Consider the following 67,924-nt stretch of genomic DNA (forward strand, 5'->3'; position numbering starts at 1 on the left):
CTAGCCCCCAAGCAAATTCCACCATTTGTTGTGGGGTTATTACAGTGATGCTACCAAAATTTACGTACACAACAGAACCTGGTTCTTTTGAATCAAGCCAGTCAATACACTCTGGTTGTTCTTTCCAAAGATTTGAACCAATGCTTTTCAAGTTGCTGTCTGGGATCTGATCAACAAGCAACTGAAGAGGACCAATAGTATAAATAGGAGGCAACAAGGTGGAAAGAACATCCAACACATTTTTCTCAAAGGCATCGAATGTGTTCAAAATGATAGCGGAAGCTCTTGAAGTTCTCTCTACTTCCCTTGCAATGAAATTGAGCATGATGTCATTTCTCTCAGTAGTTCTGATAAAGCTTGGAAGATCCCTTAAGCGAATATTTTTCATTCCTGGAATCCAATCTATGGTTGTTTCCAAGTACCCATTTGTTAGATAGCTCACATCTGCATTTCACAGAACATATCAGGTGCAAGAAAGATTCGGTAAATTAACCTACAAAATCGATTCTTCTGCTAACTATATTTAGAAAGAGGGTGAGAGTATTAAACCTTTAAGAGGTATGAAGCCTCTTTCAATCAGATGACGATAATGAGCATGCCCCAAAACGCCACAGGAGCTGGGTGTCCAGAAAAGTACATCAGGAATCCCAAATTCTTGAGCTGCGTCAAGAGTGAAGCTCATGCAACCATCAGAAATGATACAAGTAACAGGTGGAACAGCATTGGAAGAATTAAGCCTGGAAAGAAGATGGCGAAATGGGTGTAAGCAGTGCTTGGAGGTAGATTCAGCGAGAGAAGCGATGTCTTGGGTGGCATCGGCATCCGAAAATGGAAGGCCATCAGTGATAATCTCGAAGTGGAAATCTGGCAATCCGTCAAGGGAATTGGGGCCTCTAGACCTGAGCAAGCGTCTGTGATTATACTCTGTGTTGACAAAAGTAATGTGAAAGCCATTGGAGTGGAGGATTTTTGCTAGCTTGAGCATTGGATTTATATGACCTTGAAGTGGAGCTGGGACGCACACAGCATGAGGTCTCTCATCTCTGGCAATGGCAGAGGAACCCATCTGTCTGTATGGCTACCAGAGGGGAAATGAAGCTAAATGCTGCTTCGTATAACACAAGCGAAGAGACACGTCAGTGCGAGGGTTCCATTAGATAATGGAGTAAATACTGGCCCCAGCACTTTACCTGTATCCATACGGAATGGGCTATGTTCAGAAATAATTTCAAGAGTAGTGTTTAGATACCACAATTATTATCCATTTTATTTTTTTTTTCATATATATTTCCTCCTCCTCATTATAATCCTATTTAAGTTTTTATTTTCAAAAAAAATTTTAAAATATTTTTTAATATTTAATAAATTTAATATATTTAAAATAAATATAATTAAAAAATTAATAAATAAAATTATATTGTAGCTCTACTATACTGTTCATTTAGACTACTACTGTTTTTTAACGGTTCCCTCGATGGTACAGTCCTATTCTTTTTTTCTTTTTTATATATTATCTCTGAAAAGGATCTGTAATATCTATCTTGATATAAATATTTTTATCCTTTTTTTAATGGGTAAACATCTCAATATTATGTATTATTATCCTTGTTATAATATTTAAGGGTATTTCAAGTATTTTTTTTTATACAACTCAAATATAAGTATCAAGTCAAATTCATTCTTAACATTAAATCTATTTACTGCCCTAATATCAATAAAGTCACTTTCTAACTCCAACATGTTATACGCATCAACAGGGGTGAGCAGTATTCAGTTCAAACCGAAAAAATCGATCGAATTAAATTAATTTAAAATTTTAATTCAGTTTTTTATACATTTCGGTTCGGTTCGGTTCGATTTTTAATTTTAAAAATTTTGATTATTTCAGTTCGGTTCGATTTTGATAAAAAAAAAATCAAAAAAACTAAACTGAACCGATTAGTGATAATAATATGTTTTTTCAATAATATAGAGAAATTAAATCATATTAAGATTAAAATATTTTAATTAAATTTTAAAATATTAAAAATAAAATATAAAAATAAAAAATTATTAAAAATTAAAATCGATAAAACCGAACTGAATCGAATTGAATCAGACCGATTCGATTCGATTCGATTCGGTTTCTGATCAAAATCGGTTCGGTTCGGTTTTCATAAACACTAAAATTTTGATTTTCGGTTTAGGAGAGCAGTATTCGGTTCAAATCAAAAAAACCGACCGAACCGAACTGATTTAAAATTTTAGTTCGGTTTTTTATACATTTCTATTCGGTTCGGTTTTTAATTTCAGAAATTTCAGTTATTTCGGTTCGGTTCGGTTTTGATCAGAAAAAACTGAAAAAACCGAACCGAATCGAACCGAATCAGACCGGTTCGGTTCGATTTCTGACCAAAATCGGTTCGGTTTGATTTTTATAAATACTAAAATTTTGGTTTTCGATTTATTCGATTCGATTCGATTTTAAACCGAACCGACCGAATACTCACCTCTATTTTGATTTATTCGATTCGATTTAGTTTTAAACCGAACCGACCGAATACTCACCCCTACACATATGAGAAGGTTAATATATGAAAGGTCTTCTTACAATCAATATTTCCTCTGAATTATCATTTTTTATCAATAGTTTATAGTTGTTTGTAAAGTTCATGATCATCTGAAAAAAAAAAAAAAAAAACCTATTATTTATTCAATTCACTCACAGTAAACAGATTTCAAATTTTAGGTATACAAAATTTTATAACCATCTAAATTTTCAACCATTACCCATTAAAATATTTTAATGTGATACGTAAAAAAATAAAATAATTATACTAAAAGCAGAAACATGAAAGATCTATTGTCCTCGCCTTTAAGAATCGGGGACCACAAAAGCTTTTTCTCCTCATAAAACTTTTAAGAGAAGAAGAAATGGAGGCGGATAGAAATAATGAGAGGAATATTTTGAAGCACAGTCCTATTAAAAGTAGTGGATTAAAGGTTTAATATTTAATTGAGATTGAATTAGAATTTAACCAGTGTTATTAAATATATATTATAATATTAATAATATTTTTTTATAATTAATACTTTATATATTTATGCATAATTATTAAAATAAATTCAATTAAATTTTAAGTTCAGAAATATTTTAAACAAAACAACTTAAAATTTTAAGGATATTTTAAATTATATTTGACAGGAAAACACTTATAATTATAATTTTATAATAAAAATGAAAACAAATATTAATATATTAAAATTATATAATCCGATAAATGCATAATTTTATGTATTTTTAAACCTAAAAAAGATAATAAAATAAAAAATTGTAATTACTTAATTTAATTAAATATAAATTATTCATATCATTGATTATTTAAATTGTATTATCATTATTTTAGAAAAAATTGTAAAAAAATAATAGAGTAAAATATATTTTTTATGAATAAAATTACACAAATGGCCCTATTTTTTTATCCTATCAATTTAATTTCTCAATTATTTCTCTAATTAAAAAAAAAAAAAAATAGCAATCATCATATTTGACTTGAAAGAGAATAGTTCTCAACATCAGACTGAAACCGACTAGTTAGACCGATTAAAAATCCAGTTCGAATCCATTGAATTGGATTTCTTTCTTGATTAAAAAAATAAAACAAAATCTTGACTATAAGGTCTGTTTAGCCTGTGAGGCTGTCACCCTTTAAGAAAAAGGGTGATTTACGATTTAGTCTCTAGATATTACCATTATTAATAAGTCAATCCCTGTATTTTTAGAAACTTATTAAAACATACTTATATTTTCTCTCCGTCAACGAAATAGTCCTTCTGTCTATTTTTGCCGTTAAAAATATAGTAAAAGACTATATTACCCCCAATTATTTTTCTCCTTCTCCTCCTCCTTTCTTTTCTTCTTCATCAATTCTTCTTCCTTCTGCTTCTTCTTCTGCTTCTTCTCTTTCTTCTCCTTCTTCTCCTTCTTCTTCTTCTTCTTCTTGAAGCTTCTTCTCCTTCTTCTCCTTCTTCTTCTCCTGCTTCTTCTTCTTTCTCTTCTTCTTCTTCTTCTTCTTCTTTTTCGGAGGAGGAGGAGGAGGAGGAGGAGGAGGATGAAAGAAAAGACGGGGACTATTTCGTTGACAAAAAGAAACGATAAGGACGTTTTAATAGATCTGAGAAAAGATAGGGACTATTTTGTTGACAAAAAGAAACAATAAGGACGTTTTAATAGATTTCTAAAAATATAGGGAGGGATGATTTCGTTGATAGAAAGAAACGATGAGGAGGGACTATTTCGTTGACATAAAAAAACGATAAGGATGTTTTAATAGATATGAAAAAAGATAGGGACTATTTCATTGATGAAAAAAAACGATAAGGACTTTTTAATAGATATGAAAAAAGATAAAAATATTTTAATAGATTTTTGAAAATGTAAGGACTAACTTGTTAATAATTGCAATATACAAGGACTAAATAAATGGTTTTATTTGAGGGTAAAATTGGATTTTAAAAATTTTCTCTCTCCTCCTTTATCTAATTTTAACGGAAAATAGGACGGAAGGACTATTTCGTTGACGGAAATAAAATATAAGGATGTTTTAATAGGTTTCAAAAAATACATGGACTGACTTGTTAATAATGGTAATACTCAGGGACTAAATCATAAATTACCCTAAGAAAAAAAATTTTTTTCCCTTTTTTTTCACTTGACCAACTGAGTCCATGATTTGACTCTTACAATAATTATTATTTCAGCATGACGTAATTCCTTTAATATTGAATAAAAATATTTTTATTATTTTTTAATTTATATTTATATCACGTTGTTTTAATATTAGATAATTGTACAAATAATTATTAAAATATTTTAAAAATTACAGATTACATCTTTAATTAAAACACTGATAAAAAAATTTTAGTCAATAATTTTTATCACAGCTTTAATCATAACCAAGAAGATATAACTAATGGAACGATAATAAAAATAAAATAATGGATAAAAAGTGTTAGAGAATAATATAATTAAAAAGAGATAAATAATTATTATTTTTAAATTAATTTCTCTTACTTATTATTTATTTTTTTATTATCATTCTATTTATTTAAATTTTATTATCTCACTCCCAACTAAAGCTAGTTTAGAGAAAAATATCATTAGAAATAGATAAATAATTTTTTTCTCTAAAATATAACTTTTTTTATTTATTATTTATTTTTTTATTATCATTATATTTATTTAAATTTTATTATCTTCTTTATAATTAAAGTTGCAAAAACGTTGCCGACCAATCTGACTTATTTCACTGGGTCATCGATATCTTGAGCTTTTTATAAAATTAAGATTGGGGCTACTTTTATTTTTGAATTTAAGATTGGAAATATTTTATTTGTTATTTTGGGATTCGGCTGTCATGTGGCAGCCGAAAAGGACGCCTGATATCTTTTTGACAGTAATTTTTTATTTAAATATTAATAATAAAATTTTTTAAATATTAATATATTAAAATTATAAAAAATATTTATTATTATAAAAATATAATATAAATAAAAAATTAATATAATATAAATATTTTATTATAATATATTAAGCGCCACTTTAAGTGGTGTCAGACCACATTTTATAAAAAAAGTCTGATGTCTGTCAAAGAGACGTCAAGCGTCCTTTTCGACTGCCACCTAAAGTTCGGCTGTAAAATATATTTTTATATTTTTATAATAATTGTAAAAATAACTGTAAAATAAAATTATATAATTCGATAATAAAATTATTAAAATTGATTTTGAAATTGGAGTGGGAGAGATTTTATTTGCGAATTTAGAGTTCGGCTACCACTTTATATTTTACAGTTATATTATCAAATTATATAATTCAATAATAAAACTATTAAAATTGACATGGTATTTAAAGCGTTGAATATTATTAAAATATATTTTAAAGTGTCTAGATTTCTGCATGTAAAATATTATTTATAAAAAAATTAAAAATATATTTTTTAAAAGTATATAGAAATAATTAATAATTAAAATATTATTAATTATGAAAAATTTATATGAAATGTAAGCTAGACACTTTTTACAAATAATTAATAAATAAAATTATTTTAATTTAGATGTATATAAATATGAAAAAATATTTAAAGAAAAAATTTTAAAATATTTATTAATTATTTTTTAGTGCCTTAAAATATAAAAAATATTTAACTAAAAATATTTTTTATAAAATAAATAAATTTAAAATATATAATTTTTATACAATTGTTTTTAATATTTTTCAATAGATCTATTTTTTAAAATTTTCACAAATATGATGAAATTTTAAATTTTTTTAACTCATAATTTAATAAAAATTTCAAAATATATAATTTCATTATAATAAATTTGAGTAATTTTTCTTAAATAATTATTTATTTAATATTTTTTCATATTTATATTAATTTAAAAATAAAAATAATAAATTTATCTATTTTTAATAATAATTTTAATTAATTTTTATATATTTTTAGAAAAAAAAATAATTTTAATTTTTTTATAAATAATACCTCAAAGAATCTTCCCCAACCATGTTCGTCACTTAAATATAGAATATAATCCAAAATTTATTTTCTATTTTTTTATAAAATTAAAATATTTAATATTTAAAGTGTCAAAAATATCGAGTTTAATTGTCAAATTTCGCAGTTTGATAATATAATTATTAAATAAAAATTTTAAATTTTAAAATATTTTTAAAGTAAACATAATTTTTAATTTTTAATTTATTTTATGCATAATTTGTAAAAAGGCTCCAGTAGTTATAGTTTCCACGTGAGTGGGCGCACCCCTGGCACTAAGCTCCGAAAAGTTAGGCTGCCCATTTTCCGTCTATATCTTCTCGTTGACAGCTGGGTGGTTTAAATATTACTTCCCTGTCCCTCTTTTTGTTTTTAATTATTTTTAATTGTTATAAAGTATCGTATACCTTAATTATATTATAATTAATATATAAATTATTTATTATAATTTTATTTATCTAAATAAATATTTATATTTGAGAAAATATCCATAAAATTTTAAATTTTATATTTTTTATAAATTATATACTTAATTTTTTTCGACAAAATATTTTATTTTAATCATTTTTTTTATAATTATACTCCTCTTATATATTTTCATTAAAAATTAATATAAAAAAATCAATTTAATATAAAAAATTTCAAATTAATAGATAAAAACTCTAAATAAAATTATTTCATCCATTGACATTTCTTTTATTTATTTTAAATTGAGTGTTAAAAGTTTAATCACGAAATAAAAAGATATTATAATTAGAGTTTTAAATATTACTACAATCAGAGTTTTCTTAATTAATTAAAATAAAATTTATATTAAAATAAAATTTTCAATTAATTTTTAATATAAATATATATATATACAATATACAACTGTAAAAATATTATTAATATAAAATATTTTTATAAAAAAATTAAGAATATAATTGTAAAAAAATATATATAGCTTGAAATTTTTATAGAGATTATCACTCCAACTATCTCTTAATTTTTAATAAAATTTAATATTTTATTTTATTATAATTTATAATATATGTAAAATGTAAAAGAAGAGAAAATAATGAGATTTTATAAATATTTATACTTTTATTTTATAATTATAATTTATTTTTTTATTTGATCGGTTAAAGAATAATACATATATTTATTATTATTTTAAATTCTTTAATTTAATTGGCTAAATAGGTTCTTATTTAAATTCAGATTTTAAAGGAATTAATAGATTTCTATTTAATTTTAAATTAAAAAATTCTTTAAATAATTAATATTCTATTTAATTAAAATTTTGTTATAATCTAAAATAATATTTTACAGAAAAATAATAAATTCGTATTAATAAGCAATTTTTTAAAAAATTCAAATAAGCATTCAACGTAATTAAAATTGGCTTAAGGTTGTAGAGGCATAAAAACATTTTCAGAATCCCACAAGGCATAAAAAAATAATTCACACATAAATAATGCAAATATATATAGATAAATTATTATTAAGTCCTTCAAATTTAAAGAAATTTAGAAATTTATCTATGTTTCGAAACTATTTGATTAAATGTCATTATATTTTATAAAATTTAACTTTTTAATATTTCTGTTAAAAAAATTATTAATTATCTTAAATATTTATATTATTTAGTTATCACAATTTTAAATATATATATTATAAAGTTATTATATAATTTTAATTATTTATATTGTATCAAATATATATATATATATATATATATATATTTAATCTAGATGAAATAAGTTGATTAATGTTTGTTTTGATAGAATGATTAAATAGTTTAAGTTTATAAAATATAAAAGTATTTTATTTGAAATATATTCACATACATCACATGAATGGAATTGAAAATAGTTTTCAGTCTCAATAGGTAAGAGATAGGGATGTAAACAGGTAGGGTATCCGCGAAAATTAAACTACCCGAACCCGAACCTGATTTATATTAGTAATATCTGAATCCGTTTCGAACCCGATTAAAAATTAATTTAAACTATCTGAATCCGTCCCAAACCCGATTATTATTATCCGAATAAAATCCGAACCCGTTTAATCTTATATATTTTAATTAATAATTTATATAAAAGATATTTTTTATTAATAATTTTTATTTAAAAAATTTAATATTTTTAAAGAATATTTAAATTTAAATTTTTAAATATAAATATATAAAAAAAATTTATAAATATTATTGTAAAATATATTTTTTATATTAAATTAATTATTTATATAAACAGGTTCGGGTAGTGGGTACCCTGTACATAAAATCCGAATCCGATCCGAATCCGCAACGGGTATTATTTTTAAAACCCGAACCCATCCCAAACCCGATTATAATTACCCAAATCCGTTGTATTAGGGTTCGGTCGGATCGGATACCCGAAAATACCCAATCCGTTGTCATCCCTAGTAAGAGATCATTAGAGTGAGTAGTATTCGATTCAAATCGAAAAAATTAATTGAATCGAATTAATTGATAAATTTAATTCGATTTTTTTATTTATTTTGATTCGATTCAGTTTTTAATTTTAAAAATTTTAATTATAAACGTAAAATATATATATATATATATATATATATATATATATCCTTTAAACATCTTTTCCTTTAAACTACTTTGATATAGAGAATTATTAATATATAGGATGAATGGTATTTTTGATATGAAACAGTATTTTAATTAAGTAATTTTAAAATATAAATCAAACATTATATTTTCTAAAAATTCAAAAACTCAATAAGAGTTTTTCGAATTTCCATTTAAAAAAAAAGAGTTGTTCCGATTTGATATTATTGTGAATTTTTACTGTTATAAATTACTTAAAATTTTAAATTATATTAATTAAAAATATTAAAATTAATGTAAGATTAAATTTAATAAAAGTTCAATATAAAAATATTAAATAATAAAATATTATATTTTAAATATTTTAAAAAATTTATAAATTATTTTTAAATAAAAATTAAAAATACATATACATACTTAATCTGCTATGAGTAGATCAAGTTCTAATTTTTAATTCACAATTTTCATTTAAAAAAACAATAATTAAAAATATTAAAAATGTATTTCACATAAAAAATGATTGTCAGACATTCTAACCCTATTAGGTAGAGAGCATTTATTACATTAGTAAGTAACTTGCTATTTATTATTATAGGTAATAAAAAAATCATTAAATACATTTTTTTTCTTGTTTTCTGTCCCTATCCGCCCTTCAATTTTGCTCTCCCCACCGTTTTCCCCATCTGCTTTGTTGTGACAGCTTTTATGGTGGGACTAAGAGGCTTACCCAACTAAATTTTCATCGTCATCATCTTCTTTTTCTTTTGCTTCTTCTTCCTTTTCTTTTGAAAGGAGGAGGAGGAGGAAGAGGAAGATGAGAAGAAAAAGAGACTACTTCATTGACGAAAAAAAATAATAAGAATATTTTAATAGATATAAGAAAAAATAAAAACATTTTAATAGATTTTTAAAAATATAGAGACTAACTTGTTAATAATAGCAATATTCAAGAACTAAATAAAAAGTTTTATTTAATGGCAAAATCGGATTTTAAAAATTTTCTCTCTCATCTTGTATCTATTTTTAACGAAAAAAATAACAGGATGACTATTTTATTGATGGAGAGAAAAATTAATGATGTTTTAATAGATTTTTGAAAATACAGAAACTAACTTGTTAATAATAACAATATCTAAGAACTAAAATGTAAATCTTCTTTTTTTTTTTATCTTTATGCTTTTTTTTCTTTAATTTATAATAGTCCAACCCGAGCTACTATTGATTTAATTTATTTGCCAATATTTATTTTTAAAATTTTGTTCTAGTTCCTTAAAAAATTCTCATTTTTATTACTTTTTAGCCGTTCTTTAGATTATGTTTAATATATTTAAATTTAATAAAAACAAAATTTATTTAATATAAATTATATATTAAATAAAAATAAATTATATATTTCTATTTAAATGAAAATCACAGCCAATACCTCAATATAAGTATGTATTAAAAATAAGAGATAAATAATAATTCTTTTATATTGATCCATTTTAGTTTTCTACAATAGGATTATTTATACTAATTCAGAAGTATAACTCACTTAGTTGACATTCATAAAAAGTATCTAATGAATTATGAGTTCAACAGCAGAAAGACGAATTCCTTGCAATGGATAATTGCGGCTCTGAAAAAAGGAATCTAGTCAATTTTCCATGATTTTAGAAGAATTTGAAAAAATAATATAAAAAAATCTTTAAAACTAGACCGGAACAAATAATATCCTTTTACAAAATAATATAATTTAAAGTAATATTCCTTAATTGATCAGGTCATTATTTCTGGTCGCCAAGCCATATATTACTTATTAGATCGTTCTACTGTCTAGTCGTCAATCGATAAAATTAGGTCCGTCACTAAGTCACTCCTGTACTTCGCTTGGTCATATCCTTCCACTCCTCATCTAGTGACCTGATCATCCGCCAAGTTGTCAGGTCTACACCTCGTTTGGTCGTCCACTAGGTCATCAGGACTATATCTCGTTTAGGTCGTCAGGCCTACACCTCGTTCAAATTGTCAGATCTACACCTCGTCTGGTCGTCAGTCAAATTAGTCAGTAACCAAGTCATATCCTTCTACAAGCCAGGTCAGTCACTAACCAGGTCGTATCCTTTTACATCCCCTCCCCTTTCAAATTGGAGATGGGACACTAGAGACAACTCGGAACAAAAATGCTGGTGTAAGGCAGTTGATAGAGGCTTAGTTAACAGGTCTTCTATATGTCTTGACTCGACACATATGAAGTCATTAAAAAAATTTCTGAAGTTGTTCTCGTACAATATAACAGTCGATATCAATGTGCTTCGTCCTTTCATGAAAAACTAGATTAGCCTCAAATTTGGAGAGCTGCCTTGTTGTCACATAAAAGCTGGACTGGATAACTAACTGGAACCTACAAATCTCGCAAAATAGACGTAATCCAAAGCAATTCACAAACCGTTGCAGTCATGGCCCTATATTCTGCTTCAGCAGAGGACTTGAAAATAGTAGTTTGCTTTTATATTTTTCAGGAACTCAAACAAATATCCTAAAAAGATCCCAAACCCAGTTAAAGATTTCTGAGAAAAACAACAAGATGCCCAATCTAAGTCACAATAAGCAGTTATTCAGAAATCACAACTAACAGAAAAAGAAAGACCAAAGTTAACAGTAGTTTTCAGGTATCGTAAAACATGCATTGCTGCTTCCCAATATAGATTTTTGGGGGGCAGCCATGAATTGACTAAGGTGCTATACAACATGGCTAATGTCTGGCCTAGTAAGATTAACATATAAAAATCTTCCAATAAGCCTTCTATAACAATCCAGCTTAGTAAGAGGCTCACCTATATCTGATAATAGATGTAAATCTCTAGGTAGAGCAAAGCAGGTTTACAATGGAACATACCATCATCACTTAATAAGTTGGTAATAAATTTTGCCTGACTAAGAATAGTTGCTTAATCAGACTGAACTATTTCAAGCCCAAGAAAATATTTAAGATACCCCAGGTCTTTGATAGTGAATTTATGATGCAAAGCAGTTTTAACCACATCAATATCATCAAGAGAAGTACCGGTTACAATGACATCATCAACATATATTAAAAGTTCCATAAAGGAGTGATCACGTTGCTAAATAAACAGGCAGTGATCATGGAAAGACTGTTTGAACCCAAAAGACTTGAGAAAACTAGTGAATTCAATATTTCACTGCTTAGAGGACTGCTTCAAACCATAAAGAGACTTTTTAAGCAAGCAGACCTAGTCAGGTAAGGCTTGATGGTACCCTTAAGGAGGTAGCATGTAGATCTCTTCGTTTAAAGTGCAATGGAGAAAATTATTATTAATATCAAACTGAAAAATAGTCCACTGCTTTGCAGTGCCTAAACCAATTAAAATCCTAACAGTTGTTAGTTGTAATTTATCCTTAAAATCCAGACCTTCAATTTGATTGTAGCTCTTGGCTACTAAACGATCCTTAAGACTCTCCACCTCACTAGTAGGCTTATATTTCACTTTATAAACCCATTTATTCCTAATGGCCTTTTTCCCTTCAGGCAAATCTGTAAAAATCCAACTATGATTCTTCTCTAAAGCCATCAATTCTTGCTGCATAGCAGTAATCTATTGAGTATCAAAAAAAGCTTGTACATATGTAGTGGGCTCATTAACAACCGCTATATTATGAATAAAAGATTGATGGTATGGCTCAAAGCACACTTTGAAAATAGATTGGATTGAGTTAGAAGTAAAACTAACGAAATCTTGTAACCAAGATGGCTTGTGAATAGCTCTAGTGAACCTTCTTAACTCCATAGGAGAAGCAGAAGATATAGTATGAAAAGGAGAAGGACTTAAATTGTCCTAGTCGTACATGGAGTGACCTGAATTATCCTGGTCGAACTGGTCAGATATGGAGTGACCTGAATTGTCCTGGTTGGACTGATTGGACATGGAGTAAGGAATTGAATGTGTAAAGACTTTATCTACAATATTAGGCTCAGTAATAGTGATAGAAATCACGGGAGATGAATTTAAATCAGTAGCATAGACATAGGGAAAGACATTTTCACAAAAAACCACATCCTTGCTAACCAGAATGTTATTTATCTGTAAATCATAAAGTTTATAAGCCTCATGTGCCTCTCCATATCTTATCATAACAATTTTAATAGACCTCAGCTCAAATTTATCCTTATGAGGACTGACTCTAGTAGCATAATATAAACACCCAAACTTTTTTAGGAGTGTATAATATGGAGTCCTTTTAAACAACCTCTCATAAGGACTTTGTAATACCCGGCTAGACCCCGGCATTGGAATTCCTACTTTCCGGCGGAAGTCTCCGTTAGAATTCGGGATTCGAGGATGTCGGAGCCTTCCAGAAGGGTAGAGCAAAGATTTTGCAAAATGTGTTTACATGTTTTCATGTTTTGAGAAAGAAAATTGAGTTTTAAAAAGGAAAAAGACCAAGGGGACAATGGCTAGGTTCGGCCGCCGAAGGTAAAGTTCGGCCGCCGAAGGTTGCCTCATTTTGCTGCCTCCGAACCCCATGTTTGGCCGCCGAACGTTGCATGGTTTTGCATGCAGCTTTGGCCGCCGAAGGAGAGGCGGTTGGCCACCTATAAAAACCCATTTAACCGGCCATGGAGGGTGTTGAAAGCTTTCTCTTTGGTCAACGGTAGGGTTCTTGTTCTCCTTGGGTGTTTTCATGTGATTGCTTCAAATCTTGCATGGTTTTACATGTTTTGAACTTGGTTTTAGAGGTTGGAGTAAAAGAAAGCAAAGTTGGTGAACTTGGAGGGTTTGGATCGTTTTTCCTCCACATCTCCGAGTTAGGACCATCGATCCTCTCGTTCTTCAAGAGGTAAGCATGGATCCTCACCTCCCCTTATGTTTAAAGCATGTTTTAAGAGTTTTAGAGAGTTTTATGGGTTAGGTTTGAAGGTTGAGGCATATGTTGATCATATGCCATTTGTTGATGTTTGTTGTAGTTTGTGGGGTTTAACCTAGTTGTTAGGCCCCTATTTGCATGAGATTTGCTATGTGTAGGTTGGTGAGAGTTGGTATGCATGATATGGGTGTTTTCTAGGTTTTTGGAGGCTGGAGACTTGAGTTGTGCATGGGTTCTGCTTTTCTGGCGAACTCAGGTTCGGCCGCTGAACCCCTTGAGGAGGCTGTTTCGGCTGCCTAAACTCGCCCCCGAAAGTTTGGACTTTCGGCTCTGGAAGGGACTTTCGGCCGCCGAAGGTGCCGCCGAAAGTGCCCGAGTTTCGGCTCTGGAGAGGAGTTCCGGCCGCCGAACCTACCGCCGAAAGACCCCTGTTCAGCCTTCCTTTGCTCATTTTTCCATGTATGTGTATGGTGTTTTAGTGGGGTTTTGGGGAGATTTTCAGAAACATGTTAGAGTATGTTTGGTCCTCATTTGAGTCCACCTATGTAGGTGCGGACCCGAGGAACCAAGGAGGCTCACAGAGTTAGAGTCACAGAGACTGCTCAACAGTTGATAGAGGTGAGTGGAACTGAACCATAGTTTTTAATTAATGAATGTTTAGCATGATCCATGCATCATAAATGCCATGTTTATGTAGGATGTATTGCATTGCACTAGTACTCATGAAGTTGATGCATTGCATTAGTACTTGTTGCTGGGGACGGACACAGTATGGACCCTTTAGCCCTCTGAGTTTAGTTGCAAAGTCCTGCGGTGCTCCTTAGAGGGCCGGGCAAACAGTTTATGTTGCAAAGTCCTGCGGTGCTCCTTAGAGGGCCGGGCAATCAGATGAGTCACGAAGTCCTGTGGTGCTCTTATAAGGGCCGGGCATACTATGTACGAAGTCCTGTGGTGCCCTTTGAGGGCCGGGCATTGAGCTGAGGGATTTTTGGGCCAGTCCGTCCGTGATGTGAAATGTTTGTGCTGTGATGCATTTCATGATAGCATGATTTACATGTTTTATTGTTCTACTCACTGGGCTCTAGTAGCTCACCCCTCTCCCTAACCCCATGTGTTCAGGGTTTCAGAGGAAAGACAAGGACAGCAAGGGTAAAGGCATTCTATTTATGAGATAAGTAGCTATCAAAACATATTCCGATCAGAATTTTTTAGATATGTTGCCTTGAAGCCTTAAGACCCTGACAGTGTCTAGGAGGTGCCTATATTTCCTCTCCACCACTCCATTTTGTTGTGGAGTAAGGGCACGACCTCCAGTGAATAATACCCCTGTTTTCAAAAAGATTTTGGTATTCTTTACTCAAGAACTCATGTCCATCATCAGTCCTTATAATTTTTTCTTTAACCTTAAATTGATCTTAATCATCTTTAAGAATCTGGACAAAAAATGCACACTTTGATCTTTGAATTATATCATAGATATCCAAGTTGCTTTAATGTGATCATCAATAATAGTGAGAAAATATCGAGCTCCAGTTAAAGATTATTATCTATAAGGCCCCATATATCCATATGTAACAAATCAAATGGTTTTACACTTAAATTATGACTTACAAGAAAAAGAAGTCGAGGCTGTTTAGCCAAATGACAAATTTCACATTGTAATTTTTCATTTCCATCATACTTAATCCCATCAACATATTTTAGTTTGCCAATAAAAATATGTCCAAGTCTGTCATGAATATCCTGAATACTAAGCATGTAAACAGATTCATTTGACATACCTTTAAGGCTTTCTTTATTGATATGATAAATAGAAAGTATGGTATTTACAAATGACTGTTAAAAAAGGGATAGTGTGCAATACGTTTGACAAGGTATCATAAACCTGTGAGGTATCAAAACTCTTTTGATTTATTTTGTACAAATCCCCCATCTTCCTTTCCTACAGTCACTACTCTTTCAATCAGATGGTCCTGTATGAAGCAATTATGAGTGTGAAAAAATAATAAGAGTTTGCTATGCTTTATCAACTTGCTAACAGACAATAAATTGTAATTAAAACTTGGAATGTAAAGCACATCTCTTAAAATAATAGAATCAGACAAAGAAATTGAACTAGCATGTGTCACTTTAGATATGTTGCCATTAGGTAAGTAAACAAATACACATTTTTATAGTTTAGATAAATTGGTAAACAAATATTTATTTGGTGAAAAATAGTCAGTATCACCAATATCCAAAATCCAAGTTATATTATCATGCATTTTATTTTCCCAAGTATTAATAGAACTGTAATTACCAGCAAAGTTGTGTGAGCTACAGTTCAAGCTTTCAGTCAACCTTGAACTCACATCAGTAGTCATGGCTGTTAAGACTAACTTTCCCTTGACTAACCTTGAAAACTCCTGTTGAAGATTACTCAAGGCTACAACAATCTCATTGATTTTAGCACCATCATGTGCTATACCAAGATGACTGTCTTTCTCAACCTCAAGACCCTTGGTTATGACCACTAGTTTCCGGCTTGTTCTATCCTGCTTAGCAGGTTACCCCTCAATCTTGGTTTTGTTATTGAATCAATATGGATATTTTATTAACTTGAAACAGGTATTCTTAACATGACTATCTATGTTGCAATGATTATAGTGCCCCTTTTTTAGAACATATTTTTTTATGTTTTCCTTTTTATGATTGATTAAATAACACCAAGGTTTTATTTGACTCATGGTTTCTTTTACTCATAACCTCCTTTTGAGATTCATACTTTAGGGTCATAGAATATGCCCGATTTATAGAAGGCAGAGGGTCAAGAACTAATATTTAATCTCTCAGAGAATCAAAACTCTCATTTAAATCCATCAAGAACTGCATAAGTTTATTCCTAATGTTTATATCATTAATGACCTTGGACGCTCCACAAAAACATGGAGGTAAAACTTCTATAGACTTAACTCATCCCATAATCTTTTTAGACGAGTAAAGTAAAGAGAAACATGAGAATTTTCTTGAGAAATAAGAGAGATATGTCTATGTAATTCATATATTTGAGTGTCATTACTCTTCCCAAACCTCTCTGTAATCTCACATCACAAATCTCTCGAAGACACATTATATATGAAACCATCAACAAGATCCTTCGAGATTGAGTTCAAGATCTAAGATGTGACCATATAATCACGTCTCTTCCATTGTTCAAAGAACTCATTCTCCTTACTTGGCATCGGAATGGTGCCATCGACAAAACCTAACTTCTACTTGACTCCTAACAATATTCTCATAGCTCTATTCTAAGATCGGAAGTTTCTACTCCCTACTAGAGATGTCGAGACCAGAATCATACTTAGATTATCAGACGATTGTAGACAGAATGGATCCTTATTTACCGCGTCTACTGCATGCTCCTTATCTTTTCTCGAACCGAACGCCTTAGTTTTTATCATGAGCACTGGATCTATCATTCCTCTGTTTTCTTACATTCTAGCTAAATCAACTGAGTGGAATGGAAGATGCAACCTTATCGAAACCTAACTCTAGAAACTTGTCCGCTCTACTACCATGTTAAAAGTAAGAAATGAATAATACTTCTTATATATTGATCTATTTTAATTCTATATAAAAGGTCTATTTATGCTAATCCAAAAGTTTAACTCACGTACGCACGATTTTAGAAGTATCTAGAAAAGAAAATAATATAAAAAAAACCTTTAAGAAACTCTAAGCTAAACTAGACTAAGAAAAATAATGCTCTTCCACAAAATAATATGATTTAAAATAATACTCCTTAGTTGATCAAGTCGTCATATCTTGTATTGCTTATTAGGTCGTTCTACCATCTGATTATCAGTTGATGATATTAGGTTGATCACTAAATCACTCCTACACTTCGTCTGGTCATATCCTTCCACATCTCGTCTAGTGACCTGATCGTCCGCCAGGTTATCAGGTCTACACCTCATTTTGTTTCACACTTCGTCTAGTGACCTGATCGTTCGTCAGATCGTCAAATCTACACCTGATCTGCTCATCCACTTTATAGATAACTCACACATGTACTCCATACACAACCAATATAGAATTTTGAAATGCCTATCCACTTTATAGGTAATTTGTAAAAACTTGTATATGAGTAATGTTATTATTATATATAAAATTGATTCAATACTTCTAAATATTCATTAAAACGTGTCTAAATTTTGGTTTCATTAAATTAAATTTTTTTAATAACTTTTTAATTCTCCCTCTTGCTAATTACAATAAAGTTTTTACGAGTTATAATAATTATCAAGATCAATTTCACCTCATAAATTGCAATTAAATTTATAAACGAGAAATAATATATTTTCTTTTTAGTATTTGCCATCAAAATTTAAATTTGTCTGATAAACTTATTAAAAAATAAAGCATTTTCTCATAAATTTTTTTAATTAAAAATTTGTCATACTATAAAGAGTAATGTTCATATTTGATTTTTTTTTTTTTTTTTTTTTACTTTTACCAATTGCAATCAAAGTTTCAACATAATAATTATTAAAATATTATCCAACTTAATAGCCTAACCTTACAAATTATCTTAATAGTTCAAATTTATAACATTATGATCCATTGGCACCAAATTGGCCACGTTTTGTTTTCTTCTCATGGGTATCTTGCATATATAATTCTACTTCTTATTCCTTTTTTTTTCTCTCATTCCAACTATGCAACCGATTCATTTTATAAAATAAATTAAATGAACTTTTATAAAATTACATATAATTTTAATTTTTTTAAAAATAAATTTTTTAAATTAAAAAAACTCAAAAATTTTATCTTTATAAATAAAAAATTAATAAAAAAATCAATTAAATTAAATATTTAACAAAATTTATTATTTCAAATAAAGGTATCTGTTACGATATTCAAATTTGGTTTCAGTTTATGCATAATATTGCAACTATAGCTAGGCTAGCCATGCTTGAACTACAGGCTACTGAATTCTTTGAGGATGAGCTGTTGAGCTCCATTGACTAGCCTTTTAACCACTTCACTTGCAGGCAGAATTTCATTAATAAGGCAAACACCTTGACCAGCATACATTGCCATGCTTTCTATGTCACCAGTTGCTGTCACATTCGGAACCGTGCCCCCTAAACGGCGAATCTCTTTTTCCTGTAACAGATTATAATGAAAAGTTAACACATGGAGCCTCTCGTGGAATCCATTAACAAAAATCATTACATTTTTCATTGAGCAGCTTTCAACAATAAGGATTTCGGCTGCTTCTTTATTTCCCAATTGATTGTCCTCTCTTCTCAACTTGTTTGAGAAAGGGAATTTTTAACTTGCAGAAGTGTAAAATGAAACTTCTCACCTCGCCATTTATTGTTGCATGCCCGATGACAGGTTGATTGACCTCATTCTCATGAGGTGGGAGAGATTTCCAGTCATTGAAGAAAGGTGTTACAAGAGCACGTTGCGGCGCATTAGGCCACCTGGCTCGACCAAACACATTTGTATACTCAGTTTTGTCGAGATCAACCAATTTCCTCTTGTATGTTGGATGAGCATAGCTCTCCTCAGTTGCAACAAACCTGCACATGAGTTTAATTTCTGAACTCGTAGTAATAATAATCATAAAAAATTCAACCATCTAAATTTCTCGGGCTTACCTAGACTTTTTCAGCTGATATTTACATTCAGTGAGCTATGTTTAATTAAAAGCGATTTTAAGTTGTAACATCATCGAAAGGTGAAATAATTATCCATTGTGTTGTTGATAAAAGCAAATATATAAGAAAATAACTATTTATCTTTCCCAAACTTGATGTGGCATAATTCTGAAATTGCATGACATAAACAGTGTAGGTTGGAAAGCAGGTGTAGTCAAAAGATCAATGCTTCAATCAACCTAACATCATATTCATTTCCTTCTCAAGCTTAGATGAAGCAGAGTTCAAAAACATTAATGGGCAAACTGCCAATACAACAATGTTGTTTCTTACCGGGTGCCTAGACAGACCCCTTGAGCACCAAGGGCCAGAGCAGCAACATAGCCACGCGCATCAACAATACCACCAGCAGCAATTACAGGCATATCATGATTGCCAACAAGATCAACTACTCTTGGCAACAGGGAAATTAAGCCTTCCTGAAAATACATAACCATAAAAGCACAAAATGGTCCAGTATTACTCAATCAAAATGAGCAGTAATTAGGAAAATTTTAAGAACATAAAAGCATTAATGGTGAGTTATCAAGACTAAAAATGAATAGACTTCTTGCCATCAGTGCATTATAATGATAAACTGTCTACCAAAAAGTGTTGAAGTGCAGTGGAAGGAGAGAACTCAGGTTTAATCCTTGGAGACGGCATTATTAGGAGGGGCAGCGATGAGCCCCAAGGGATTAGTCTCCAGCAATTTATCACAGATTGATTACATAAACATCAAAAAATGGCACTGCTTCCATTAGGTCAACAAATATACATGTATTTACTAAGGTTAGGACAATTTAGTCATGGGATAAAATCAGGGACATATAGGTGGCGCTCAAATTTTCTCCAATTCTTAGCAAGTTAGGAAGTTGGAAGCTTTTGAACTTTTTTCTTATCAGATTTCTTTTCTACATAAACATTTTAGCAGGCTTCTTGTTTAACTATCATGTGCCCAATTCCACAAAATAAGTTAGCTGCTTCATCCAACTAGGTCTCTACAGTAGAAATTTAAATCGATAAGATTCAGCTACATTAGTGAATCTTTTGGAGGAAGGACTTACAATAGCCTGTAACAACTACATAGGCCTATTTGGCAAAAGCTTATATAGTAGTGTTTAGTGTTTGGACTAGTTAAAACATTTTCTAGTGATTAAATAGTAGCAGATGAAAATCTAACTCCCTTGACTTTTAGCTATGGGCTGCTAAAAGTTATTAGAACAACTACTATTGCTAAAGAAGGCCATAATTTTCATTTGAATTTGGACACATAGAAGCGTACATACCTGACCAATTACATGCCCTCCAGCTTCTCTTCCTTGGACAATAATTGCATCAACACCAACACTGATGGCTTTTTTGGCATCTTCAACACTCCCAACCTCCAGTGGAAATACACGCAATTAGTTCATAACTCCAAGAAAGTCACAAGGCAAACACCCACAACTATCTTAAAATCAAACTATTTGATCTATAAAGGTCTTCAATTGCCATGTTAAAACACCCCATTTCTATTTCTTGCAATCCCGTGAAAGTTGTAATTGCTATACAATATATCCATGAATTAACCATTTCTTCTATTTATCTGTTCGGAATACGTTTTTGAAATGATTACGTGGGTAACTTATGCTTCTTCATTAAGCATATAGCCAAGATTATTGTACTCAACTTATAAACAAGCAAGGCTTCAAATAAAACGATCTGATCTGTGATGATAGCAAGTTTTTGATTCATGGGGAAGTCAATTTGCAGAAAAGAACAATAATATTGATTCAGGGTGCTCTCATTCAGTAGTTGAATGTACTAAATATGAAACATGAGTTTACAAAAGACTTACTTGGGGAACAACCTTGACTCCAGCCTGATGAGCCTTGAGCACAAGCTCCTCTGAACAGTCCCCCCAATAAACTTGCAAAACTGCAACCTTCTCATCCAGTATAGCCTTCAAATTTTCCTCGTGGGGAAATGCCAGAATAACTCCAACTCCAAAGGGTTTGTCAGTTAAAGTTCGAGTTTTTCTTATCAATCCCCGCAAGTAATCAGGTGATTCCTGTTACAAGTTCTGAGAAAATCACATTCTATACTCCTTTTCTAAAATTTCAAGTCATAGAATCTACGCTCAATTTTCTTGAAAGCAGATTATTTCAGAAAAAACACCAAATTTACCACAATAGCAACAACAATGAACAGTAGGGAAAAAAGAAGAAGAGAAATAGATACCCAATCGGGAGCTCTAAGGAAGCCAAGTCCACCAGCATTAGCCACAGCAGCTACGAGCTCAGGACCAGAAATATCAGGTCCCAAAGGTGCCTGTACAATTCCATAATCAAAACCCAAAATCCCTCTCCAACCCATTTCCTTTCTCCACTTTATCTAACTCCCAAAACGAACAAATTAAAAGATAGAAATTGCTGTAATCTTGTGAATTTGTTGTGTCTGCGGACTAAAAGCAGGCATAGAAATATATACCGAAGAGAAGAAGTGGAAGAAGAGAATTTCTCTTGCTCAAGTATGGTATGCAATTTTTTAACGGCATTGATTGACAACGTAAGGGAGGACGTGTATTTGGACTTCTTGAGTGCAGTTCGGATAATGACGAGGCTTTTCAAGTGCTGGAGAGTTAATGGACGCATGGTTTATTTAAGCGGCGGCTGATCATGGCTCCTTCCGTTCAACTGCTCCAGAGAGCAGGCAACCGCCATCGAAATTTCATATGCTGTTTTGTTTTACTCCAGTAATAAAACAATTTCATACGTAAAAATATTTATGATTAATTTATATTTATATTCAATCACTGTTTTTTTTTAAAAACATTTATGATTAATTTATATTTATATTCAATCACTTTGTTTTTTAAAAAATAAATCTATTAATTATATTAATAAAATTTCATAAATAAAAAAGATATCATTTCAAACAAAATAATATTATATTTAATAAATTCTCTACTTAAAGTATCCGTAAAATATTATTACATAAATTTATCTAATAGAAATATAATTTTAAAGTTTAATAAAAATTTATAATTATTTAAAATTAAAATCAATTCAAAAATATTTAAATGTTTAAACTATTTGTAATTAGTCTATAAGAATAAGAATGCAGTCATGAAAAAAATAAAAATTTTATCACAAAAAATAAATAATAACAGAAAACTAAAACTTCAATGATTATCAATGTATCATTACCTTTCAAAAAATCAGAAATACCACTCAAAATTTTCCGTAACAAAATAGTAGTTAATAAAATCTTGAACTTGAAATAAAACCCCATCAACTTAATAAAATTCATTGAAATTGTCCAAATTTAAAAATGACACACGAATTTAGAGGGAATGACTTTAAAATTACGAGCAAGATTGGAGGAATAAAACAAATTCGTCTTCCACAAGATGAGCTACTGAATTTTGTTTCATAATAATGAGTTCTTTATTGACCATGATTTTAGAACATTATAACTAAATGTTTAATAATAGAGTAAAATTTTTTCTAACATCAAAATTATAACTAAATAATTTAATTTAATTTAAAAATATTAATGATAAATTATAATATAATTTTTAAAATTTTATATTATTAATTAAATATATATATATTTTAATTTAAATTTTATATCAAAATTAAATATATTTTATATAATATTAAATATATGTACCGCTTTATGTAAAATTTTTCCAAGATAAAATGCATAAGTTTTACAAAGTTTAAAATTTTAAATTAATTTATAAAAGTATTTGCTTATATATTTTAAATACTATTATTTTTATACTAATCTAATATGTTTTTTTTTTCTGTAAATTTATTGCTTTACAAAATAAATACCAGTTCATAAAAATTCAAAATAAAATACAAAAATTTCTGTGAAATTTGAATTACTTTTATAAAAAATATGAAATTTAATTATAAATAAATCTAAAAATATTTATATTTTAATAAAATATTTATTATTATATACATTTTTATTATATAATTTTCTTAACATTGATTAAATTATTTTAATTTTTGTAATTTTTTATGATAAATAAAATAATCGACAATTATAACATTGGTAATTTTAAAATGTTAAAATCTTAATAAAATATTTAAATAATTAATAAAACAAATAAATGTAATTTAATTATTTATCATATAATTTAATAATATACGTATAGAACTTAAATGAACATATTTATTTTGACATAAATTTATAATATTTTAATTTAATTAAAATTTTAATTCATAATCGCCTTATTTTTACCGAGTTAGAGATGGATCGAATTTGAAAATTTTAACGTTAGTCCTAAATGTCAAGGAATTTGTAATTCTAAAATCAGGCCCGGCCCAAATCATATGCTGATTAAAATGATCGGACCAGGTAAGTATAAGAAGCCCAAAATCAAGTTGTTTTATCGGCTCGATACATAATTTATCTACTCAATTTTTCGTGATAAATTATTTTATTTATTTAGTCTCCAATTATTTATCAAAAAAATTTATATTTAAAAAATATTTATCAATAAAATAATTTATTTTTTATTATTTTTTATATTTCAAAATTTTTATTAAAATCTCTACATATAATTTTTCTGTTAAATATCACATTATACTATACAAATTTAGTCCATAATATTTGTTCTTTTATAATAATTTTATTTTTTAAATAATTTAAATTAGTTTTTTAATTCATAATTAATGAATAATAAAGCTAAAAGAATAATTATTTTATCAATAAAATAAAACTTAAAATTATTAAATTAATTTTATTAAAAATGTAGAGATTAAGTTATAATTTTTGTCAATTTTCATATAGTATTATAATGTAAATGATATTAATTAAAAAAAGAGAGAAATTATTTGGAGTCTTTCTTAGAAAAATATACTTATTTTATCTACATATATTTTGAAAATATCAATATATCTATACTGAAATTAAAATTTATGAAATTTTTTACAAATAAAATTTTTTTAATTTAAAAAATATATTAAAATATATTTAATATTGTAAATAATATATTAATTAATTTTTTTTTATTTTAAAAATTAAGTGTTGAAAAAAATTTAAAGACTAATTATTAAATTTTTTATAAATTTTATAAATATTGTTAATTTATAAAATTTTATAAATTTTCATTCTTAAAAAATTTCATAAATTTTTTTTAATAATAATTTAAATTAAAATATTTATAAATTTAAAATAATTCAATTTCTTATAGATTTGCATCCGCAAATTAGTCCACAACGACAGTGATAGGGTCGCCAAATATGTCGGCTGTTTTGACAGTTATTATGTTTAGACATTATCTGCTGCATTATTAACTTAACCTTTGCATGCATAGTAATGTCGGCAATTCACCTTCAACGGATAAAATGGGTAGGTGCGGATTTCTTTACTCTTAATTAGAATTCCTGAATTTAAATTTTAAATATGAATATTTTAAAAAAATTTTAAAATATATTATACTTTTTTAATAAACCAGCTCAGCAAATTTAAATTAATTTTTATATCGACAATCCAATCAACTCAAATTGGATTCTTGTTAATTTTTTTTTAATCGGAGAAAGGAAAAGTTTATTTTGATTTTTAAAGTATTAATTATTAGGCCTCACGGTAACACGTTTATTATATTTTAAAAAATTTATTAATTAATTTTTTTATTTATTTTATATGTTAAATATTATAAAAAATATAAAATATATGTGATATAAAAGAAATTAAACAGTAAACTTTTTAAAAATTTAAGTCATCAATTAATAAATTTTTTAAAATTATAGAGATTAAATAGTAGAATATTTAAGCCGACCCCATCCGCTTCCCTTTCGATAATTTCAAATACTCTTTGACTCTCTTTTCAAAATCCTTTTTATCTTTCCCTCACCGTACTTGTTCGCTATCGGTCTCTCGTCCGTATTTAGCCTTGGACGGAATTTACCGCCTGATTTGGGCTGCATTTTCAAACAACCCGACTCGCAGACAGCACCTCGTGGTGCGACAGGGTGCGGGCACAACGGGGTTCTCACCCTCTCCGGCGCCCCCTTCTAGGGGATTTGGGCCCGGTCCGCCGCTGAAAACGCTTCTCCAAACTATAATTCGGATGCCGAGGATGCCCGATTCTCAAGCTGGGCTCTTCCCGATTCGCTCGCCGTTACTAGGGGAATTCTGGTAAGTTTCTTTTCCTCCGCTTATTGATATGCTTAAATTTAGCGAGTGTTCCCGCCTGATTTGGGGTCGCGGTCGGAGCATTCCGTTGGGAACGCTCGGGGTTTCAGGGTCCCGTTCGGGCCGAATGGGGAGCCCGCTGGCCGACGCTCGGAGCGCACGGATGCCGAGGCACGCCTTGATGGCGCGCGTTGTAGTCCACAATCACTGCGAAGGCGTCTCCGCGAGCGTTTCTAAGGTCCGAACTTGGGCCGCCGCTGGAATCCGCGTCGGTCCGCGGCCCGAGCCGATCGGTGAACCGGCTAGTCGCGGTTCCACATCCGACCGGATGCAGAATTTTTAAAATGATAAAAATATTTTAATATATTTTTTAAAATTAAAAAATTTATATTATAAAAATTAACTAATAATTCTTTTAATTTAAATTAGAGCCGTGTAAAATTTTTCAGTCACAGAAAAACAAAGAAAGAAAGTTAATAATAATAATAATAATAATAATAATTTAAGAGAAATCCGAAATCTGCTGATAGATATATTTAAATAAATTTAAAAGATATTAAATAATATTTTTATTTAATTAATTACGTCTAATAAATCATAAATTTAAAAAAAATCACATGACGAATAAAATAAAAGATTTTGTATTATGGTGTGGATGAAATTATGAAAATATTTATGAATAAATTAATCAACTAAAAATAATTAATGTACTGGATAGCACTCCCTGTTCTTTGAAAATCACAGCATATATAATTTAATATTTTTTGCTTAAAGATGAGCCTTCTGAGATTTTTCAAACCATCAATTGGATCATTGAATATTTAAAGTTCCACTATATATATATATATATATATATATATTTTTTTTCAATTATTGTGTGCAAGTAGATTATAAAGTTTATATATTAAAATAAAAATCCTATCTTTGTTAATTGTTTATAAAATCACCAAAATAATTTTAAAACTATCTTAAATTAGATTAAAATTAAAATATGCATCCACTGATTTTTAAATCAATAATTTAGTCATTATATATTTTACTATTGAATATTAAATTCAAAAATACATACATTAAATTTGACATAATTTTGCTTGAATAGAATTTATTTTTTAATTTATACGATCAGTATTCAGTTGATTCGATTTAAAATTAAACTAAATAAATCAAAAATTAAAAGTTTTTAATATTTATGAAAATCAAACTGAATCAATTTTAGTCAAAAATAAAATTAAACTGAACCAGTCTGATTCAATTCGATTCGATTCGATTTGATTGATTTGAATTTTTAATAAATTTTTTATATTTTACATTTTATTTTAGTATTTTAAAATTTAATTAAAATATTTTAACTTAATTATAATCTAATCTCTGTATATTATTATCATTAATCAGTTTGATTTGATTTTTTCAATTCTTGTCTTATCAAAATCAAATTGAACTGAAATGACTGAAATTTTTAAAATTAAAAACCAAACCAAATCGAAATGAATAAAAAATTGAACTTAATTTTAGAATTAATTCGATTCGATCAGTTTTTTCTATTTGAACCGAATTAATTACTTTATAAAATGTTGATGTCAAAATAATGTAGATTTGAAGAGAGAAGAAAAGTCTAAGAATGTCCCCAATATTAATAATCATGAAAAGTTGAGTACAATATTCTCAGAAAGATGGATGATGATGAATCAAGAATAGCCCATCATCAGCATTTACCTATTATCCATCTTGTCCTGCATTATGCATCTAATTAAAACCTCTTACAGTCAAAACTCTTCTATCCTTATGTGTTGTACATCAGAGGTAGGTTGAGAGCTGTTCTCAACTACAGTATGGCTTCTGAGATGGTTCTCAAAAATTGACAACTTTTTTTTTTTTGGTAATGTGATGACCCATTGCCATTATTTTGATTGGAATTTTGCATACATGGAATTTATCTAAAAGATTTAAAAGCTCAGCTGCTGCATGCTGGCAAGAAAATGCCAAAATGTTATGACTTCTTCCACTTCAAGGAAATTGGCTGAATTTGGCCTGGTTCTAAGTACTACTTTATTTTTTTCAATTATTGATATAAAGCATCTGGGGTATGGCTATAGCCTTACAAGAAATTATTAGCTTAATCTCCATGATTAATTTGTCAACATTTTTTGCTTTTTTTTTTTTTTGTAAAGATAAAAAAATAATGGAGGATGTTCCCTAAGGAACTGCCAAGATTTCTTGATATGATCTTTTGGAGTTCAATTTTAAAATAATATCTGATAACCGTCAGATTTTTTTACTCCGGGCACTGGTTAGGCCCATAAGAACGGTCTGCAACTTGGAGGTCTCAAGACTTTCCGATCGAGCCCGGCCCATCCCATTCCGCTTCGAACTCCTGCTAAACCTGACAGTCAGACTGGCCCAGCCCATTCGGACCTGAGATCCGGCCTCTCCTAAAATCGGTCTTTTTCTCTTTAACCATGTCATGAGAAGAAAGGACAATAAGTCCGGTCACTTCGCAATCCTGTCTGTCCTCGCGTCGAAGGGCATTAAATGACCACCTGACATAAAAAGAGTCACCACATTATCCGTACGTACTAACCCATACGGAAGAAAAGATGGTCCTATACTAGAAAGGGTAGGGATACGCTACTGAAAAAACAGGATAAAGAGAGAGGAACACTCCTCTCTCAAAAAACACTTACAGAACGCTTTGTAAATTCTATTTTTTGGATCTCAGATTATCAATATCGATTATAATTATGTCGGTCAGACTATTCAAAATATTATTAGATTTTAATTTGAAACAAGGTAATGTGGTTTTTACGAGAGATATAAATATCACCCCTCTTAAATTAGTTTTTAAAATAAGTTAGACATGATTCAAATTTAATATGAATATCATAATATTGAAACATTTAAAGCTGAAATTTGATGAAAATAAATTAGTTATTTTCATGCAAGTTGCTTAATAATGATAATCATACAACCACAAGTCAAATAAAGTTAAGCATGAGTTGGATTAGTCCAAAATCTGTTCATATACAATTCTAAAGACAAGTTAAATCTAAGGCCCCATTTACATTTATTATGTATAGGCCCCATTACGAAATGTCCTACCTAATAATCCACCATACGACAAGTCGGCTTCCTTTGGTTGACCTTCACTTCAATATTATAATTATTATAAAAAAAAATTACTATTTAATTTTTATTATATAAAAAAATTATTATTTAATTTTTATCATATAAAAAAATTTATTATATAACTTGTATGATAATGAACATAATACCACTAAAAATTGAGAAAATTGAATATATACATTGCATCCTAATTATATAATTTTTTTAATAATTTAATTATTGTGATTAATTTACTTTGTAAATTATTTTTTTTATTAAAGTTTCTAATCGCAAGACAAACTAATTAATCAATATATAATAAGATATTCCTGAATTAATAATAATCATAAATATTTATTTTATTCTTATAATAACACAACTCGAAACATCTTATTACAATATATTATTCATTATAGGAAACCAACTTTGAAAAAGTAATTTAAAAAATAGAAAAATATTTTTTAAACATAAGATCATATTTTCCGTACAGGTAGAAAATATTATAATGTTTATCAAGATTCCTATATATTTATTATTTATTATTTATTATCATGCTTGCAGCTGAGTAGAGATTGTACTTTAAAAGCATATCTTTATGATATTATAACTCATAATATCTAATTAATAAATCAATCATTTATTAAAAAAAATTAATTTAACAGTGTTATGATTATTTTGAAGATCAATTTATGATTAAATTAAATTTTAAAGAAAATTAAAAAAAATTATGAAAGAAAGAGGAAATTTTATTAGAACATCATGACATTATTCATCCAATAGTTGATATCGTCTGCAAGATCTTTTGACTCTTTAAAGTTTAATCACTGATAATTTACAAAGACATCGTGGTGTCTCGTTTAAAAATTACTCCGATACAAAAATTAATAATTTAGATAATGTGATGAGTAAAATATATATTGATGATTTGATATTTAATAGAGGGTAGGATTAGAGTTTTGTGTATAAATTTGATTTGAATAATTCATTCTTTTTACTATTTTTTTTTCTTATCGTTTTGTGACGTGTAATCGTCACCCAATATAGTACTACATGCTGTTATTATGTTGAGTTTTACATCCATCATTTTCTCTATTGTCAAATGGTTATTTAATTCATTTCGACGCTTAAATTGGCACGATTCCGAACATGCGTGATCTGTTGTTTCATTGACCTATTAAATTAGTTGAACTGGATCCCTTTCTATTGGCCAGATCGATTCGCATGAGACCCAATGTCATATTCATAAGAGTGGACTGACGTGTTAGGCTGCTTAATCTTTTTTCATGGGTCCAGTAGTGGCATGATTATCTAAAATCCATCGGTTATCATTTATAATACTGCTATGAATGTTAAGAATTGTGTACTTTAAATATTAATCTTTAATTTATTTTATACTATAAGAAGATAAAGTTAATAATCCTTTTTTTTATGAAATTTAAAATTATTAGTTAGTGGATAAAAAATAATGTGATTATTTAGATTTTTTTAATCGTACGGTAATAGTCACTAATGGTTAAAAGATAATAGTCGAGTCTACTTTCAATAAGTGAGTATCGACTATCATAAATCATAAAAATCAGAGCCGACCGCATAAATTAGGGCAACCATATCACTACATTGACTAAGTTAAAGCGAGTATTAAAATATTGAGTCTTGTCTATATCATAATCAAAGAGTCCATAAATCTTTTTTAGATAGATGAGTATCGAGTCATATCAGACATACACATTACCTTCATTTTATGGGTGGAGGTAGGGTCAATTGAAATTTTACCGGACTAATTAATATAACAACTTGTTAAAAATAAAGAAAATTAAAATTATATGCTATTTAATTCAGAATAAATTAGGTAAAGAATCTAAAATATTGATTTGATACTTTATCTATCTTAAAATTAATATTTTTCAAATTATATAAAATTAATTGATGACTACATATACTAATTGGATTTTGATTTGCTACCAATAATTTAGAGATTATATATATGGTGTATGTAGATTGTCTTTTCCTTATCCTAACTCTCATGAATAATTGGGAAATTATGAGAAAAATAATGAAAATTAATTAGAATATATAGTTGGTGGACTATATTTTCATAAGAGTTGGCTTAGGAATTGGCCAAACCTTTAATAAATGACCTACTCTCTCCTCTCAATTCCCGTTGGGTCTGCATTTGAGGTGCATTACATCTTTCCCATTTATGATTTTCATTCCTGATATTCTCGTTTATTTTATTAAAAAAAATACTTATAAATTTAATATAATTTTAATTTTTAAAATAAAAATTTTTTAAATTAAAACCAATTGAATTTTCATTATAAATAAGAGAATTGATAGAAAATAAAATAATTAAATTTAAATTTTATAAAATTTTTTATTCTAATATATATATATATATATATATATATATTAAAAATATAAATTTTTTCTCTCTATTTGCTACCATATAACGTCTATTATTTTTATACCATAATTAAGAAAACAGTAAAAATAACTTTAATTATAATAAAATGTTAATTACTTTAATTAAATTATCTTTCATTGTGGAATGGCATGAGTTTTTTTTTAATTGAAATTTTAAATTTAAACTCTAAATATAAAATATTTTTAAAAATTTGAAAAAAAAAGCACTTTATTCAATAAATCTGGTCGTTGTGAATACGGATTAATCGAACTAATAAATTTTTGACATCAAATAATTTATACCAAAAAAACTATCCTCCATCGCATGTAATTACAATCCAATTTTGCTAATTCTCCCTTCATCAATTTACTATTGAGGTGAAAGTTGGTTTTAGAAAATTATAGAAATAATTATTTAATAAATATAAAAATAAAGTAAAAAAAATTAATTAAAATTCATTAACCTTCACAAAATAACAAATAATTTTGTCATTTTTGACTTATAAAGAGTAAATGGACTAAGCTCAGTAAAAAAAAAAAACCATTTGAATGTATTTGCTAAATAAATTAAATTTAAATTTATTAATATTTAATTTAATTTAAAATAAATAAAATTTAAAAAGATTATAATTATATTAAATATAATGTTAAATTTGAGTCCGACTAAGTGATTTGAAAAATTACCTTCAAGGAGAGAGTGTAAACTCTTATAAGCGGTGTATTATTTTTAGAATTTATATTCTAAACTGGTGATTTTGTTTGTTTCATGAAAAATATATTTTAAAGAAATATTTTATATATTTTTTAATGATTAGAGCACTTAAAATTTATTTTAAAAAAATATTTTTGTGATTAAAGAAAAAAATCATTTTAAAAAAAATGATTTTCTGTACATTAGAATTTTTATTAAGATTTTTATATATAAATTTATTAATAAATTTTATTTTTAAATTAAAATTAAATAATAAAAAATAAATTAATTCATTTTCACATAAAATATTTTTTATAAAAAATATTTTTTAAATATATATTATTTTCTTTAAATAAATGGAGTTTAAATTTTAGTTCTTTTATATTTCTTTATATTAGGAATTTAGTGAATAAATTATTATTTAAGATAATCTATAATTTAGAATGAATATAAAAGAAAAATAAAATTTATTTTTATGAAAAAGAAAGAGTAAAATAGTAAAATTTGATTTTGCTTTTATAATAAAGTAAAAAAAGTGAACTTAAAATCACCATTATTAAACGCATCACGGACGTCTGAATTGTGAATGGAAAGAGTTATTGAGAAACAATAAATCCAAAATGGAAAAGTGAAGAGAAGAAAGAGGAAGCTATGACACAAGCAAAGCAAAGCAACTTTAAATTAAATCTCACCACATGTGTAAAAAAGAAACAAGGTAAATAATAAATTATCAAAGGGCTAAGCTATAGTTGAAGTTATGGCTATGTGGTCCCAATTGGGTAAATTTTGTACGCATACACAACGTGTCACAAATGTGCATTAATTCTGCAAAAGGGACACTTTGTATATTGTAGGGTATGACCCAAGCCATCTCTCTCTCTCTCTAAATAGTTAGATTTTAAAAATCGTACAAAATTTGTTAATAATAATAAAAATTAAATTATAAAATTTTTTTAATTATTTTTTATTTTTAATATAAAAATAATAAAATTTTAAACTCGAGTATTTTTATTTAATCGTTTAATACTATTCACATTTATTTTAAGAATGAAAAAGATTACCAGGCTATCAATTATATTCAGATTTTATATCTCATACGATTAAAAACAGAAAGTGTTGGGTATGGGCATGTTGAGCGTGTCAAAAATCAAACCACATACATAACCATGCATGCTTCATGTTGTTGTTGAATTATTATGTAGGTTGTTTTTGTCGTTTTACAATATATTCCATGTCGTATTCTAAAGCCAAAACAAAAATTTCAAAATATTGTGAGTGTTTCATCCGTCCGTCCATCCATCCATCAACAACATGCCATATGATTGCTACATTTGTACAGATTCATTCATACAAACATCACCAAAACCTACCACATCTCTTTCTCTCACAAAGCCAATCAAGGTTGACCAATGGTTTTTCACCTTTTCTCATACTCAGAAAAAAAATTATATATATATATATTATCTTATATTTTTTTATTTTTGTGTATTCAAATGAAAATTATAAAATAATAAGTAAAAAATATTTTCACTTTTTTGCCCTTTTCCTCTCGAAATTTTCCCGACCAAGGTGTCGCTCTCTTTGCTTTTATTGTACTTGTGACCTGATTAAGGACACAAATACTTGGAGGGCACGCCTTAATTTGCGTATATGCATGCATGCTTATCCTCTGATTTTCATATGAATCTTGTACACCCGAATCCACGGTGGGCCATAAATTCATTCCTCCATAAATCTAACACGTGTTAAAGGCCAACATTCCCACTAAATTTTGATACAAACACCGGCAACAAGAATCTCAATAATTTTCATAAATTACCGGATGTACTTATCCTGTTAATAAATAAATAAATAAATAATATAATATCCGTCCAATCATATAATAATAAGTCTATTTATTTTTTAAATAAATTCTAAAAATATTAATATGATAAGATAATAAATTTTATATTATTTTAATATTTTTAGCATTCATTTTTTTATTATTTGATTATTATTAAAATTAATAAATTTTACTTTTCAATAAATTAACATGCCAAAGTAACCCGGTCCTACATACCAATAATAATAACAAAATCAGCCAATTTTGACCCTCACCTTGTCCCCTTCCTCTACTAACTTTCACGTGAAACATTACTCTTCTTATTCTCCCCTCGCTTTTTTTAACCTTTTTCTTTGTTTTCTTTTTTGCCTTTTTTTTAAAAAGAAATATAAATAAGATAAGCATGATTTCGTTTATTTTATTCCTTATTTTTTTCATATAAAATTTTCAAAAACATCTAAATACTAAATTTTAAAAATATATTTCATCCGTAATTTTTGTAAATTTTATATTTTTTTATATATATTAAAAAAATTATTTTTATTAATTTTAAGTGATATTTATATTAAATATATTAAATTTTATTAAATATTAAAATATATTTTAAAAATAAAATAAAATTATAATAGTCAATTTATATTTTATTTTAATGTATAAAAATAAATAATAATTTTAAATAATTAAAAAAAATAAAAATTATGAGACCAACAGAATAATAAATATTCAATTTTTAAAATATTATAAATTTATTTTAATTCAAATTCAGCTTATATTGCATATTATAATTTGTAGTAGATTGATAAGATTTTTTTTACTGCCCCAAAATTTTATTATTTATTGTTTTTCATTAATAAATACTGATAAATAGTAAATATAAGCTAAAAATATAAAGATCAGATAGAATATTAAAAAAAAAAAGTTAAACAACTTATTTAATATCTTTTTAGAATTTAAAATAATAAATTATTATAATTTTATAAAATTAATTAGTTTATTTTTATTTCAAAATTAATCAATTAAAATATTTTTATATTTTATAAAATTTAACTCTTTAATTTTTGCTAAAAATAATCATTTGTGTTAAATTATTTATATTATTATCTATTTAATTTTTATAATTTTAATTTCTATATTATTTAATTCTTATAATTTTAAATATTTATATTATTTTTTATTAAAATTAAATAATTAAAATAATAATTTTTTAATAAATAATTAAATAATTTAATTTATAAAATATAAATACATTTTAAGTGAATAATTTTGAAATAAAATGAAGTAGTGAATTTTTTAAAATTACAGGGATCTAATGGTAATTCTACCAACTTGTAAACTGAAATAAGAAAAGTCACGTGTGGCAATTGAAGGAGAGTCGGCACCGGCCCCATAATGGAGTGGCGTGTTGGGGAATTTTACAAAACCCTAAACGCGAAAAAGGCTGTTTTTGGAGAATTCCTATGGTTTTGCTGGGACCGCCGCAGCCTTTTCGCTTCTTCTTTCGACACCGCGCCAAGAGCCTCACAGGCAGCTTCCTCACCACCCACGCTCACACTCCCTTCTTCCTTTTATTTTATTTTCTTTTTTCTTTTTTTTGAAAAAAATAAAAATAAAAGAGCAATCACCAACTCATTCGAAGGTGCAAACTAATTTAAAATTTATTTTAAAAAAGTAATTTTCAATTTTTAAAATTTTTATTCTATCTAATTTTACCCATCTGATGCGCAGGTTCATTGTGGCTCGGAAGTTAAACATCTTCATGATTTAAAAAAATTAAATTTATCTCTGAAAATGATTAAACTATTAAATTTTAATTTTATTATTGAATTATTATTAAAAAATCAAATAGAATTATTATATGTCCTATTTTAAATATAAAATACACCTTATTCAATTTATTTTACTTTATTTAAATTTATATAACTATTTAATAATAATTTAGAAATAAATTTAAAAAATTAAAATTTAATATTTTAATTTATCTTATAAATTAGAAATAAATTTTATTTATTTGACTTTCTATTAAATAAAAATGGATATAATTTCACACATTTAATAGGTAAATTTTATAATTTTAAAATTTAATTATTTCAAATTTTAAACTTTCCCCCAAATTTTTACTGTTGAATTCACCGAACCCCATCGCAAGCCATTAAATACGAATATAGAGTGGGAGTAGCTAGAGTCACCTGCTACAGCTGACAGGCAGAGAGCATCGGGAACGCAGCTGAGGCAGCTACACACGAAAAAAACATAAACATTGTGCGTCACGCGTACTCTAAAATAATCCAAAACTCCAAATCCTTGAAACGCTGTCCTTTGCTTCCTCTCTCTTTAGTCCTCGAACACTGCACCTTACAAAATAGCTGACGTCATAAAAACTCCTCTTCCTGTGGGTCCCCCCACTCTTCTCTACCTCCAATTATGCAGTAGCTTTGGTAGTCTCTCGTCATACCTTAGCCTCTACCAATTTGAGATAATAGAAGACTACGTGGTCCCCTTCCCCTAGTTTCTGGATGCAACGGTTCTTGATGGATCGTTGATCAACGGTGGTGATCTTCTTTCTGATGGTGTACTGTTCACTTTGATTGAATTTAAATTAATTTAATAAATAAGATTTTTTTTTTAAATTTCCAAAAAAAAATAAAAATGAAAAATACACCAGAGGCACAGAGTTACACGCACGCTGATCACTCACATCGACATCTCGCTTCCATGCAAATGCAATGAGCCTGAACCCTAATGTCACCATCAAACCCTCAAAAACCCTTCCCCGACCGGAAAATTATAGACTATAGACTGCCACGTAACCTTTCAAGAACCTTACAGCCTGGCAAAGACTCCTTCTACACTTGCTACCCAATCATGTCTTTCCACCTGGATTTTCTTGATGTTGACACAATTCCCTTGCCAGCTGTCTCCTCTTTCTCTTCCTCCCATATAAATACCTCCCTCGCCCAATTTCTCATCCATCTCTCTCTTTCTCAGTTTCCTTCTCTGACTTGACTGCCCTTATCCATGGCTTCTATTTACCATTTTGCCACTCTTCTTCTCTTCTGTTTTATCCATCCTTTGCTTGCTGCTTTAGTTCAAGAACAACCTCTGGTGCTCAAGTACCACAACGGCGTTCTCTTGAAGGGAGACGTCACCGTTAATTTGATCTGGTATGGGAAATTTACTCCTATCCAACGGTCCATAATCGTTGATTTCATCAGTTCTTTGAACTCCAACCGAGCGCCACTTCCCTCCACATCCTCTTGGTGGAAGACTACAGAGAAGTATCGTCTCGGTTCTTGCTCTCTGAACGTTGGTCGTCAAATTCTCCACGAGGAGTACACTCTTGGAAAAGTCCTCAAGACTAACCATTTACTTGCTTTGGCTTCGAAAACTAACTTCGCGATCGACTCCATCAACGTCGTTTTGACGGCGAAGGACGTCGCCGTTGATGGGTTTTGCATGAGCAGGTGTGGTACTCACGGGTCATCTCGCGGGTCGGTTCGGGGTACATACATCTGGGTTGGAAACTCGGAGACTCAATGTCCAGGCCAATGCGCCTGGCCTTTCCATCAGCCTATTTATGGGCCACAGACTCCACCGTTAGTTGCGCCTAACGGAGACGTCGGAGTTGACGGCATGATCATAAACTTGGCTACACTCTTAGCGAACACCGTTACTAATCCTTTTAACAGCGGTTACTTCCAGGGTCCACCCACTGCTCCTCTAGAGGCAGTATCCGCTTGCACTGGTATGTTCGGGTCGGGGTCATACCCGGGATATCCGGGTAAGGTATTGGTGGACAAGGCCACGGGGGCAAGCTACAATGCGCACGGTGTGAATGGACGCAAGTATCTGTTACCCGCTATGTGGGATCCTCAAACAAGTGCATGCAAAACACTTGTGTGATGAGGACACGTGGCAAGGAATGAAAACGTGGCGGAAATCTATGTAGTGTAACGTAGATATACGGGGGAGGGTCGGTGGTGGGAGGCGAGGATGTGGGATATAGTTGTGTTTTTGGGATTTTAATATTTTGCACTTTGTACTGTCTAGACTTGGATGGCTTGTCGTCTTGCGTGACGTGTAAATTAAAAATTGTGGAAGTAGAAAAAGGTAAAAATTAATAAAAAAATGAGTACAATATTATAATGTTGAGAATGAGAATGGAAACGGAGGATTTCTGATATTGGTAGTGCTGGGGCTTGGGAGACCATGATGGGTTGGGTTGGTTTAACTTTCTGATGATGAGCTGATGGGGACGATGTGACCCACCAGCGAATCATGGTTTGAGGATAAGAACAAGACTGGGCATTTCTTTTTATTTTTGGTGTAAATACGCCCGTGAACCTTCCCTTGGAAGGAAAGCCCTCGTGCTGATCTGGGATTTTTCTTTTAAATGCTCGAGTATTAAATTTTAGAATTAGCCAAGTTCACTTTCCCAATGCTGCCATAAAGCTACGTTAAAGTAAAGTGAGAAGTAGACCATCTGAAGCACGTAAGGAAGACATCGACGTCGCCTGAAAGATTGATTACTTTTTGATCAAAAAGTTATTTAGAAAAGAATTTAACGAGTTATTATGGATGAGTTTCTATAAATAATGTGAATCGATAAGTAGTTTTAGAATATAATAAGACGGGTGAGAACCCAATTATTGCATGGGGAAGAGATGAGCCATATCATATACCAATTGCAACAATCATTATACAGCAGTAAAGGAAATTTTCAGACTTAAAGCTCAAGCAAATCACAAGTGGCATTGTCTACCAAAAACTGAAATAATGCTTAATTCTCGCACATTCTACCTCATTGATACAAAGTGGCAAAACTTTGCTATTGCTCATCCAATTTTTCCAAAAATGATAATTGAACACAAAACTAGTAAAAGTTTAGCTGGCTCTGTCTATTTTGATTCAATTATAGGGACTGTAACGCATAGGCATTCTGTATCTTGGAACCTTCCTGCAGTGTATAGAAATTAGCTATAAGCTCATCAATCAAGGATAACAAAAAATATGAGCATCTTAGAACATTTACCTAAAAAACAAAAAAGAAGGCACTATTTAGATAAAGCATACCCATATCCATAAGGATTGTAGAAATAAGGAGGCATATGTGAGCCCCTGGGCGTAAACCCCATGTAAGGGTTGGGCCGGCGAGGACGGAACTGCTTCATCCCTGGTACATTGGTCCTTTTAGCAGTCACCTGCCATAACACCAAAAATGATCAATTTGGTTTTTCAACAGATGGTCCGAGGTTCAAAGCAGGTGAAATGGAGGAAAATTTAATATTTAGCTATTGTGATATCAAAAACTTATTAGTTATAAAAAATTATTAAAATATTTCTATAATTTTAAAAAATTTATTAATTAATCATTCCATTAATTTCATCGGTTAAATATTTTACTATTTAATTTATATGATATGAGAAAACTTATTAACTGATCATTCAGTTTTATAAAAATGTTTATAAATTAGTCCTACATATTGAAAATATTTTAAACTTTTTTACTAAATTTAATGATTAAAATTAATAAATAAACTAATTAGTAAATTTTATAAAACTTCAAAGATAATTTAATACAATTTTTAAAATCAAAAGGCCTAGATGAATTTTTATATCAAATATCAAATAGTAAAATAGTAAATTTTCGTAAAATGAATGAAAACGTGGGCCATTGAAGTTGGGTAAATTACTAACAAACCTCTAGGATTTTACATAATATACCCTTTCCGCCCTATAGCCTCAAGATTATTCACTTCAATCCTTTTGTTTATAGGGCTTTTTTCTTAATTTTTTTTTTTTTATAAATCACAATTTAGCTCTTATCTCAAATTTGACTGCACCTCGAGTCCTAATTTAAAATTTTAGTTCCACTTTAGCATTGAGTTGCTATATTATAGAACACTTCAATTTTCACCATTCTACCGTAAGGATTAGAATAACTATTTTTATGAACAAGGATGGAGCGCTAGAGGCAATGTGCACGGATAATATAGAAAAAATAGATGATCTAAGTGCACGAAGCATCCCATACTTGTGGACTCTGGAAAGGGTTGAATTGCTTTCTTTACCTTCAATTGGCGGCCATGCAATTCAGATTCATTCAGAAGGAGAGCCTCATGAACAGCCTCTGTCTCCAGGAATTCTACATATGCATAACCCTTTGGTTGGCCATACTTGTCAGTACGAATAGTGATCCTATTTACCGTCCCACATGATTGGAAGTGCTGCTGCACTTCTTCAGGGGTGCATGAATAGTCCACCTACAACAAAGGTTAAGATCAACAAGTGACAAAGGAACGATTATAATCGAAAAAACTACTAATGACTAATCATGGAAACAGCCTATTCCTTGTTCACTAGTGCAAGTAACTGGTAAGACCATCAGCCGCAAAGTTAATGAAAACTTTGCAGCTATTCTAATTGCTGTAACTGCACCGTTGTCACACACCAACATTTGAAGTTGAAATTGTCGATTTCTTGCAGATATGTTATTTTAACTTGTAAATAACCACACAGTAATACAACTCTGGTTCAACAAAGCATTTAGATGACATATCTTGCACAGGATGCTGACCAAATAATTCATTCTAAAATTGAATGCGAATCTATGAAGAGAAAACATTTGCAAGTAAAAACTGTGGAAAGAGCATCGTCTACTGCTAACACATCGATTAATGATGTACAAGGACAGTACAAAATGAGGTTCAAACACGCTCATTTGAGATTCCAATTACCATTTTTCATAAATGTCAGGCTTCCAGTGATGGGTTTGTTTACATTTCTTTATTGGATCAGTTTTATTTAGTCATTCATGTGTGTAAGAAAGGAGAAAAATAACAATAGCTGAAAAGAAATCAGAGATCCCTATCTATCCCAAGCGAGAAGAAAAGGAGATCAAAGACCTCTCACCATAAGGAGTAAAATGCCTACTCATTCCTCGAGCATTAACCTCCATGACAAGCAGCTCTGTGGGGTTGTACTTTGTACATAGCTAGTCTTCCCCCTTCCTGCATGCTACTCCTCATACCCGATTGAGTCTAGGCTCAGGAATCTTGAACCACACCTTTTCCTATGTCCATCCTGGCTCAAGAACTCGCTCAAATTAACTCAACCGACACACTTTAGTTCTAATCTATAGATCTATTGATTCTCTTCTTCTTTTCTGTTATGAGCACTCAGAAAGATTTTGGCATTTATCACCTCCCATTTTTTTTTCCCTTGAAATTATTGGTTTCAAAAGCCTTGAAATTTTCTTTTCTCAAAATTTCTTTCTTATCATTTTCTCTGCTATGTTATCATGCACAATTTTTTTTTCTATCCCAAGTATTAATATCATAAACACTATGACCCAATCCCAGAACTAGTTAATCAGAAACTTGAAGAATGCAGCCTGACCTGCAATTGTAGTCAAAGAAGAAAGTCAAAGGAGGATTTCAAGGCTGAGAAGGACCCGCACATATTAAAAAGTCAAGCCCACAATAAGCACTAATACGTAAAATGCTGAATTGCTAGAACAAGAAGTAAACATCTTAACTCAACTGGAAAAAAAGGAAAAAAAGGGGAGGGGGAGAGGCACTTGCAAATCTAGCACATTCAAACTAGTTGTATTTCATATTACCAAATGTATTTTGAATTTCAATATTAAGCTGAGAGTGCAAAGATCACAACACTGATCCTCCCAATCAATGGTGGCCTTATCTTCATTTCGTTTTGTCGATGAAATTCAAATTAGAATGAATAGTGAGCTGAATATGCAAGAAAAAGCTAATACTAAAACCTGCTGCTGACTTCCGCAAATCCTTTTGTAATTGGTTAAAGCAAAATATAAAGACAGGAATCAAGAACATTTAATGACCGGGTTCATGTTGCACACCTACTGAGCATGAAGCCCCAGAGACTACTTCCTATTCATAATAATACAAAAATCTGTAAAACATAATATAAAGAGAAATGATGAGTTTTAGGTCTTTTATACTGTTTATTCCATGATCCACCAGCTCATATTCGATTACATTACTCCAATGTTTTCAGGTAAAATACTCCCTCATACTCATTTAGCTGCCCATCTTTGTGTATTCACATTTTTACTTTTCAAATACAGCTTATCTCTAGTACAATAAAAACACGCAGAAGTGCTAAAATTATGAGAATTCTCAGTACCTTCATCTTTCTTTTTCACCTTTTTCTTCATAATTTTCCCATTAACACACAGTCACACAGTTTGATGTTAAATTTTCCAGTATTAAACAAAACCCAGTGGTTCCTGAGGTTTATTTTCATTCTCTTTATCTCTTTTTTTCCCATTCTTATGTATCCAAAAAAGACAAATGAAATCCCTCCAACAAAACTCAATGATTAGTAAGAAGCAAAGTAACCACCCTACCCCAATATAAAGTTGAAGAGTTCAACCCTTTGTTTTGTAGAGCGTAGTAAAAAGTAGAGAAGATAACAAACAGACAATTTATAATCTAACAACCACAGAACCACTGTTACTTGGAAACAAGTATAAAAAGCGCTATCATAACCAACACACTGAATCAGATAGTAAATTAAATTCTATCTTATTGTCCAGTCTGACTGTTGAATGCTAGAGATTATCCTCCTTTTGTAAGGTGCTATGAGAACCTAGGGAGCCAAAGGAGATGTTGAAAGGAAACATTTTTGCCAGAACATAAATATTCAATCTCCAGTTGAAATAGTCACATCCTGTACTAATGGCAAGAGTCCCTTTTTTTTTTTACAAAAAAGATTTAGTAACATCCCAAATAATGTAAAGCAGCCAGAATTATGAACCGGTCGAATGTTAGCAACAGTTCAGTATGATTTCAGTTTTAATTGTAGCACTCACTTTTCCACTACTGTTTAGCAGTCTATGTCTGGTTTATTACTTTATTTGTTTTGGCCTAGGATGCAAAGATGATATTGCATTGATATTTGAGGGTCATCATTGTTATCAGTCATCACTCCACCAGGTTTTAAGCTCAACCGATGAATAATATATGCATACAACATAGCATTAATTGCTTCAATTTATGGGCCTTCCTTAGCATCACAAGAAAGTAACTCAAAATTATAGAAGGAATATCCAGTAGTTAACAACCGCTGGAAATGAAATCCATGTTCTCCTTAAGGATCAATCAAATTCTATATGCATATAGTGTATTCTTCTCTTCTGTACTATTTACAGAATGCAAGTCAATCAAGCATGCAAGAAGAGAATAATAGTCAGACAGTGATTAATGCTACAACCTTTAATTTAACCAAGACAATGAATGAATATAAACCTGTCTTTTCAATGAGTAAAAAGCACATGCAAAAGTTAAAAAAGATTCATAAATTGCATCAAGTGAGCTATACTGCATAAGAAATTGCATAAATCCACCTCCAAGAAGGGTTAACTAGTATTTGGTTATCAAGTGGAGGTATACATTTACATTTCAAAGGTATGATAACTATGCATCCACAAAGTTAAAAAGGAAAAGGGACCTCACATTGCCAACAAACACAGACCGCGAATCTACTTCCTCTCTACTAGCTTGAGATGTAGCAGCAGCAGGATCTGGTTGCACAAAAAATGAATAAGGCAGCAGCAAGCGAGAAAGGGTATAAAGCAATAAATGATCATTGTTGTGGCAGTTAAGCTTGTTTACCTCCTTTAAACTAATAAAATAAGCATAAAACAGTCCCTAATTAAAGGAATTTCAGAAAAGAATACTCACATCCTGATCAATTTATTTTAATGACAAATTCTTTTGCAGCATTATTAATTGGTCACAGGGGCATTGCTAAATAAATAGAATAAGAATGTTAGATACAAGTGCTTGTTCAAAAATCACCAATGTGGCTTATTCATTACCACTAAAGGATCTGCTAGATAACCAGTGGAAATGCAAATGTGCAATTTTTCGTGAATCTTTAGTTTTTAAGATCTATAAAAATTCTCATTTCTATGTAAATCTCTACAAAATTGTGAATGTGCTAAAGTTCAATATCTCAGTCATGATTAAGTCAAAAATCAACTAATAAATATGAGATATGTAGTCTATGTTTAAGTATAAGCTCTCAGCACTCTTGCATTACATTGGCACTTAAGTTTGAGCTTCCTCATTCCCATGACAATCACATATCAAATGTTATTCAAACATCACAAATATATATGAAGCAGAAACTAACATCTAACTTTCAAACTCTACAAAATTCACATCCATGATCAAAATAATTACTTCATCTATATTCTATAACCACACCACAACATAAAGAATAATAGATTCTTCTATCATCCTCTACAAACCTATCAAACCTGGCCAAACTAGCTAGCCAAAATTCTCACATGACAAAAATTCCTCAATAGAAAACTTATACACCTTATGAAGCTACCAATCATGACACTAATCTACAAAAAATTTCTTGTAGGTATATTAAACAGCTAAGAGCATATAAGAAAACAATTCACTCTCTCCTCGAACAACAATAATTAAGCCTTAATCCAAATATAACTATCTATAAGTAAAATGCATGTATACATATACAGGTATAAATGTACATTCATATTTACCCAAAAGTATAAAATTAGAATCGCTGGGAGCACATTCAGCTCAATAAGTTATCCAGTTTCACAAACCAACAAAAGAACAAAAGGAAATGATGAAATACAATAGACTGAAACAATGATTGCAAGCCTCCAATACATACCGCTACATAAATTGCATATATACATAAATTATAAATGAAAAGAAAATGTAAAAAAAGGTACCTTGCGCAGAACTCATCTCCTTCTCAACTTTGGCCTGCATCTCCCGCAGAGCAGCAGCTTCATCCTCCATCTCCTTCAACCGCTTCTTCATGTCATCCAGCTCCTGAAATCGATTAAGGAGACAAAATTGGAGAAACCCAGATTAGGGTTTTCAATATAAATCGAAATCCGGAGGGTTTATGCAAATTCATTAAAGGGAAAAATTAGCCATCGAGTATCAAACAAAGAAGGAGCCAACAAATAATGGAAGAAACAGAAGAGAAAGAGAAAAGAAAGGTGTATAGAAATCACCGGTACTGCTTCGTCGTTATCTGTAGCAGCCATGACAACATCCTCTCCTTCCATTGTTTCCCTGTCGTTGATGATACCAAGCAGCAATCCAAGATCCTGCTGTTATCATTTCATGTAGAACTTATATTTTTTGGATATGAAGGGGGAAGAACAAGGGTCAAAGGATGTAGATTTTTTATTTTTGAAAAAAAATTTTGAAAGGGTAATAATCATTTTATTGTTTTTCTTTAAATAAGAACTTTATGGTTTTGAACTTTTATAATTTGTTCATTGATTTTTAATTTTACAAGGAATATAAGGTTATTTTAAAGGGTTTTTTAAAAAGTATTTTAAAGGAATTTTTTTTATTCGATCCATTAAATTAATAAATCAAAATGAATGGTCTTAGATTTTTTTAAATTATAAAAAATAATTTTTTAAAAATCATATATTTTTTTTTGTCTATAAATGCATTTGAGAATCTGAAACGTCTTAGATTTTATTTCTTAATTTTTAATTTTTAATTTTCACTTTAAAAAAATTATATATTTTCTTAAATATAAATACAGGTCCTTAGTCTCTACATATTTATATTTTGAGTATATTTTCGCAATTAGTGGCGGTGGATTGGTGGTGCAATTGTTTTGAACTTTTCTAAATTTGAAAATTAATTTAACTTATTCACCTTATCTAACTCAAAGAGTTTTTAAATACAAATTTATCTTTATATAGTAAGAAAAAAATACAACCGTTTGTAATATTTTCTTTTAGATGGTAATTATAAGGAGAGAAATTAATTAAATTAAATTTTTTAAACTTCTTATTAAGTTTTTTTCCTCTAATTTTGAAAAAAAGGTGAAAATGAAGGGATAAGGAGTATGAAAGGTGAACTTGTAGATATACTTTTGGCTTCATTGCTACATGATAGATATATGATATAAAAATAAACTCTATAATTTATTTTGTGTTTAATTAGAGTATTTATTTATTTATTTTCCTACTTTTTTTTCATTTTCATTACATAATTAAAGAATCAAACAAAGGTTTAAAGTTAAACAAGAGGCATTGACAATAGGAAATGCTATACTTTATTTTTTTTTCATAAATTTGACTATATTTAAATTTTATTTAAGGATGTTGCAATTTTTTTTAATTTTTTAAAAATAATTTAAAACGAAACTTTCAGCGATTTAAAGTACTATTCTCTCTTCTTCTCTCTAATTATTTTCTTTTTTTTTTCTCTCTTTACTTTTTCATTTTTTATTTCCCTTTATCTTTTAAACTAATGCCGGAGTCGGTTAATAAAAAATGGCTTAAGGGAGAAGCGAGAGATGGGTGGCTGCTTGTTGTTAAAAAGCTAAAATTTTAGAGATTAAATTGTAATTTTTCAAAAATCATATAAGAAATAAGTGATACGAGAGGTAATAATCTAAAAATTATATCTCATTTTATTTCTAAAACTCTTTAAAGAAAGTGGTTAATTGGAATTTAAATGTGGCTATAGATTAATAGCAATAATTTAAAAATTGCGATGTCTGCATCCGCGGTTAAGTTGCAGTGATTTAATTATTTTTTACAACGAATAAAAAATATAAAAAATTATAATTTTATTGTCTAAATTTTAAAATATAATAGTGCATATTTGGTAAAAATAATCTACAATTTCAAAGGATTGCATTTTTGTCCAACATTTTGAACAACGAAACCCAGGTACATAAGTGAAGAAAGGTACTAATACCTTGTGTTTGCACTTGACATTTTGTGAATCTACAAGTGTTAGCGACCTGAAACCTGAGTGATAGAAGCAGTGGCATTGGAGGAAGAGGAAGCAGTAGATGTAGATTTGTCTCCATGGACACCCACCCTTTCTTCATTATCTATAAAGGGAGGCTTAGTTGGTGGAGGATGCTCTATTAATGAACCCTTGCTTTTAAGTAGAACAACCACTTCAGACATTGTTGGCCTTAAAGCTGGTGAAGTTTGAGTACACATCAATGCAATCTCTATCATTCTCTTCACTTCTTCTGCTTCATGTTCATTCAGGTCTAAGCTTTCATCCACCAGTTCCAGGTGAGAGCCATTCTCATATAGCCTCCATGCCTTTACTTGGAAAAAAAACAAAAGAAAAAGAAAATAGTATGTAATTGGACAAATATGATTTTGAAGTAAAAAAAATTATTATTTAATCCCTAAATTTAATTAATAGATATTTTATATTTTTAAAATTCAACACTTAAACTCTTGTATTTTAGTTCGTTTAAAAATATTCTCCTATTCATTTAAAGCGTTAAGACATTAACCAAAAAATTAATGAATAATCAAATATCTGAAAAGATAAATTTCTTTTCAAAATACTCTTTATTCCATTGATCTAAGTTATAAGAATTAAAGTATTTATGAATGATTATGGAATCACAAAAGTGTTTAAAATTAGTTAATTTGATAATTAGTCTAGATTGTAGTCAATATTATAATACTGATATCATCAAGAATTAAAGTGTATTATGTAATGATAAGTTAAAAATTAAAGTATTTAATACTTTTGTTGAATTTCTTCATTTGAACTGAAGCAGTGTATTATAAAATGATAATTAAAAAATTAAAGGGATTAATAAGAATTGTAATTCTAGTTAAAATCTTAAATTTAAAAAAGGGTAACAAAGAGATTTGAACACGTATAATAGTAACTAATGGATGAAAGGACTAATTTTTAAATGCACTAAAAATATAAGGTTTTAAACATTTCGTTTTAAAAATATAAAAATGAATTTCACTATAAGAAATTACAAAATCATTAACGAAAAATAATCTATTTGTGACAATAACAAAATTATTAACTAGGCTGACAACGATCAAGATACACAGATTATGATACCACTTTTTATTTAACTTGTGAAAATTAGTATATATTATACTTAAATTAGATATTATTAATGCAATGTTTGATATTTTAAAACACTTTTAATTTTAATTATAATTTTAGTGATTAAATTGGCAGATGCTTTTATATAATATAATTAATTATGTTTGTGTTGAGATTATGAATATTATTAATATACATGTGTAGCGTTATGAAAAATAAAAATATAGTAAAAAAATAAATGGTGTTATAGCTGAATTTTTATATTTACAAATGAATCATTTGTTGCTATCAATAATAGAAAAAAATATGTTATTATCCAAGTAGTTGTTGTACTCTATAATAACAGAATAGTGAAAGAAATTTTGTTCGTATCTATAACAGAATAATGATGAAAATTTCATTAATATCTATAACAGAATAGTAACGCCTATTCAATTAGTATCCTTAATATAATAAGGACAAAATTTCAGTTAATTATAATTTATTATCAGTTGCGAAGAATGATTGCGGTCAAGTACGAATAGAATTTCAGTTAATAATATTTTAAAATCAGTTGTGAAAAATGATTGCGGTCAACAATGAATAGGTCATTGATTTTAATTACTAAAGAAACTGTCATGATGCATTAACAATCTTGACGTGCCCTTGAAAATAAAATTATTGAGATTTTCTAGGATGGATAAATTCTATTGTTAATCCGTTAGTAACTCGAATCACCAACGAAATTATATTCTTCACTAATGAATTTGTCCGGTACTGAATTTTCTGTAGTGTCTGTTGATTATGTTAGGAACTAGTGTGATTTACACCTAAGTCGAGTTTTCAGTATTGTAGTTCTCACCCGTTTGAGGAGGTAATCAGACCCAGGATCAGCTATCATCTCATTGCTCTTTCTGCCACTGATGATTTCTAGGACAACTACTCCATAGCTATAGGTATCCACCTTCTCTGATAACTGTCCATGGATTGCATACTCAGGTGCTGTGTATCCCCTGATGTTCATTCTCAAACACATGAATTTCCTCGTAAACAGAAGCAACACTTTTGCATGTTCGAGCCCTTGCATTACTTTAGTATAATAATAATAATCATTAATACTTACAAGGTCCCAGCAAATTTGGTGCTCAGATGAGTCTGGTCGTCCGGCAGAAGCCTTGCCAACCCAAAATCAGCTATTTTGGGTTGGAACTCATCGTCCAGAAGAATATTGCTTGGTTTGATGTCTCGATGGATGATGCAGACATGAAATTGCTCGTGTAGATACGCAAGACCTTGAGCTGTTCCGATTATTACATCCAATCGTTGTTTCCAGACAAGGGATCCTTTATTTTGACCTGTTTTAAAAAAAAGAAAAATAATTTTAGTTTTAACTGTTATCCTGCAACGCAGTTTATGCTATTGTAGTAGAGATCAATGCTTACCAAATAAGAATCTATCAAGGCTGCTGTTTGCCATGTATTCATAGACAAGAAGTAATTCTGGTCCTTTGCTACAACAACCGAGTAAGCGTACAAGGTTGCGATGATGAACATTGCTTATCAGTGTGACTTCACTTGCAAAATCTGCCTTTGCTCTTCGTGATTGTCCTAGAGCTAGTTTCTTTACTGCAACTATTTTCCCATTTTTTAAAGTACCCTGTTCATTTCCGTAGCAAATTACCAATGGTAACCCATAAACCAAAGAAGAAAACAGCAGCATGGTTGATTTTCTTATTTATTTTACCTTGTATACATCACCGAAACCTCCTTCTCCTAGTTTGTTTTCTTCTTTGAAATTCTTCGTTGCTGATTTCAAGTCTCGGTAACTGTAACTTGTAGGACCTCGCAGTTCAGTTGCTCCTAATATGTCACCTGCTACATGGAAAAATTACTTGGTATTTCTTTTTCTTGCAGATTCGCTTAATATTTTTTTGTTTGCATTACCTCTATTGGCTCTCTTCCTCCTTGAAAGCTTAAACCAAGCTATCAACACAACAATAAGCAAAAGGAGGCCTACACCTCCAGCAACTCCTCCAATAAGAGCTGTCTTTTTACCAGAACCTCCTACGAGAACATAGCAAAATCAATATGCATGCAACTGAAACTCTCGAAGCTCGAAAATTGACTGCAAAACTAGAAAAGGGTTGGTTGTTAAAGAGAAATTTCACCTGTTTTCAAATAGGATTCAAGATTGGTAGTCTGGTTATTGGCGAAGAATGCCGTATCGGAGTACCTCATGAAACACCCAGAATCGACCGCCCTGCCGTCAGCTGTAGGAGGGCATCTCTGAAGGTTGTTATGGGCTACTTGCATGCAAGCTAAGCAGCCAACTGAATCAATGGTTTGAACACATTGTGCAATGGCGTATACAGACTCATTATTAGCGCCAATAACTTCTCTCTTGCTGGCAGCAAAGAAACCTTGTATTCTTGGTGTCGCGATTTGAAGATCATTTAACAATCCTTTCACTGCTGCTTCGAAAGCAGTGGCTGGTGCCGATGTATTCCGATTCCCACAATACTCGCGGTTGGCGTCCCGAGTGGTTTCTCCATAGAAGTCACTTCTCTCATACCTGAAAAGTTACAGAACACTAACGTCTGTAATAGAATTGGACTAGAATGTTGTTTCCATATTTTGTTCTATGGAACGATTCAAAGCAACTTGCACTCCATTTGTTTTACAGAAAATATAGTAATTTAGTCTCTATTTATTTTATTAAAAATATTTTTTTATAAAAATATTTTCAATATTTTTTGATATTTAAAATATTAAAAATTATTAACAGAAAATTTTTTTATTAATTTTGGGAAACATTTTTAGAATTTTTTTCTTGAAGAAAATAAAATTTTAAAAAAATTTAGAAAAATAATATCATTTTCTAAATTTTAAAAATTTTACTAGTGTTATTGAATTTTCTATATATAAATAATATTATTCCATTTATTTTTTACTATTATAAATAAATAATAAAAAATCAATTATTTTCTTAAATTTTTTTTTTACAAATCTATTTTTTACATAAATAAATTATTTTTCTGCGAATTACGAGCTTTAAAGTTTCAAAATATATGCACTCTTTATATTTCACTAACGATTTTACTGCTGTTCATTAACTAGGAATAAATTTCAAATATATTTTTACTCAGAACGACTTCGTATTGAACGCAAATCGTAATAGCCGTTGGATCATATGGTTCTGTCTCCCATATCCAACAGCTTCCACGAACACACGAATTCGTGCTGAGCAGCAAAGCACAATCCATTCATTAATATATAATTTAAAGTACCTGAGAAAGCAGCCATCATAAATAACACGACCACCATTAGCGGCGGAGCAATTGCGAAGTTTAGTAGAAGCAACGCTGAAACAGCTGAGACATTCGGCGGTAGACATATAATCTCTGCATTGGATCATAGCATAGACGGAGTCAACGCCTCTAAATCGCTGCGTCGTAGCAAAATTTTTGCCACCATTGATCTGAGACCTGAGATCGCTAAAAGAATTATTGAGGTTGATACTGAAATCTAAAACACTGGAGACGTTGTAGATGCTGCAACCTTCGTTTAAAAAGTTGATTCCTGCGTCTGAATTCGCCATCTTCACCATATAATAACAAATCCATGCTGCTGCTACCAATAACATCTTCCACTCCATTCCTTCTTTTTTCTTCATTCAGTTTTCTCTGGGGAGGTTTCAGACTTTGTATCCTCTGCCCAATATTTGATTAAATAATTGGAAAATTCGTTATCTATAGCCCCGGCGTCTTAAGCAGATATTTTGTTTAGCATATGGACAATACTTTTCTATGTTAATGAAAAATATATTCCAAAATTAGGTTAATTATAAGGAAAATAATTTATTTTTTTTTTTTTAGAAAAAGAGGGATAGAGCCCTTATTTTATTAATCTAGGCCATGAAAGCCCCAACCTATCAGCATCCAGTAAAAATTTAATAGTAACAGGAGGCCATTGATGAATTTTCAAATTAAAATCATCACCAATGGTTAAACTAGTCAAACGATCCGCTACCGCATTTGCTTCCCTGTAAATTTTTACCATCTTGACTTCCCAGCTTCTATTGATAAGATCACGACAATTCCTCACCAAATTAGCAACTCTAAAAACTCCTGCACCTCTACCTGCAAGTAAATCTAACGCGAGTTGAGAATCCGTTTGAATTTCAATCTTCTTCCACCCTGAATCCCATGCTAATACTAAAGCATAATATATTCCCCATAGCTCAGCTTCCATTGCTCCACAATTGCCCAAAAACCGTTGAAAGCCCAAAAGCCATCTACCTTCATTGTTTCGAAAACAACCTGCACAACTTGCCCTTCCTGCTGACAACAATGCACTACCATCGGAATTCACTACCACCCAGCCTGTTTCTGGCGGCTTCCACCCAACATACTTCAAAGACCGGCCTCTCGGTCCAGACCCAGCCTGCATCGAAAACCTCCATGCATGAATATATTCTTTTGCTCGAAGCTGAATAAAGGACGCATCAATAGTATCCTGGTCATTATTCTCATTAAAAACCAACAAGTTTCTTCGCTTCCATAACCACCAAACAGCCGAACTAAAAAGCACATCCCATGGTATTCCATTAGCCAATAACCCTACTTTTTCTATATTAGCAGATAGCCATAAAGGCACATTCAAAATATCAAAAAATGGAGAAACGAAATTGGTAGGTAAAAGGGAATTCCAAATTTGTTTCACATGTTGGCAATCTCGTAGAGCATGCAAAACATATTCACTTGCAACTCCACAAAGAGGACATAAATCATAATCAATAAATTCTCGCTTTCGGCGTTGAACATTAACCATGATTTTCTCATGTGCCACTTCCCACAAAAACACTTGAATTCGCTGTGGCACCCTAACCTTCCACAGCCCTTGCCAATCCATATTAGATCCTGACACTTCTGAATAAAACGTATCAAACCCTGACTTAACTGTATATAAGCCAGAAGAAGAATGCTTCCACGCAAAACCATCCAAACACGACATATCATCAACTAAAGTAATTGATTGGAAATATAAAAGGACATCAGTAGGAAGAAGAGAATTTAAAATGTCCCAATTCCAGCCTACATTAGGAACCCAGAAATATCGAACACAAACCTGCATATTCAACTCAATCAACGGTTTAAGTGCAAAATTCCAAAGAGGCCCAACCGGAAGCCAATCATCCAGCCAAAATCTAGTGTGCATCCCATTATTCACATCTACAACTATCCCTTTTCGAAGTAGCTCCAAACCATAACAAAAAGATTTCCAATTGACTGAACCATTAGCTCGCTTAGCGACTTCCCAATGAACAAAACCCGACTCATATTTATTGAAAAGGCACCTAACCCACAAAGCTTGCGGATTCTTGTAAGCTCGCCAACACAACTTCCCTAATAGAGCCTGATTCATTTGTCGCATATTTCTGATGCCAAGACCACCTAACCGCTTCGGCAAGGACATTGTATCCCAATTAATCAGATGTACAGCTGGCTTCATATCCTTCCCATGCCAAATAAAGTTCCTGCATATTTTCTCTATTTCATTGCAAAGCGATATCGGTAAAAGAGCACTCTGCATCACAAAAACAGGAATAGCATTAAGAACTGATTGAACTAACGTTATTCGTCCAGCTTTTGATAGAGCTCTCGCCTTCCAGCCATCAAGTCTGCCTCTCATTTTATCCAAAATACTACTATATGTGGAGACTGAAATCCTCCCATGAATAGATGGCACACCCAAGTATTTTCCCAAATCAGCAGTCAAAGGAATACCTGACCTTGAAGACAAAAGTGACGCCAAATCACTATCAACAAAAGGCGACAAATAAAGAGAAGACTTAGCTAAATTCACTTTCTGCCCGGAAGCCTTAGCAAAGTCATCCAAACATGATAAAATCAAATCCAACTGTTCCACAGAAGCTTCTGCGAACAAAACCATATCATCCGCGAACATAAGATGAGAAATCATCGGACCATTACTCGAGATAGGAATCGGCTTCCATCTGCCTTGACGAACAAGCTGTTTAAACATTCTCGAAAGTTGTTCAATACACATAACAAAAAGATATGAAGACATTGGATCGCCTTGTCGCACACCACGAGTCGGTTTAAAAGATTCTAACTTCTCACCATTCCATAACACTGACATAGAAGATGTTCTAACACAATTCATAATATTAGAAATCCAAGCATCGGAAAAGTGGTAAGAACCCAACACCCACTGAATAAAATCCCAATCTAGTCTATCATAAGCCTTTTCAAGATCAATTTTAATCGCCATAAAACCCCCTGACCGCTTAGACGTTCTCATAGTGTGCAAAACTTCTTGAAACACCACAATGTTATCAATAATTTGTCGGCCAGGAACGAAGCTACTTTGTTCCAATCCAATGAGAGAGCTCAAAACATCTTTCAATCTGTTAATCAACACTTTTGTAACAAGCTTATAGATCACGTTACATAAGCTAATTGGTCTGAACTGAGAAATAAATTCTGGACAAGCAATTTTAGGAATAAGAGTCAGCACCGTTTCATTAACTTCCTCTGGAAACTCCCTCCCGCCCAAGACCTCAATAATAAACGCTGAAACCTGTGAACCTACCGCAGACCAAGATTTCTGAAAGAAAACTGCTTGTAGACCATCGGGTCCTGGAGCCTTGTAAGGAGACATAAGGCGCAAAGCATCATATACTTCATCATGAGAAAAAGGACGATCCAGAAGCAACCGTTGAGAAGAAGAAAGAGCAGGCCCATCAGGTCTAACAAAATGGCTGCAGTCAACCGCCAAATCTTTCGAATACAGCTCCTGATAGTAACCGCTAGCAAGCTCTTTAAGTTGACTAGAATCTTCAATCCACACATTGTTCCCATTTCTCAGCTTGAGAATTTGCTGCTTCTTGCGTTTAATCACGGTAGAAAGATGATAAAACCTTGTATTTCTCTCACCAGAAACAATCCATTCCTCCCTAGATTGTTGAAACCAGTATAATTCTTCCTGCTTCAAAACATCTTCAAGCTGTCGTCTCAGATTAAATTCCAGCTTCACTAAACCTCTCGTTCGCCGGATAGCTAAGCTTTTTTGAACACCATCAATTCGACGGATCAACCTCTGCTTATTATGAAAAATATTCCCAAACTCAGATCGGTTCCATTGGCTTAATGAGTCTTTGGTTGATTTCAAATTATCAAATAAAGAAGTATTTTGCTTCCAACCACGGGAAACAACATCAACAAAATCTTTGTGAGCTGTCCAAGCCGCTTGAAAATGAAAACGACGAACAGAAGAATTTGTAACTCCAAAGCAATTCATAAAAATAGGACAATGATCAGAATGCAACTTTGGAGCATGAATAACTGTAGCTCTAGAAAATGTCATGCGCCAAATCTCAGTACACAAGCAACGGTCTAATCGAGCAGCTTTATAAGAAGAATTAATACCACCCTTACTCCAAGTAAAAGGGGTACCTTCAAAACCCAAATCAATAAGTGAGTTATCAAAAATCCATTGCCGAAAATCACTAGCCCCAATACTGTGAACATTAACATAGCCGGTTTGTTCATTCTCGCTTGTAAAAGAATTAAAATCTCCCAACAGTAACCAACTTTTCTCACTTCCATTGAAACCCAGAACCGAATGCCACAAACGTCTTCGTAAACTAATGTCAGGGCTGGCATACACAAAACTCACTAACCACGAGTCCCCATTATCAAGTAACACATTGCATGTAATAAATTGCGGATCTGTCGACACAAGCGTTAACTTAAAAAATATTTCTGACCATAAAATCCAGATGCCTCCACTGAAACCAAAAGTCTCGACACGAACCCAATTATCATAACCTAGCTGTTTACAAACATTATCAGCTGAATGGCCAGAAATTCGAGGCTCAACCAAACAAAAAATCTGAGGCTTATAGATACGATTGTATTCCTTAAAAGCTCTCAGAAAATTAGAAGAAGCAGCACCCTGACAATTCCAAACTCCAATAATCATTAAAAATAAGAGAGAAAAGAAAGCCACGAGGATGACTGAACCTATAATAGAACGAAAAATCTAGTAAGACCCCTCATTAGAAGGCATCTTACCAATTAAACCACTATTCTGAAATTCATTCAAGGAAGTCTGAGCAACAATTATCATCGCATCATCGTCAAGATTCATATCCTGATTACCATCTCCCTTAGCTGCTGGGATATTGGGACGGGTTGGATGAGGAAATGACGGATCATTAAAATTATCATGTTTATTCCTATCCAATTCTGTTTCTAAATTTGCAAGTCCCACCAATTTCGAGTTAGAAACAACCCAAGTCTTTGACTGATTCGTTCTATTATTCCCTTGAACAACTACATGGTCATCTTGTGCAGCAGCTTTTCTAGAAGATCCCCCTGATCCACTCGAAACCCCTCTAATTTTTAGAACTAAACTTTGCACAGCAGGCCCATTAGATCTCACATAGGAATCTAAAGCAATATTGGGAGTCTCCTCTCTTGTCACAGTAGAAACCACTTGACCCTTCCCTTTAGAATCCCGTAGCTTTTTCTTGCCCAAGACAGGACGAAAGTCTTGTACCACTGGTGGAGTCGCATTATGTTCTATATGAGTCTCAGAATCCTGGAGAATAACTAGAGAACTAAAGGGGTTATTATTGGCCTTCATCGTTGATTTACCCTTGTTTGACTCCCTCGGACCATGATCACCTGACCCAAATTTAAATACAGGTTTTTCCTGAGGACGTTGATTACGTCTTCTATCTTTCTTAACCAGCATCCAATCACCAAAATCATCTAAAACAGCTGGATTAACCACCTGATTCTCGGGTAACTGAGCCACCTTAGGAGCAGGGTTACTATGAACCGAATTAGGCACATTCTCTACATTCTCTGGCTGCAACTCTTTCCGCAACGAAGGACAATTATCCTTCATATGCCCAAAAATTCCACATGAAAAACAAACCATATGCAACCCCTCATATTCAATACGTCGAACTCTCCGGTTCAGCTTGAATTTCGACAAAAGAGGCTTCGTAACATCAACTTCAACACATAATCTCGCAAAATGCCCTCTTGTCACTCGGCTAGTGTTATTATCCACTCTGATAGGATCTCCTATCTTCCTCCCCAATCGCATAAGAAAATCCTCATTAAAATATTCAATTGGAAGGCATGGAAATCGAACCCAAACTGCCAAGCGTTCCAAGGAAACATTAAATGGATCAAAATCCGGGCACCATTGGCGAACTGACAAATAATGATCAGCTATAATCCATGGTCCACCCTCCAGTGCAAAATCAAAATCTTCCCTACTATTAAATCGAGCAAGGAAAAAATCGTTGTCCAGAGCAATTAAGTCAATAGGGGATTTAGGTTTCCAGAGTTCCTTCACCCTTCGCGATAAATAGGCATACCCTATTGATCTTCCAATCAGCTTGATAATCAAGGAGTTCTTCCATGGTTTACAATAACGAGATTTCTCAATTTTAGTAAGTTTAATATTAGGGCACTTTTCATCCTCCTCATCCTCTTCCCCATCAGAAAGCTCATTCGACTCCTCATCATTCACTTCAACTGTGTCAGCAATCACAGTCTCGTTATTAGGACTCCCATTGACTAGCATATCCCTAAACGAAGGACCCATTGGAGACGGTTGTCCAACAGACTCAAACTTTCTACCGTCTTGTTCTTCTAAAGAGAAACCTCCTTCACCATCTTTACGCTTCCTACGGCCATTATGTTGCAAAAGATCATCCTCTTCCATACCCTCATTGCCGGAATCTGACATTCCGGTGGAATCACAATCGGCAAAAGTTCTAGAGCTATTGGCGGCTTGAGAGAGAACTTCGGCACTTTACTTATGCTTGTTTTGAATCTTTTTAATTAATTTGCCTCTTAGAATATAATTATTCAAGGAAAATAATTTATTAATATTTATTAATTTTTAATATTGGTATTAAATAATAAAAATAAATTATTTGATTGAAAATAATTTTTTAGAGAATATTTTATAAACGAATTAAATATTTAATAAAGATAGAATTATATATAATCAGTAATTGAGAATATTGTTGCCGGCCAGACTGGGCGAATGAACGTGTCCATGAAGTATGCTAAGCCATATGTGGGACTCATGAAATAGACTTGATGTGAATTCTCCTCTAAGATATGAGTCACAAGTTGCAAATTTCAAACCAAATTAAATTTTATTAAAAATAATGGAATGTTAAAAATAATCACAAAAAAAAAATTATCACATAATTTATCAATTTCACCATGTTTATATCGATTAAAATTTTTTTTATTTTTGTGTGAGTTTTAAAACAAAATAAATTAGATAAATATTACATATTAGAAAAAAAAAACAGCTCTACAAAAATTTATCTCAGAAACTCTTCGTTCGAGTAGAACTTCTGCTATTATATTTCCGATCAACCGACGCATAATATATAATTCATAATATATTATTAAACTATTCAATATGCTCTGATATATTATATATATATTGAAATTTGTAAATTTTTCTGTCAATTCGCAATAAATTCTGTCAATTCACAATAAATTGGTTAGTTTTCTTTCATTTTTAAAGTATAAAAGCGGTTGAGATTTTGAATTTCAATTTATCTGTCTACCTTATTCAACTTCGTATACAAAATTTTATTTTCCATTAGCTATTTTATTTAGCTATTGTATTTCCTTTAAATTAAATTTTTTTTAAAGTATATTAAATGTTAGTAGAGTATTTGGATTATCCCCGTTAATAATGAAATTTTTTAATTCAATATTTCAATTTTTTTAAAATAAATTTACTTAACTTTTTAAATAATGATAAATTCTTTTTATTAATTTATTTCTTATTAAAAATTTTTCTTAAGTTTATATATAAATTGATGTGGCTTTGATGGCCCACTTAGCAATAGAAGCCATTAAAGCCTTATGAGCTGGCCAAGCCCATTTACTTTCTACCAAACTATTGATATGGGCCAAGCCCATTAGCACCTGGCATTATCCAATTCCTCTTCCACGCCCAATAGACATGGACTAATCCAAATTACTTTTAAGTCCATGAAGTCCAATGAATTTCCTTCCAAGTCCAAGCTCATTAACCAAATTTCCTTTTAGTCTAAAACTAACCTTACTTGGGATCAAGCCCACCTTTCTCAAAGATAAAGAGAAATTTGGAGTTCCTTCAAACATAAAATTAGACTTCCATTAAATTACACTTAAATGGTTTGGCCTAAAATTTATCATATGAAAATTAATTATTCTTTTTAAATCCTTTATTTCAAGATTACCAATCTTTGAATTTAGTCATTGTAAGTTAAATTTATTAATTTAATTAATTAATTAATCAAATTAATAATATCTTAGGTTGTTAAATTCTATTGTGATTGACTTTCTAGATTCAATACTCATTGTTAAAGTTCTATAGTGCATGTATGGAAAATAATTAGTAGAAGTGTATAGTATTTGGTTCAAATTCAAAAAATTGATCGAACTGAATTAATTTAGAAATTCGGTTTGATTTTTTATTTTTCAGTTCGGTTCGATTTTTATTTTTAAAAATTTTAGTTATTTTGATTCGATTTAATTAGTTTTGATCAGAAAAATTAATAAAATCGAACCGATTAACAATAATAGTATATTATTTTTTATAATATAAAAAAATTATACCATAATTAAAGTTGAAATATTTCAATTAAATTTTAAAATATTAAAAATAAGGTGTAAAAAAATAAAAAATTCATTAAAAATTTCAATCGATCAAATTAAACTGAATGAAGTTAAATTAGATCAGCTCGATTCGAGTCGATTTATACTCAAATTAATTCGATTCAATTTTTATAAATACTAAAATTTTAATTTTTGATAAATTTTTTTGAATATTATTAGAATAAATGATAGATAGTGAATATGTAAATATATGATTTGATTGAAGATAGTGAAAGAAATACATGCATGTGCATTTAGCCTACTTAAATTTGAAATGTATGATTTAATTCAGTATATAGAAAGGCAGGTATGCTTGTGAATGAAACACTATATTATTTATTATTATAGCTAACGAAAAAAACAACTCTTTGTAATAAATAACATTATTTCATTCAACCATTGTACGTAGCTAAAGAGTCCAATATTGAACTGGCCTATTACGTGACTAGGGTACAATGATTGGTTCATTGATAATTGCATTTACTGCACTAACCATCTTTCTTGGAGAAGAATAGCCATCTTCGCTCATATAAAAAAGGTGAGATACTTTGCTCATCGTCCAAAACAAATCTTTACAAGCTTTTGGAACTACACTTTCCTTATTTTGCAACACCATTCTTAACAATTCTCTCCTGTGACTCTCTATAAGATTTGTTACCTTCTCTCGAGCTTCCTCCTCAGTTACAGCACCGCCACCATGAACTACTTGCAGTGAAACTGCATTAAATTTTCCTTGTTCACTTTCACTCTGCAGTATTATTAAATATCGGTGAGATAAAAAAAATTATAATTTGTTTATAATAGATAGTTCAAATGCTACTAAATAATTTAAATTGACTATTTTAGATCAATACGAGTTCAAAAATTATTTGTATTACCTTAACGGTTACACGATCATTGGTAAGTCGACCGATAAGACTTGTGTGCATGAACAGATTCTTGTATTCTTCACTGGTCACAATCTCCTCAGATAATGACTCCAAAAAATAAAGTGATATGAGAATGATAGGTCCCAAGGCATATGATATATATCCATTTGATAGATATTCTTTCATCGTTGGCACTGACTTATTTCTTGCCCACTCTGCCTCTTTCAACATGGCCTTGAGCAAGTCTGTCCACTACAAACATAGACATAACCCAAAAAGACAAAAAAGTTATAATTAGAATTAATCAATTTTAATCAAAATTAGTTGATTTAATTATTACAATGTCAATTAAGTGTCGTTTGATGCATCGTCCTTGTTGTGTTCTAGCCTTATCTGCAAATTCATTAGTTGTGCCGTAAATTGCATGGAAGAGTATCTCTACTTCTTTAGACTTGTAGCCAATGGTTGAATGCTCATCCCATCTATAATTTATTTAATTGCATTAATATTATTTAACTGTCATAAGTTAAATATCAAGCTAAAATAACAGTCTATGTATTAAATAATTTAATTAAAAAGCATGCACATGCAGATTCTTACCTTTCAATCAAATCCATTAGGTTTAGTAATTCTTCCATAGAGCCAGCATAGTCAAAGAAATCATCAACCACAGTAGCCAGAACAGAGTTTTTGGCCCATGAGATGCGAGTTTGGGAGAAATTAGGCTGGAAGAATGTAGATGCAATGGCAAAAAAGACATATCTAATCTTTTGCCTTGCATACTTGAGATCGTTTATGCCATATTTTTTGACCCATCTGCTTGCATTCCAAAGAAAATTGAATAACATAACTACCATAGAAATTGAACTAAGGCAGTAGCACTAAATTGGTATTTTATATATTCAAACTGTAGCCATAATTAAGTCAGAAGCAAGTGTAAAAACTGTTGTATTTGCATTTGTTGCCATAGCATAGGATAACAGACGTAGGTTTTTTTACAATAAATTAAAATTATGGCTAAAATTATAAAGGAAAAGTACACTTTATTATTCTATAATTTTACACTTTTAGCAACAAGTCTAAACTTTTTATTTTTGTTATAAATGAGTATATGAACTTTTATTTTATGATAATGTGGCATCACATCACATATCACGTCATCTTGAATGATGATGAGACATTTTATATAACTTTCACGTTATCTATTATAATATCGATTATAATGTAATTTTTAAATGCAAAATTTGAAAGTAAAAATATTAAATTATAAATAAAATAAAGTTTAAATCTAAAATATTAAAAATATTAAATTTCAAATTATATGGAAAAAATTAGAAAAAGGAAGAAGAATTAGAGAGGGAAAGAGACATGGTAAATGATACATACAAATAGAGATAGAAAAAAGGCAAAAAGCATTTTAAAGCCCCTATAAATTAGTCAAATATTCACTTAAATTCTTATTAAATTTTGAAAAAATATAAAAAATATCATATAATTTTATCAAATTTTCACTTTAGGGTCTATAGTTTAATTTATGTTAAAATAATATCTATGGTATCGCGCTGTTAGCAAAAAAACAATAATTTTTAGACGATGTTATGAAAATCATCCATACCTGCATATTTTCCTCCTCTTCAGTTATTAGCAAATTATTCTTTTGCTTCACCTCAACCAAATTATTGGCACCCTGATACTGCGGCCAATTAATTATTATGTTACTCCTGATATTCAATCCTTGAGTACTGCCTCCGAATATTAGGGTAATGAAAATCTTCATGTTGGAAATAGCGTAGGTCTACCAATTTCTCATACTGGTACAATTACTATTCCCTCACCTAATGATCCACTTTTGTTAAAAAATACCCTTTATGTTTCAAAAATTATCAAAAATCTTTTGTCTGTTCAATTCACCACTGACAATAGTTATTTTTTTGAATTCTGGCCTCACTGTTTTTTTTGTTAATGATCAGGTCATCCAGAGGATTCTTCTGCAGTGTCCAAGTGAAATGGCATATATACCCTTAAATCCGCCTTGACAACAATTGTTCCGTCCTTTTTCGATTGGGATTCAGCCTTGGGTCATCCTCATCATTGAATTGTGTCTAAAATAATAAAGGATTTCAAGTTACCTTGTTCTAGTTTTCAATTTAATCCATGTTCTGCTTGCAATCTAGGAAAATTATTTAGACTTTCTTTAGCTTTTGTTGAACACAAGAGCACGGGTCCTTTTCAAATAATTCATTTTGATGTCTGGGGCTTTGCTCCTGTTATGTCTAGCTTAGGTCATAAATATGTTCTTCTATTTATTGATGATCTCACTCGCTTTACTTGGTTGTACTTGTTAAAAAATAGAAGTGATGTATATATCATGTTTTTATAATTTCAATCTCTTGTCGAGCGTCAATTTAATTCAAAAATTTTAGCTTTTCATTCTGATTGGAGAGGGGAGTACCAAAAGTTGCATAGATATTTTCAGTAGACAGACATAATTCATAGAATAACATATCCTTATACCTATGTACAAAATGGAACCACCGAAAGGAAAATTCGTCATGTCATTGACACCACCCTCACTTTACTCTCTTATGCTAAATTACCTCTAAAATATTGGAACTACATTGCTGAAATAGTGTTCAATCTATAAATATAATGCCATCACCAACTCTTCAAAATCATAGTCCCTTTATGTGTTTGTACAAGTCTTCACCCAATTATCTTGAACAACAACCTTTTCGGTTGTATTGTTTATCCATTTCTTAGACCATATTCTAACCATATTTTTTTTTTTCAATCCATTCCATGTATTTATTTAGGAACTAAGTCCATCTCATCATGCTCATCAGTGTTTAGATCCTTCCTCAAAACGTGTTTACCTAGCCAGATATGTTCTGTTTGATCCAAAATTATTTCTTAGTTTTAATTTGTCTATAGGTTCAATTTCTCCACTGCCCAGCTACCCATGGCTTTCTATTTTCAATTAGATGTCGTCTCCCTTGGATACTCCAGTTGCCTCAGGTATGCTTGCTTCGAATAATAATTCTTTAATTGAGTCCAATTCCACCTCAAACACTTTGCCCAACCCAAACCTCTCGCCTAATACCATATCCGAAAATAATCAGACGTTCCCTCAGACCAATCAAATTGTTCCATATATCAGTTCTTAAAATCAACTAACCTTGGATCTTGTTGTCGATCTTTCTTCTCACTTTCCGCCCAACACCCAAACACAACAGCCAATTTGAATCCACCCGATGCAGCTTCGACCTTCAACCAGGCAGAGATGCCATGCTTTAATTTGTACCACCAAACTTTATTACTTATGTCATAAACCTCAAACATATAATCAGGCTTAGCCTCATATTCAATGGCAGAAAGCCATGGAAACAGAAATTAACACTCTTCTGCAGACTCAAACTTGGCAGTTAGTTCCACACCCTTTAAATGTCAACATTGTGGACAACAAGTGGCTGTTTCGCATTAAACGCAAGGCAAATGGGATATTGAGCTTTACAAGGCTCGTTTGGTTGCGAAGGGCTTCTCACAACAACCTGAAATTGACTATAATGAGACATTCAGTCCGGTTGTCAAAGTCATAACAATCCAAATAATGTTGTCCATTGTTACCATATCCAAGTGGCCAGTCAAACAGTTGGATATATATAATGCTTTCCTCCATGGTATCTTGAGGAGGAGATATATATGGATCAACCACCAGATTTTGTTGATTTAAATTATCCTGATTATGTTTGTCATTTTCATAAATCTTTATATGGGTTTCGGCAAGCACCACGTGCGTGGTTTCAGCGTTGAAGCAATTTCTTGTTACAGCTTGGTTTTCAGGCGTCCAAGGCAAACACATCTCTATTCATATACAAGGAATGTAATATCAAATGTTTCATTTTAATATATATTGAAGATATTCTGCTCACATGTTCAGATGCTAGCAAATTGGAATATTTTTTATAAGCCCTTCAAGCTGCATTTCCAGTAAGAGATCTTGGCCAATTACACTATTTTTGGGTGTTGAGGTTTAACCAACATTTGACGGAATTGTGTTATCACAGCAAAAATATATTAGTGATTTATTGACTCAATTTAATATGAGTAATAGCAAGGTAACTTTGACACCTATGGCTACTACTCTGCCCCTTTCTAAGCATGGAGGTGATCTTTTGTCTAATGGTGAGTAGTTTCAGCAATTAATTGGCTCACTTCAGTATATTATACTCAAAAGACCAGATGTGGCCTTTACAGTCAATAAACTTGCGCAATTTATGCATCAACCTACTAAGGAACTGACACGTAGCCTTAATAATTTGTTTGAATAAGTCTTGTGTTAGTTTTTTATTATTCTTATTTGTTTAAGTTGCTGCATAATAGGTGGGTTGTTTCCTTGTAATTAGCTTAAGCTGTTAATTATTACTACTATTTAAGCTCATGAATAAAATAACCAAAGGCATGACAGAAAATATAACAATTACGTTTCAATTGAACGTAGGGCCTTGGTTTCCTCCATTAAACCTTGTTCTTGTTCTTTATTTCCTTAACCTTCTGATTTCCCAGAATAGGTTCTAAAAGCAAGAGGCAGTTTGTACCAAAGTGGTATCAGAGCTCTAGGATGGACCAGAGAGTGAGAAATTGGAGCAGACAGTTCAGTCCCTTTCTGGAGGACAGGAAGGAATTGCGAAGAGATTAGAAGAACTCTTTTCCCAATTGAACGTAAGAATGGATCAGCTGGCTACCCACTCTTCTCCGGGGAAGCGCACTGAGCCTGAACCACGGACTCCGGAATCCAGGATTAAATCCAACGATTCGGTCGCTACCTCTTCATATGCGCCGAAAATGGTCAAACTGGATTTTCCACGTTTTGATGAAAAAGAGGACGCCACAAGCTGGATTTGGAGGGCGGAGCAATTCTTCCAATTTCATCATACCCCCGATGAGGATCGAGTGGGCATCGCCTCTTTCCACATGGTTGGGGATGCTCAACTATGGTACCAATTACTGAAGCAAGAGAATCCTGTGGTCACATGGGCAGAATTCAAAGATGGATTTTATGCACGATACGGGCCCAATCAGCTGATTGATTTCTTTGGGGAGCTTTCGAAATTGCAACAGCAGGGTACAGTTCACACTTATCAGACGCAATTCGAAAAGCTTTTGGCCAAAGTGGGGGGATTGGCGCAAGATAGACAAATTAGTTGTTTTGTCAGTGGGTTAACACCATTTATTCGCACTGATGTTCAGGCCAATTGGCCAAAAACATTAGCAGAAGCCATTTCTCTTGCCCGGTTGTATGAAGCACGAAACGCAGCTTTGGGGAAGGGACTGCCAACGCAAACCCGACCAGCACCTCAGGTGGTTCGATCTCCATCTCGGCCAGCATCAGATTCCATCAAAAAGCATTTAAGGAAATTTGTGCTTGTCTTCTTCGATGACATGCTCATCTACAGCAAGTCTTGGAAGGAACACATCCATCATTTAGAAACTGTGTTTTCAATTTTACAAACTCATCAATTATTTGTTAAAATTGAGAAATGTCAGTTTGGCACCAGGGAAGTTAAGTACCTCGGCCATATTATCTCTAATGGTGGAGTCTCTGTAGATCCGGAAAAAATTGCAGTATAGAAGTGGAGACCTTACCTTCTTGGGCAAACCTTTGTGGTCAAGACTGACCATCAAAGTTTGAAGCATCTCTGGACTCAAAGAATTACCACGGCAGCTCAGCAAAAATGGTTGTTTAAGCTGATGGGCTTTGACTTTGTTATTCAATATAAAGGGGGAAAAGAAAACGTGGTGGCTGATGCTTTGTCCAGAAGAGATGAGAAAGATGATGGGGAGGGGCAAATTTCAGCAATCTCTTGCCCAATCCCAAATTGGATCGATTCAATTAAAGAAGAGGTACAATCCTTACCATTTTTACAGGAGAAGGTGAAGCAAGTTCAAGATGGAGAGGCTCTTGGACCATGGGAATATAGAAATGGCATCTTGTTGTTTAAAGGGCGGATTTATCTGTCAAAGGAATCAGCTTTGGTCCAAGAAATCATTAACCAGTTCCATTCCAGCACCCATGAAGGATTCTTTAAAACTCTTCAACGAATCCGGTCCAACTTCTACTCACCAAATCTCAAGGAGCGAGTGAGAAGATTTGTGCGAGAATGTGATGTCTGCCAAAGACATAAAGCAGAACACACTGCTCCAGCTGGTCTCCTTCAACCTCTCCCAGTTCCTAGCCGAATTTGGGAAGACATTTCAATGGACTTCATAGATGGGCTGCCGAAATCAAACGGTAAGACAACAATATTTGTGGTGGTGGATAGACTGTCGAAGTATGCTCATTTTGTGCCCATCTCTCATCCTTATACTGCTGCCTCTGTTGCACAATTATTTTTTGAAAATATTTTTAAGCTGCATGGGATGCTAAAAACAATTGTTTGTGATCGGGACCCGGCTTTTACTAGCCAATTTTGGAGAGAACTATTTGATTTAAATGGAACTCGGTTCAACTTTAGCTCTGCTTACCACCCTCAAACTGATGGCCAGACGGAGGTGGTGAACATAACACTAGAAATGTATCTCAGATGCTTTACTAGCTCTAAACCCAAACAATGGATGAAGTGGATATCTTGGGCAGAGTATTGTTACAATACAAGTATCCATTCGGTTACTGGAAAATCTCCCTTTGAAGTTGTATATGGTAGACCGCCTCCTACTTTGCTCACTTACATACCAGGTACTGCCAAGGTAGCAGCAGTGGAAAAGGAATTGGGTGATCGTGATGTCATGTTGAGGGAACTCAAAAAAAGAATTCAGCAGGCACAAAGCAGAATGAAGCAAATATACGACTTAAAGCACCAAGAACGTGAATTTGCCATAGGAGACTTAGTCTATCTTAAGCTGCATCCTTACAAGCAGCGGACTCTTGCAGTGCGAAGGAACTTCAAACTGTCTCCTAAGTATTATGGGCCGTTCAAAGTCCTACGGAAAATTGGTGCGGTCGCTTATAAGTTGGAGCTGCCAGCAACAGCGAAAATGCATCCTGTATTTCATGTCTCACTCCTTAAGAAGTATATTGGAGCTGGAAGTGGAGTACAGACGCAATTACCACAGTTTGACGAAGATGATGAATCGAATCCACAGCCTGAAGCTATTCTGGACAGCAGAGTAAGAAGAAAAAGAAATTAAGTTTTGATTCATTGGCGTGGTTCATCTCCCATGGAAGCAACTTGGGAAGAGCTTGAGCAGGTAAAAAAGCAGTTTCCAGATGTCTCTCTTGAGGACAAGAGAATTGTTTAAGGGGAGGGGAAATGACACGTAGCCTTAATAATTTGTTTGAATAAGTCTTGTGTTAGTTTTTTTATTATTTTTATTTGTTTTAGTTGCTGCATAATAGGTGGGTTGTTTCCTTGTAATTAGCTTAAGCTGTTAATTATTACTGCTATTTAAGCTCATGAATAAAATAACCAAAGGCATGACAGAAAATATAATAATTACGCTTCAATTGAACGTAAAGGCCTTGATTTCCTCCATTAAACCTTGTTCTTGTTCTTTATTTTCTTAACCTTCTGATTTCCCAGAATAGGTTCTAAAAGCAAGAGGCAGTTCGTACCAGGAACATTGAACAGTTGCAAAACATTTATTATGCTATCTTAATGGTATGACATCT

The 67,924-nt window shown here is 31.0% G+C and overlaps 5 protein-coding genes across 6 annotated transcripts in view; 1 reads left to right on the forward strand and 4 right to left on the reverse strand.

Moving 5' to 3' along the window:
• LOC110618636 (7-deoxyloganetin glucosyltransferase) overlaps nt 1-1,105 on the reverse strand; it is a 1,864-nt gene extending 759 nt beyond the window's left edge. Inside the window, exons 1-2 of the mRNA XM_021761811.1 lie at nt 550-1,105; nt 1-444 (exon numbers count right to left, since the gene is read on the reverse strand). The exon at nt 1-444 is cut by the window's left edge and continues 478 nt beyond it. Coding sequence (XP_021617503.1) covers nt 1-444; nt 550-1,066 — 961 coding nt within the window. The 5' untranslated portion in view covers nt 1,067-1,105. The remainder of the gene's footprint in view (nt 445-549) is intronic.
• Nucleotides 1,106-18,806: 17,701 nt separating this feature from the next.
• LOC110618476 ((3aS,4S,5R,7aS)-5-hydroxy-7a-methyl-1-oxo-octahydro-1H-indene-4-carboxyl-CoA dehydrogenase) lies at nt 18,807-22,385 on the reverse strand. Its single transcript, XM_021761612.2, has 6 exons — nt 21,876-22,385; nt 21,493-21,705; nt 20,942-21,037; nt 19,947-20,092; nt 19,316-19,535; nt 18,807-19,113 (listed from the first exon to the last, which is right to left on the reverse strand). The coding sequence occupies exons 1-6, from the start codon at nt 22,008-22,010 to the stop codon at nt 18,925-18,927; spliced, it is 999 nt and encodes a 332-aa protein (XP_021617304.1). The 5' UTR covers nt 22,011-22,385; the 3' UTR covers nt 18,807-18,924.
• A 14,378-nt stretch (nt 22,386-36,763) lies between these two features.
• LOC110618871 (protein EXORDIUM-like 2) lies at nt 36,764-37,985 on the forward strand. Its single transcript, XM_021762144.1, has one exon. It carries the CDS (start codon nt 36,821-36,823, stop codon nt 37,703-37,705), a length of 885 nt encoding a protein of 294 aa, XP_021617836.1. The 5' UTR covers nt 36,764-36,820; the 3' UTR covers nt 37,706-37,985.
• Nucleotides 37,986-38,451: 466 nt separating this feature from the next.
• On the reverse strand, nt 38,452-45,079 carry LOC110618872 (polyadenylate-binding protein 2). Of its 2 annotated transcripts, none has more exons than XM_021762145.2 (6): nt 44,850-45,079; nt 44,559-44,661; nt 43,297-43,364; nt 39,874-40,065; nt 38,876-39,003; nt 38,452-38,759 (listed from the first exon to the last, which is right to left on the reverse strand). In XM_021762145.2, exons 1-6 carry the CDS (start codon nt 44,901-44,903, stop codon nt 38,711-38,713), a joined length of 594 nt encoding a protein of 197 aa, XP_021617837.1. In that variant the 5' UTR covers nt 44,904-45,079; the 3' UTR covers nt 38,452-38,710. The 2 variants fall into 2 exon arrangements, with proteins under 2 accessions (XP_021617837.1, XP_043814241.1); XM_043958306.1 differs by lacking the exon at nt 44,850-45,079 and adding an exon at nt 40,715-41,200 and having other exon boundaries at nt 44,559-44,630.
• A 1,394-nt stretch (nt 45,080-46,473) lies between these two features.
• Nucleotides 46,474-51,442, reverse strand: LOC110618746 (cold-responsive protein kinase 1). Its single transcript, XM_021761982.2, has 8 exons — nt 50,957-51,442; nt 49,838-50,241; nt 49,614-49,733; nt 49,414-49,541; nt 49,113-49,326; nt 48,794-49,025; nt 48,533-48,683; nt 46,474-46,928 (listed from the first exon to the last, which is right to left on the reverse strand). Exons 1-8 carry the CDS (start codon nt 51,340-51,342, stop codon nt 46,605-46,607), a joined length of 1,959 nt encoding a protein of 652 aa, XP_021617674.1. The 5' UTR covers nt 51,343-51,442; the 3' UTR covers nt 46,474-46,604.
• Between the last annotated feature and the right edge of the window lie 16,482 nt (nt 51,443-67,924).

The sequence above is a fragment of the Manihot esculenta genome, chromosome 7 (genome assembly GCF_001659605.2).
Source record: "Manihot esculenta cultivar AM560-2 chromosome 7, M.esculenta_v8, whole genome shotgun sequence".
Classification (NCBI taxonomy): Eukaryota; Viridiplantae; Streptophyta; class Magnoliopsida; order Malpighiales; family Euphorbiaceae; genus Manihot; species Manihot esculenta.

Coding starts and splice junctions, on each gene's coding strand:
- LOC110618476 (XM_021761612.2), bottom strand. CDS start 22,010: ATGGGTTGGAGAGGGATTTTGGGTTTTGATTATGGAATTGTACAGGCA. Junction 19,536..19,946: donor GGGGTCTGTCTAGGCACCCG/GTAAGAAACAAC, acceptor ACTCATGTGCAG/GTTTGTTGCAACTGAGGAGA. Junction 19,114..19,315: donor ATGCAACAATAAATGGCGAG/GTGAGAAGTTTC, acceptor AATCTGTTACAG/GAAAAAGAGATTCGCCGTTT.
- LOC110618871 (XM_021762144.1), top strand. CDS start 36,821: ATGGCTTCTATTTACCATTTTGCCACTCTTCTTCTCTTCTGTTTTATC.
- LOC110618872 (XM_021762145.2), bottom strand. CDS start 44,903: ATGGAAGGAGAGGATGTTGTCATGGCTGCTACAGATAACGACGAAGCA. Junction 40,066..43,296: donor GGTCTGTGTTTGTTGGCAAT/GTGAGGTCCCTT, acceptor CCTTTGTTGTAG/GTGGACTATTCATGCACCCC. Junction 38,760..38,875: donor TACAATCCTTATGGATATGG/GTATGCTTTATC, acceptor TATACACTGCAG/GAAGGTTCCAAGATACAGAA.
- LOC110618746 (XM_021761982.2), bottom strand. CDS start 51,342: ATGAAGAAAAAAGAAGGAATGGAGTGGAAGATGTTATTGGTAGCAGCA. Junction 50,242..50,956: donor TATGATGGCTGCTTTCTCAG/GTACTTTAAATT, acceptor GTAACTTTTCAG/GTATGAGAGAAGTGACTTCT. Junction 49,026..49,112: donor CCTTGATAGATTCTTATTTG/GTAAGCATTGAT, acceptor TTTTTAAAACAG/GTCAAAATAAAGGATCCCTT.